The sequence below is a fragment of the Macrotis lagotis genome, chromosome 2 (genome assembly GCF_037893015.1).
Source record: "Macrotis lagotis isolate mMagLag1 chromosome 2, bilby.v1.9.chrom.fasta, whole genome shotgun sequence".
NCBI lineage: Eukaryota > Metazoa > Chordata > Mammalia > Peramelemorphia > Peramelidae > Macrotis > Macrotis lagotis.
This window is the reverse complement of record NC_133659.1, coordinates 183,145,815-183,217,903: the sequence shown is the minus strand read 5'-3', so window position 1 is coordinate 183,217,903 and position 72,089 is coordinate 183,145,815. Positions and strand designations below refer to the sequence as shown.

Sequence of the window (72,089 nt, the reverse complement as noted above, 5' to 3'; positions counted from 1 at the left end):
CTCTTGGTTCTACTCCCTTGGCTCAGCATCAGATCCCGTAAGGCATTCTGACCCTTTATGGTTTCTTATAGAACAATAGTATTTTGTAATATTCATGTACCATAACTTGTTTAGCCATTCCCCAATTGATGGACATCCCTTCAATTTCCAGTTCTTTGCCTCTAAAAAGAGCTGCTATGAATATTTTGGTACATGTAAGACTTTCCCCATTTTTCATAATTTCTTCTGGATATAGACCTAGAATTGGAATTGCTAGGTCAAAGGGTATGAACAGTTTTATAGCTCTTTGGACGTAGTTCCTTATTGCTTTCCAGAAAATTGGATTACTTTGAACTTGAATTCAGCACTGTACGAAAATCTTCTCTGAGCCATTTCTGGGCAGAGTGTGATGAAAAGTAATCCAATATACTGGTAACAATTGTGAAACGATGAGCACAAAGATAACATGAAAAAAAATGGGAAATGTAAGTAAAAGAAAATCTATAGCAATCAATGCAAAAACAAACTAAAAAAAGTGGGGAATGCAAATAAAAAAACTACAACCATTGTATAAGATGCTCACAGTTTTTAGACCCCACATTTTTCTAAAAAGAGTGCATCTTATACATGGGGAAATATGGTAATTGGTTTCATTTTGGAATTATTTGTGACTGATCCTTTAGTTAGGTACCACTGAAGGACTCACACATTTTTCAAGTATCTAGGAGATTTTTTTTTGAATTTCTAAGTTTCCCCATCAACTTCTTCTTTATTTGGAAGATCATTCATATTTATTTATTCATTTTGCTTGAAATTAGTAGTAGGTTTTTATTATTGAGCTAAAGAAATTTGTGTGCATGTGGGTGGTCCATAGCAAATGGAGCTCTGAAAGCAATGATTTAGAGTATAAAATCATTTCAAAATCTTACAGAAGATGATGGTGAAAAATTCTTTGTAGTATTAATTGATAAAATTAATTAATTAATTAATAAAAACAGTAAGAAGAATGAAGCCAAGAGCATTTAAAAATAAAAACAGGACCACAAATAGACAAAAAATAGAACAGCTTTGTCAGTTTTTCTATAACAAGGTATTTTCTTCATTGATAAGATTGTAACCACCACATCTGGAAATTATCATCTCTTTCCTGGATAGTCTTTATTATATTTTCAATTTCAAGTTTAAGAAGTGAAAATGGTACTAAAAGCTGAAGATGGGAAGTTAAACTAGGCTAGGCCAAGAAAGTATATGCAGAAAAAAATCTAAACTGGAGGCAAACCAATTTCAAAGTATTAAGGGGTTGATTTTCAATATTTCTGAAAGATAGAAAGTTATTGAATGATTGAAAAAAAGTTATGAACAAGATTATTACATAAAAGCTAATCTAGAAGTCATCAATCACAACTGACTCACATATTTACTTTCTTATCTTTATAAAAATCTTTATGAGGATTATCTACATAACTGATGATTGTCTCTATGAGGATTATTATTATAAAAATATGAAAACAGGCAGGTTTATACAAATGTATACTATAGAATCTAGAAGACCACATTTTGACAGTCATACAATTGAATAGAAGAGAATACTAAATTATTGGTTTTTGTATTGATTATTTAAAAACTATTTGATTAGCTAAAGCAAAAATGCAGCTTTAAAAATCTTTTGTCCAATAAGTCATCTTTTATGTTTTATGTTAGAATTCTTTGTTAGATTCAGTCAACTTTGTTAATTGATCCTCTGTTGATCCAAAACAACGAAGATATGATATAGGAAAATATATGCTCCCCAAAAAGGTTTTCCATTGTTATGAAGGTCCAAATAGAAGTGGGATTACTCATTAAGTATGAATTGATCCAGATATTCCTGTTTGTGAATGACATTTTGCTGATTATAACAAACCTGGCATACCACAAGGTCTTTTTGAATGAGATCTATTACTACTCAAAAAGGCCTAACAGTCCACTCAGGAAAACAATCTGAGTGCTCACTTTACTCTCAGTTCAACTCGTTCTCCACAACAGGACCTCACCAATAGCCTTGCCCCCATATGACTAACCTCTTCTCGCTCTCTCTCTATTTTCCAGCTCCTCTTCATGTTTTGTCTTCCTTTATTAAACTGCAGGCTTTTTTGATATTAATAACTGTCTTGTTTTCTTGTATTTTCTTCTAGCATCAGTAATTAGCACAGTGTGTGAAACATGCATAGTAAGTGCTAAGAATGCCAATTGTCCAAACTATGATATACAATCGAATGACTAGCTCATTGAGTTAATTCTCATATGTATCTTTGTCAGATGCTGGAACCAGAGGACAGAAGCAGGAGAATATATTGCATTTGAAAAATTCCATAATATTTTTACTGATCCCAAGATTCTCCCTGAAACAAAGGACTTTTATTTAACACCAATATTCTTTTTGTGGTAGTACACTACAGTGTAGGAATGGAGAGATAAATGGTGGGAATAAACTAAGGCACATATGTGTGTGTGTGTGTGTGTGTATGTGTGTGTCTATGTGTATACATATATATATATATATATATTTATGAAAAAGTCCCCTAATCATGTGTTTTGGTTTTGGTTTTTACAAGGCAATGGGGTTAAGTGACTTGCCCAAGGTCACACAACTAGGTGAGTAAGTGTCTGAGGAGGAATTTGAACTCAGGTCTTCCTAACTCCAGAGCCAGTGCTCTATCCTCCAACACCACCTAGCTGCCCCCAATTATGTGTTAAAACAATTTAGTGTAACATTGGTGGGTATAGAGTTTAAGTTAAAAGTAATTAATTGGTTAGAATTTAAGGTAGTTAATACATGGGGAGCTCAGAATTCTCACCTCCACCAGAATGGAGACCAGGGATACTTCTTATGTTTACTCTACTAATACAAGTCTTCAAGGAAGTAGAGAATGGTAGGAAATGATTCTGTTGACTAATTTTCTCAATTGTCTAGTTAATGTGGGAAGATGGGTATCTAATTCTTTAGATACTAGTTTCTTTGGTGGTTTTAAAAAATGACTTCCTCGGCATAGCAAAGAGCAGAACCTGATAAGCACTTCATCTATTCTGACCTATTCCATCTCACAAAAATTAGACTAGGCAGGTAGGTTTTTACTGTACACACTCAGCATAGGGCTATGAATTTTCAATGTCCCTCTTACTGGATTTAGAATGCATATATTCATCTGTAGCCAGGGATAGAGGCATCCTCAATCACTAGGCATGACTCCCAATAGTCCTTTTGTTACTCAATCAGTTACTGAGGTTTGATTTCATTGTCCTTATTACAAATAGATAGGTAGCCCTGTTTTCTTGGTTTTTTTTTTCCTTTCTTAACTTCTTTCCTTTTAAAGTACTATACTGAGGTCTGGGAAAAGAGAAGCAGGAAACGGTAGAAGAGGTGAGATACTTCTGTCTCTTACAATGTATTATATTCCTATGAAGTTCGTTTCAGTGAATCAGCATTTATAAGATGACTCCACATGGGATTCAGATACTTCAATTCACCTTGCTGGAGATGTATATAGCCTACTTTTTCTATGGCAACTAATTAGGGTCCAAGGAATCTGCTGCTAAGAGTGTGTAGAGTATCAGCATCTCTGTTTTCTCTTACTGGCCTTCCAAATGCTTTTAACTAGCCCAGGTCCAGGAGGTATTATTAGTTGTCCATGAGTTGTTCTCTTTTTTATGGTGAATCTTACGTTCTCTTTGAAAGCAATGCTGAATTTGAGACCTGGAGAGAATTCCTTCCCACATCTTCATCATCTAAAGCAGAAGTATCAAACTCAGCCAGTTGACCACAAGTAGCACAAAACTAGAAGAAAATATAATTGGGAAATGACTGAAAGAATAAAGAAAATGCAATGCAACATACATAGATGATGTTAATTTGTTATTTTCTAAATCAATTTGCAATCTTCAGGGATCATTTATATTTGACATTATTGACTAAAGTCCTCTATAAAATAGTCCTCTACATGGAGCATTGTGTGGATTAAGCTAGAAGAGACTTAGACCTTGATTCTTCGTATAATCCTGTGTACATAAGAGGCACTCGATATATGCTGGATGAAATGAAATGAAAATAGCTGGTTGGTGCTTTTAGTTCCTTTCTTGATGTGACTTGCTGAATCAGCTTAAGGAGAATTTCATGTGAGCCACAAGAAAGAGAATATATGAATGCCTTGGGAACATAGATGCTTATGGATAAAGTCTCTGTGAACTGAGTTGTTATGTCCCCTGGATATTGAGAGGAAATGGGAAATAAGTATCTTCAACTCAATAATTCTGTTAGCTTGCAGGTTAATTACTTTATTTTCATTTTAATCAACTCAAATTGCTATTTTAAATTCAATCATGGTGCATTTATAATTTTCATATAATACATATTCAATCATTTAATGTGTCCCTTCTCCCTCCCTAATCTCCATTTTGTTCAGAGTACCCTATCCAGAAAAATTGACTCCATAAAAAAATTGAAAATGTTGTCCAGGCTGAGGCTATATTATAAATTTGCCCTGGAAAATTGATAAGAATGTGTTACTGTGGTTTGATAATAGTGCTAAAAATGAGAGTGAAAAATGATTTTAATGATCAGATAATTTGAAGGGAGACAGAGGATTGGACCAGTAGCTAGAAAGACCTGAATACAAATCCATCCTGAGTCATTTAAACAATTTTGTGAACCTGGACAAATCACTTAATCTCTGTCTGCCTCTGTTTTCTCAACAGTAAAATGGACATAGATAAAGTATCCTCTCGGAGATTTGAGGATATTAGATAATACTTGTAAAATGCTTTGCAAGCCTTAAAGTACTCTGGCAGTTATTATTATAACTATAATAATCTATATTGAGAGAAAGAGACATCTACAATATTCAGAAATACTAGAGTTCTTATCGAAACATGGTTGTCTATCATTTCTGTGGGGTGGCTAATTTTTACGTATGGAATCATACCAGTAGTTAGGATGACAAGTGACAGTCTAGGATACTGTGGATGACTTTGGCATCTCAGATGTTTGACCAAGCTCCAAGTACTCCACAGTACCTCCTTCATCCATCTTCATGGCCATTGGAACAAATTGTTCTCATGCTCTCTCATTCGACCATCCTAACTTTTTTTTTTTTTGGCAAGGCAATGGGATTAAGCGGCTTGCTCAAGGCCACGCGGCTAGGTAATTGTTAAGTGTCTGAGGTCGGATTTGAACTCAGGTACTCCTGACTCCAAGGCCAGTACTCTATCTACTACGCCACCTAGCTGCCCCCATCCTAACTTTTTTCTTGCCACTGAACTTTGAAGACTCTGGTAGAGAGAGTGAGGCTGACAACTTTGCATGGTTATTTTTTTACTTAAATTCAAGTAATGTGCAAGTCAATATATAATTGTGGGATGCCAATGGTCCTCTCTGAATATGAAGGACAAACAATAGTTTCTCAATCATATCATTTCCCAGACATATTGTCAGCTTATTGAGGAAGTAAACATGAATGTTTTCTAAAACTATATTATTATGAGTATCATGCAGATCCATTCATAATCATAGTTAGCAAATATCCCATTTTTCCCCATTTGCTTTGTAGACTTTTTCTCTGAATGCTTAAAATGTGTTTTCCTAAGCCTTGAACTAGCACTAACTGGAAGAAATATAACTAATTTCCAATATCAAAACTATTCATTGTTTTCAAAAATGTCTTATCATTTTTCACTTTAAGTCCATAACAGATCCTTTAATCTTAAATTATGCATTAAAAATCCTCATTATTCTTTATCAATTTGTACTGTTTAAGTCTCTGTTTTTAGATTACAGAGAACCATTAATCAGACTGTACTTGAACAAAGGGATAAGGGAAGGAATAAGATTTTTGAACTAGGCAAACAGTCTCATCTGATTGAATTGTGGCTCCAGGTTAGAGATCCCTGGTCCAAGGGATCTCTGACATGGGATAAAATGAGATAATATTTGTAAAATCTTAGCACAATATCTGGCCTATGGGAGACACTATATAAAGGCTTACACTTTTCTCCTTCCTTGTACCTCTATGGCAATACTCTAGAATAGGTATTCTTAACCTGGGGTCTGTTGATTTGTGGTTAGATTTCAGTGGTCCATAAACTTGGATATGAAAAAATGACATCTTTATTTTCACTGACCTCTAATTAAAATTTGACATTTCCTTAAATTAGTAATTAAAAAATATTCTGAGAAGGTCTCTATGGGAGACACCAGAGTACCAAAAGGGTCCATGGAAGAGAAAGGGTCAGGAACTCCTGCTCCAGAGTGGTCCTCTTCCTTCTATAATCTATACTAGAGTATTGTTAGCCTCCATTAGAATCATCTGGAATTTAGGTAAAATGAAAAATTATAATAATTGCCACCACAGCCATTATAAAAAATGAGTTTCTGGTAAAAAAAATTTTTACATGTCACATAAATATAGCTTCTAATTAAAAAACAAGTAAAATATGTTTTAATATAAAAGACTGTCTAACATTGCTTAAACAAACTAAATAACAGAGATTACCATTTCATCTATGATCATTTTTCATTCTTGTTTGTGTATTTAAATGTTTGACTTTGTTGTTACTAAGTTTAGAATAAGAATTTTTTTAAAAAAAATGAAAGATGCTGTTTAGCGATGGATGCTAAAAAAAATGGTTTCAATTAAATGTTAGTTTAAAAGTTCTTATGTTCCTTATCTCCCTTATTTGCATTCTCCTTATAGGGAAAAATTCTCCCATAATGTCCTTTTTATGTATCACATTTTTCTGGTTTATAATCCTGATGGTATACCAAATATTTCTTTTTTTGTGTGTGGAACTAAGATATTTGAGGCTATTGCCAAACTAAAAAATACCAATACTCTGATGCTAGTAATCAGGCATGGACTTAGGTTGGCCTTCATTGCTGACTGAGTCTCGTGGTCCTGAGGTCCCAAATCTAGTCCTTAGTAAGGGAACAATTCTGGGAGAAAAAAAGATATCATCAATAGTGTGGAGTAGATGATACCTCAAAGGTGTGATTTTAGTGAGACAAATTAAGCATAAATAAAAACCTAGTGCCTTCCTTCCTTCCTTCCTTCCTTCCTTCCTTCCTTCCTTCCTTCCTTCCTTCCTTCCTTCCTTCCTTCCTTCCTTCCTTCTTTCTCTTATATATTTAGTTAAAATTATATTTATTGATTTTTATTTATTGATATTTTTATCACTAAGATCCCTCATAACAAATTTAAAGGGGGGAAAAAAACCTGATCCATGCATTAAAAAAATAATGTTAAATACAGTATTCCATTCCTATAAACTTGAACCTTTGCAAAGGAGCTGGAGAAGGGGTCTTCTTCTATTTCTTCTTTGGGGACATTATTTCACAACATTCATTTTCAGTTATTTTTGTAGAATTTGTTCTTCCCATTCACACTGTAGTCATTGTAGATGTAATTTTCCTGATCGTACTCACTTTACTTCACATCAGTCATATAAAACTTTTTATGGTTTTCTGTATTCAACTTGCTCATGATTTTTATAACACAATAATATTCTTTTCTATTAATATATCATAATTTTTTTAGCCATTTCCAACTTGACAGGAATCCATTTTTGTTTCCAGTTATTTGCTAAAACAAAAAAAAAGATGCTATAAATATTTTGGTGAATATGGAATCTTTCTTTTTGTCTTTGACATTTTTTTGTGGTATATTCCTAAAAATGGAATAACTGGGTTAAAGATCTGGACATTTTGGTCACTTTATCTACAATGATTTCAAGTTACTATTTGTAATAGTTGTACCAATTCATGGCTCCCTCAACAATGCATTAGGGTGCCTGTTTTTCCACATTCTTTACAATATTGAATATTTCCATCTTTTTTGTCATCTTTGCCAATTTCACCAACGAGAAAAAAAACTCAGAGTTGTTTGGATATATATATATATATATATATATATATATATATATATATATATATTATTATTATTATCAGTGATTTTGATCATTCTTTCATTTGGCCATTAATTATTTGAAAAACATTTTGAGAATTTGATCTTTTTTGATCTTAGATATTTTTATTAGTTTCAGATTCATTTTTAGAGAGAGTCTTCCACTTTTGGTATTTTCTTTTGAATTGTTTTTATGTTCACAAATGTGTTTTTTAAAAAAGAAAAAGAAATTAAACTAATGGAGGGAATTCTAGAATTGTCCCCTTACAATGAAATATGTAGACTTTCTGGAATCTGAATAGTTCCACTTAGATTGGCCAGTTCCATTCTCTAGCAGAATTGTTCTTGTACAAAGTTTGACCTTCTATTGCTTAGAAAGGTGTCTCAAAAGTTAATGAGTACTTGTACCTGGAATGGAGAAGGACACATTTGAATATTTGGAAATGGGTAGCTGAAAGTGAATATTAGCTGGAAGCATAATAGTCATTCTTGACTGCACATGTCAGAACATTAGAAACTTCTGAATAGCTAAGCTAAAGACCATTTCTCAGGCATTATGATTTATAATAGAAATCACAGGCTACTTTAGTGACTTTAATGCCTTCTCACATACTTAAAAAATTAAATTTAAAAGACAAAAGAGATGTTAACCTATAGTTCAATATAAATATGGCCTCAGTGGTATTCTAGTTAGACCTGCATACTGCCTTGCAACTCCCTATAGTCCCGGGACTATTAATATCATGCCTTGTTTTTCTCCTTCATTCTTCTGTGGGCTTCCTTCCTGACTCTTTTTATACTATAATCCAAATCCAACAACCTTTTTATCCTGGAAGAGATTTCTTCTTTTGTAAACAATTCCTTCGTTTAAAGTCTTGATTTTTCTATTTTATTTTATTTTTAAATAATGCTTTATTTTTCCCAATTTTTAAAATTTTAAGTTACAAATTCTTTTCTTCTTTCCTTCTCCTCTCCCCTCCCTGAGAAATTTGATATAGGTTATACATATGCAATCATGCAAAACATATTCCCATACTAGTCTTGCTGTGAAAGAAAACAGACTAAAAAAAGAAACAAGTATGAAAAAAATGAAATTAAAAATGATCTGTATTCAGATCCTAGTGATTCTTTCTCAGGAGGTAGATAGGATTTTTCCTCATGAGTCCCTTAGAACTTTTTTAGATCAGTGTTTTAAGGTGAATAACTAAGTTATTCACAGTTGATAATCATAAAATATTGCTGTTACTGTGTATAATGTTTTGTTGGTTCTGCTCACTTTATGCCGCATCAGTTCATTTAAGCCTTTCCAGGTTTTTCTGAGAGAATCTTGTGCATCATTTTTTATAGCCCAGTAGTATCTCATTACAGTCTTTCCCCAACTGATAGATGTTTCTTCAATTATCAATTCTTTGCCATCACACTAAGAGCTACTATAAATATTTTTATACAAATAGGTTCTCCCCTCCTATTTTTTTTATTTCTTTGGGATACAGAACTAATAGTGGTATTGTTGGATCAAGGTATATGCACAGTTTTATAGCCTGTAGGCCATAGTTCCAAATTGTTTTACACAATGCTTGGATTGGCTTACTACTCAACCAACATTAGTGTTCCGATTTTCCCACAACAACTCTGACATTTGTTAAAGCAATCTGATAGATTTCAGGTTAGAGTTGTTTTAATTTGTATTTCTCTAATAGTTATTTAGAGCACTTTTCATATGATTATAAGTAGCTTTAATTTTTTCATATAAAACTATATTTTCATATACTTTGACCATTTATCAATTGGGGAATGACATATTTTCTTATAAATTTGACTCAGTAAAAAAATCTATTTTTTAGGAAAGTGCTCAGATCATCCATGATCACTTCTTTATTCTATTCTGGGCTCTGTTTTCAACTAGTCAAACTGCTTTCTCCATTGTTACCCAGCAGCCTCTCTCTGGAAGATTCAGAACCTCCACTTTAAATCAATTGTCCAAGTTTGTCAGGTTCACTCCATTTCTCTCTGGGCTCTACTCCATTTCTTTCTGCATTATTATCTAAGTCTTCTATTCCATCTTCCCTACCCCATCTTTCTTTTCAGCTTCCTTTTTTAATGTGTTGACTTGAATGTAATGTACTGTCTTGGCTATCTCCCTTTGGGAGGCGACTCCCCCTTGGGGAGTACAATTCCATAAATAAATGTCTTTTGTTTGAAATGGAGAAAGCCTGAGTATGAATTCTTTTGAGAGATGACCTGTGTCATGAACCTCAACAATTTTCCTGCATCTCAACAAAACCACTCCAGTATCTTTATGAAGAAAACCCCAAATGGGGTCACAAAGAGTTGGACATGACTGAACTGAATCTAAATTGACTAAAATAATTTTATGTAACTTAAAATAAATATTGTGTAAATAAGAAACAAGAATTTAATGTCTTTGAGGGCAGGAACTGTTTTTCTTTCAGCTTTTTCTTTTTGGTATCCTCAGAACTTAGCATAGATCATGGCAAATACTAGTTTATTTGTTGACTTGACTTTGTATTGATTGACCTTTCTTTGGGAATCATATACACTCTACTTTCTGCTCTGTTTCTGAGGTTTCCCTGTAGATTTTTTTTTCTTTTGGTTTTTGGTTTTTGTAACTCAATGGGATTAAGTGTCACACAGTTAGGTAATTAGTAAATGTCTGAGTCTGGGTTTGAATTCAGGTCCTCCTGACTCCAGTGCCAGTGCTCTATTCACTTCGTCACCTAGCTTCCCCTCCCTGTAGATTTTTAAGGAACCTCTAAAATACTTTGTTATTTTGATCAAGTTGAATGTCCGGAAAACCAGGAAAATTTTTATGTTTTTTTTTATTAAAGATATTATTTGAGTTTTATATTTTCCCCCCAATCTTGCTTCCCTCCCCCCTCCCCCCCCACAGAGAGCACTCTTTCAGTCTTTACTTTGTTTCCATGTTGTACCTTGATCCAAATTGGGTGTGATGAGAGAGAAATCATATCATTCAAGAGAAGAGAAGTCTAAGAGGTAACAAGATTAGACAATAAGCTATCTGGTTTTTTTTCTAAATTAAAGGGAATAGTCCTTGCACTTTGTTCAAACTCCACAGCTCCTTATCTGGATACAGATGGTACTCTCCTTTGCGGACAGCCCAAAATTGTTCCCGATTGTTGCCCTGATGGAATGAGCAAATCCTTCAAGGTTGAATCACTCCCATGGTGCTGTTATGGTGTACGGTGTTATTCTGGTTCTGCTCATCTCACTCAGCATCAGTTCATGCAAATCCCTCCAGGTTTCCCTGAAATCTTGTCCCTCCTGGTTTCTAATAGAACAATAGTGTTCCATGACATACATATACCATGGTTTGCTAAGCCATTCCCCAATTGAAGGACATTTACTGGATTTCCAATTCTTTGCCACCACAAACAGGGCTGCTATAAATATTTTTGTACAAGTAATGTTTTTACCCTTTTTCCTCATCTCTTCAGGGTATAGACCCAGTAGTGGTATTGGCTGGGTCAAAGGGTATGCACATTTTTGTTGCTCTTTGAGCATAGTTCCAAATAGCTCTCCAGAAGGGTTGGATGAGTTCACAGCTCCAACAACAATGTAATAGTGTCCCAGATTTCCCACATCCCTTCCAACAATGATCATTATCGTTCCTGGTCATACTGGCCAATCTGAGAGGTGTGAGGTGGTACCTCAGAGAAGCTTTAATTTGTATTTCTCTAATAATTAATGATTTAGAGCATTTTTTTCATATGGCTATAGATTACTTTGATCTCCTCATCTGTAAATTGCCTTTGCATATCCTTTGACCATTTGTCAATTGGGGAGTGGCTTTTTGTTTTAAAAATATGACTCAGTTCTCTGTATATTTTAGAAATGAGTCCTTTGTCAGAATCATTAGTTGTAAAGATTGTTTCCCAATTTACTACATTTCTTTTGATCTTGGTTACATTGGTTTTATCTGTGCAAAAACTTTTTAATTTAATGTAATCGAAATCATCTAATTGGATTTTGGTGATGTTCTCCAACTCTTCCTTAGTCATAAACTGTTTCCCTTTCCATAGATCTGACAGGTAGACTAGTCCTTGATCTTCTAATTTGCTTATAGTATTGTTTTTTATGTCTATGTCCTGTAACCATTTGGATCTTATCTTGGTAAAGGGTGTGAGGTGTTAGTCTAATCTAAGTTTCTTCCATACTAACTTCCAATTTTCCCAGCAATTTTTATCAAAGCGGGAGTTTTTATCCCAATGGCCAGACTCTTTGGGTTTATCAAACAGCAGCTTACTATAATCATCTCCTGCTTTTACACCTAGTCTATTCCACTGGTCCACCACTCTATTTCTTAGCCAATACCAAACAGTTTTGATGACTGATGCTTTATAATATAATTTTAGATCGGGTAGGGCTAAGCCACCTTCTTTTGCACTTTTTTTCATTAAGCTCCTGGCAATTCTTGACTTTTTATTTCTCCATATGAATTTACTTACAATTTTTTCTAACTCGTTAAAGTAATTTTTTGGAATTTTGATTGGTAGGGCACTAAACAGATAGTTTAGTTTTGGTAGAATTGTCATTTTTATTATATTAGCTCTACCTATCCATGAGCAGTTGATATTTGCCCAGTTATTTAAATCTAATTTAATTTGTGTGAATAGTGTTTTATAATTGTTTTCAAAAAGATTGTGAGTCTGTCTTGGCAAATACACTCCCAAATATTTTACACTGTCTGAGGTTACTTTGAATGGGATTTCTCTTTCTAGCTCTTCCTGCTGTTTCGTGCTAGACATATATAGAAAAGTTGAGGATTTATGAGGGTTTATTTTATAACCTGCAACTTTGCTAAAATTGCTAATTGTTTCCAGTAGTTTTTCAGATGATTTCTTGGGATTCTCTAGGTAGACCAACATGTCATCTGCAAAGAGTGAGAGTTTTGTCTCTTCCTTCCCAATTCTAATTCCTTTAATTTCTTTTTCTTCTCTAATTGCTGCTGCTAACATTTCTAATACAATATTAAATAGTAGTGGTGATAATGGGCATCCTTGTTTCACCCCTGATCTTATTGGGGATGGCTCTATCCTCCCCCGCATTGAATATAATGCTTGTTGATGGTTTCAGATAGATACTGCTAATTATTTTAAGGAACAGTCCATTTATTCCTACACTCTCTAGTGTTTTTAATAGGAATGGATGCTGTATTTTGTCAAAAGCTTTTTCAGCATCTATTGATATGATCATATGATTTCTGATAGGTTTATTGTTGATATAATTGAGTATACTAACAGTTTTCCTAATATTGAACCAACCCTGCATTCCTGGAATAAATCCTACTTGATCATAATGTATTATCCTAGTGATGACTTGTAATCATTTTGCTAAGATTTTATTTAGGATTTTTGCATCTATATTCATCAGGGAGATAGGTCTATAATTTTCTTTCTCTGTTTTAACTCTTCCTGGTTTAGGTAACAGTACCATATTGGTTTCGTAGAAAGAGTTAGGCAGAGTTCCATCTTTCCCAATTTTTCCAAAGAGTTTATATAGGATTGGAACCAATTGTTCCTTAAATGTTTGGTAGAATTCACTTGTGAATCCATCAGGCCCTGGAGATTTTTTTTAGGGAGTTCAGTAATGGCTTGCTGAATTTCTTTTTCTGAGATAGGGTTGTTTAGGTATTTAATCTCTTTTTCATTTAACCTGGGCAACTTATATTATCAAATTTATTGACATAGAGTTGGGAAAAATAATTTCGAATTATTACTTTAATTTTCTCCTCATTGGTGTTGAGTTCACCTTTTTCATTTATGATACTAGCAATTTGGTTTTCTTCTTTCTTTTTTTAATCAAATTGACCAGAGGTTTATCAATTTTATTGGTTTTTTTCATAATACCAACTTTTGGTTTTATTTATTAATTCAATAGTTTTTTTGCTTTCAATTTTATTAATTTCTCCTTTAATTTTTAGAATTTCTAATTTGGTACTTAATTGGGGATTTTTGATTTGTTCTTTCTCTAATTTTTTTAGTTGCATGTTTAGTTCATTGATTTCCTCTTTCTCCAATTTATTCATATAAGCATTTAGAGCTATAATATATCCCCTGAATGTTGTTTTGAATGAATCCCATAGGTTTTGGTATGTTGTTTCATTATTATCATTATCTAGGATAAAATGGTTAATTCTTTCTATAATTTGTTTTTTGGTCCATTCATTTTTTAAAATGAGGTTATTCAGGTTCCAATTTGTTCTGGGTCTATATCTCCTTGGCCCAGTATTGCATATGACTTTTATTGCATTGTGATCTGAGAAAGACGTATTCACTATTTCTGCCTTTCTGCAGTTGATCATTAGGTTTTTATATCCTAGTACATGGTCAATTTTTGTATAAGTCCCATGTACTGCAGAGAAAAAGGTATATTCCTTTCTATCCCCATTCAGTTTCCTCCATAAGTCTACCATATCTAATTTTTCTAACAATCTATTTACCTCCCTAATTTCTTTCTTGTTTGTTTTATGTTTTATGTTTGATTTATCTAGATCTGATAGCGGGAAGTTGAGGTCTCCCACTAGTAGAGTTTTGCTGTCTATGTCTTCCTGTAATTCTTTCAGCTTCTCCTCTAAGAATTTGGGTGCTGTCCCACTGGGTGCATATATATTCAATATTGAAATGACTTTATTGTCTATGGTACCTTTTAGGAGGATAAAGTTTCCTTCCTTATCTCTTTTAACGCTATCTATTTTTGCTGCTGCTTTGTCTGAGATAAGGATTGCTACTCCTGCTTTTTTTACTTCAGCTGAAGCAAAATATATTTTGCTCCAACCTTTTACCTTTACTCTATATGTATCTCTCTGCTTCAAATGAGTTTCTTGTAAGCAGCATATTGTAGGATTCTGGTTTTTAATCCACTCTGCTATTTGCTTACATTTTAAGGGAGAGTTCATCCCATTCACATTCAAGGTTATGATTACTAATTCTTTATTGCCCTCTGTGCTATCTTCCCTCTGTTTGTATTTTTCCCCCTTTCCCCCCCTTTTCTCCATATTCCCCAGTCTTTTGTTTCTGAAAACCACCCCCTTCAGTGTGTTTGCCCTCCTATATCACACCCTCCCCTTTCTTTCCCCTTTCCCTTTTCCCTTTTCCCTTCCCTTCCTTTTGTTATTTCACCTTATTTCCCCTACTCCCCTTCCCTTTCTCCATCCCCCCCCTCCCCTTTTCCCCTTTTAATACTTGAAAGGTTAGATGTTTTATAAGTTAACTGAGTATGTGTAGGTTGATTTTAAGCCAAGTCTGATGAGAAGAAGATTCAGGTGTTTCTCCTCTGCTCCCTTCTTCCCCACTATTACCATGTTTTTTGTACCTCTTAGTGTAATGAGATTTACCCCCATTCAATCCCCTCCCTCCTCCTGTCTCTTTCCTGTCCTCCTTTTTAGGGCGGTAGTGGTTTTTTTTTTTAGATTCCTCTATCTAAGTCATAGAAAATTCTGAGTGTCTGTCCCTTCTAGTTCTGTACATTCTGTCGAATAGAGTCAGAATTCCTGAGAGTTATTAGAGTCTTTCTCCCAAGTAGGGTTAAAGCCCGTTACATCCCATTGGATAGTAGTCTCATGGATAGGTCATGAATGTCCATCATTTCTGGCTAGGTGCATTCTCTCTGTTAGAATTACATTTCTCAAGGTTTATGAGAATTTTTTTTTTATTTTTTACCCCCATGCTGGGGTTTAGCCAATTTCAACTTACTGGATTGCATTTTTTTTCTTTTACCGCCATCCCTTTTTTAAATTTTTTTTACCTTTTCATGTGTCTCTTGAACCTCCTGTTTGATGTCCAAATTTTCTGTTTAGCTCTGGTCTTTTCATCAGAAATTTTTGGAATTCTTCCATTTCGTTAAATGTCCATCTTTTTCCCTGGAAGAGAAGGCTCAGCTTTGCAGGAAAGTAGATTCTTGACTGCATTCCAAGCTTCCATGCTCTTCGAAATATCTCGTTCCAGGCCCTTCGATCCCTTAAAGTTGATGCAGCCAGGTCCTGTGTGATCCTTACTGTGGCTCCTTGATATTTAAATTGTTTCTTTCTGGCTGCTTGCAGGATTTTCTCTTTTATCTGATAGTTCTGCAGTTTGGCCACAACATTCCTTGGTGTTTTCATTTTAGGATCTTTTTCTGGTGGGGATCAATGTACTCTTTCAATAACTACTTTGCCCTCTGATTCCATGATATCAGGGCAGTTTTCCATCACTAGATCCTGTAAGTCCAGGCTTTTTTTCTCTTCAATGTTTTCAGGAAGTCCTATAATTTTCAGGTTGCCCCTCCTTGATCTATTCTCGAGGTCAGTGGTTTTGTTTATGAGGTATTTTACATTTGCTTCTATTTTTTCTATTTTTTGATTTTGTTTAACTGACTCTTGCTGTCTCATGGAGTCATTAGTTTCTGTAGACTCCATTATTTTTTGGGGGGGAGGAGTTTTCTTCATTAACCTTTTGCAACTCCTTTTCCAATTGGTCAATTATACTTTGGAAAGAGCTTTCCATTTGACCAATTGAGGTTTTGAGAGAATTAATTTCTTTTTGCATTTGCTCGTTTGAGGATCTGAGAGAATTATTCTCATTTTGTAATTGTCCAATTGATGATCTGAGAGATTTATTCTCCTTTTGTGTTTGTCCAATTGTACTTTCTAAGGTATTAATTGTCTCCCCCAAATTTTTAAGCTTCTTCCTTATTTCTTCAAGGAAGTCTTTCTGTGCTGGAGACCAGATTGTATTCTCCTCAGAGGTTCCAAGTCTCTCTGAATTGGGGTCTTTCCCTTCCAGGAATTTTTCTATGGATCCACCTTTCCGCTGACCCTTCTTCTTTATGCTAAAACCTTGAGTTGGGGGGGAAGGGTTCACCTGGGCTTGGGATCTCTAAAGGCTTTACTGAGTGCAGTTTCTCTGGCTGGCCAGTAGGAGGTGCTGGTTGTTGCTCTCTCTGGAGTGTCTGTGACCTTGGTTGAGAGGCCTTCTCCCTTTGCCCGAAAGTAGGAGTTGGAACTATTGAATTCTTTTGCCTTCAATCAATGGTGGGCTTTACCCTGGCCTGAGGTCATTCCTCAGCTGGGCTGGTTCTTTTGCTCACACACCTGGGCCTGAGGCAGAAGTAATTTGCCTTTGTTTGAGGAGAAGCCTCTGTGCAATGGAGAGGTGCCCTCAGAGTTTCTCATACGAGAAGCCTAGGGATGGTGTCTGCCGTTCTCCTGCACCAGAATACTTCCCCTAGCCTGGTCCTGGAGCTCCAGGGGGACAGCACCAACACCAGCACCTCTGCTTCCCTGCGGACCCAAGCCCCTTTCGGCCAGCCCCACCGCTGATCCAGCAGGTCAGCTCTCAGGCCCTCAGACTCCCAGTTCCAATTCAGCTGTTAATATGGCTGATCCAAGGCAGATCCTCCCTTGGAGCCCAGACTCACCTGCCCAGATTCGTCCAAGGCTGCTGCGGGAGACAAATCCTGAGGTAGCTGTTCTTCTGGCTTGTCTTTCTGGGTTTTCTGGATCTGATTTCTTTTAAGAGGTTTGTTTCATGTGATAGATGGGAAAGAGATCAGGAGACTTTAGAACTGTGCCTGTCTTCTCTCCGCCATCTTGGCCGCTCCCCATCTTCATGTTGGAAAAGGGAACTAGCATTTGAGCACTTTGAAGGCAAAGTGCTTTATGAACCTAAGAAATAATTTGTGAATAAACTCATAACTGCATAAGAAAAGTGTGAGGTACATAACCCTTGATTAACAGAGATTTGATTTACACCAATTTGTACTGATAGTTTTATGCTCTGCTAAATGTGATGCCCAGATGATCATTTAAGGCTTCTTCCAAAAACCTACTTTGACTAAAATACTTCTCTGAGAACTCTTTATGTTGAGCAGGAGACCTTTGCTATCCATTTTCTCCCTAGGTGCTGAATGTCACAGTTTATTCTCTTTAAATTTTTTTTTTATTTCAGAAGTGTTTATTTTTATTTTCAGTTCTACATCCTCCACCTTCCCTTCCTTTCTACCTGAGGGGGGAATTGAGAAAGAAAGAAATATAATACCCATTATACATATGCAGTCATGCAGAATGTATTTCTGCAATAGCCATGTTCCAAAAAGCAAGAAAAATAAAGAAAAGAAATATATATGTTCAATCTTCACTGTGAATCTATTAGTTCTTTTTCTGGAGGGGATAGCATTTTATATCATAAGTTACCTGAATTGTGGTGGCTCATTTATTTATAGTTTATATTATAAGTCCTCTGGAGTTGTGGTGACTCATTGTATTGATTAGAGTTACTAAGTCTTTCACAGTTCATTATCTTACAATATCTCTGTCACTTTGTTGATTGTTCTCTTGGTTCTGCTCCTTTCACTTTGTATCAGGTCATATATTCAGGTTTTTGTGGAACCAGCTCTTTCCTTTTTAACAGCACAATAGTATTCCATTGTGATTCTTGATTTTCAGACTCTATCAATGTAATACTATCTTTGGGAGACTCCCCTGATTCTAGTCAAGTCAAGTCAAGAAACATTTATTAAGTCCTTAATGTGTTACACATCAAGAATAAACCAAGAAATATAGTCCCTTGTCTCAAGAAGCTTACATTCAAATGGGGGAAGACAATACAAAAGAAAGCTAAAAGGGGCTGGGAGTAACCAGTGTAGGGGCATGGTGGAGAAAGTCCGAAGAGTTGGGAGTATAACCTAGAGAAGAATGAAGACATGAATGACCTGGGTGTTTTCCTTAAAATGTGGTTTTGGGGAAGAATTGGCCAATCAAGAGGAAGGGGTTGCACTGGTGAAGAAATTTCTGTAATATAATAGAGAGTCAAAAGTATAGCATGGAAAGGAATTGGGAAGTCTTTGAATATTGACCATAGTAACATAGTAACCATAGATGGAAGGGAAATTAGGAGCTACCTATTTGAGCATTTATTTTAAATACTATTTGGGATCCATGAATACCGCAATGTATGCATCAAATGAATGTTAGTCTAGCTAATTAAGAAATCAGATGGGACTACTGTGAGATGGTTGGCCATCAGTTAAATTTTTGAGGGATGCATTTGCATTGGTGGTAGTGGGGATTATCTACATTGATTAAATTAAAAGCCAAGGAAAGTTCAAAAGTAATTATTACATATGGTACTTTAGAAAGGCCCCATAAATAGAACCCTTTATCACCCAGTCAGTGTTGAGGAACTGGATTCCCATACTCAAACACAAAACTTTCCTTAAACAAGAGGCTGGGGCAAGATAAAAGAATATATGAGGAAAATGCATCCACTTTGTAACCAAGCAACAAGTGGAGCTATCCAGGAGAAAGATGGGCTAGCTACACAAGCATAATACGTTTTCTCAGGCAGTACTACTTTAACTGCTGCTCCTTTTCTATGGAATGTTCCATTAGGTAGAATATAAAAGGTAGCAGACAAAATAAGCTCTCTGCTTGTTGTTGTTGTTGTTGAGTCATTTTTTTTTCAGTTGTGAATGACACTTCATGACCCCATTTGGGGTTTTCTTGGCAAAGATACTGGAGTAGTTTGCCATTTCCTTCCCCAACTCACTTTTTTTTAAGGTTTTTGCAAGGCAAACGGGGTTAAGTGGCTTGCCCAAGGCCACACAGCTAGGTAATTATTAAGTGTCTGAGACTGGATTTGAACCCAGGTACTCCTGACTCCAGGACCGGTGCTTTATCCACTGCGCCACCTAGCCGCTCCTCCCAACTCATTTTATAACTGAGAAAACTGAGGTAAACAGGATTACACAGTTAGTAATTGTCTGAAGCCAAATTTGAACTCATAAAGACGACTATTCCTGATGGTGGACTCAATGCTCCATTCATTGGACCACCTAGCTGCCATAAGCTCTCTCCTAGTGATCTATTGTTATTTTTTTTTTAGTTTTTTGTAAGGCAATGGGGTTAAGTGACTTGCCCAAGGTGACACAACTAGGCAATTATTAAGTGTCTGAGGCTGGATTTGAACTCAGGTCCTCCTGATTCCAGGGCAGGTGTGCCACCTAGCTGCCCCATTAGTAATCTGTTATTGATTTTGGTTTTTTCCCATGAGTCTGGCAGAATGAATATTGTAGTGATAGCTATGCATGTCAGCCAGTCAGAAAATAAACATTTATTAAGTACCTTCTATGTGTCTGATACTGAACTAAGTCCATGTAGCAAACATTACATGGACTCTGAGCCAGGGAACTGAGAAAGTTTCTCTCTCACATTTTATTCAGGAATTCCTTTAATTGTTTCCATTTGAGAGGCTTGTGTATCTGTTTTCAGGATAGATTCTCCAGATTGTGTGTAATCAAAATTGTGACACCTCTAGTAAAGACCATGCTCATTTATGTTGATCTGGAGGATACGGGGAGGTAGTCAATGACCAGTTAGATATTGGTCCCATTGTTCCTTACCTTGGGATAATCACCCTCCTCTGATCTTTTCACCTTGGAACATCCTTCTGCTATGTTTGGTCCCTTTCTCCCATTGGTGAATTCCTCCTGAGGTCTCCATTTTGGGGAGGGACCCAAATTGTCCCACCTTCATTTTCTTCTCAAATCTTCTTTGGACTTTATGGACTTCAACACCAGGCTTCAGGAGTAATCTTACTCAGCAATTTCCCTCAGCATGTGGAGTTTCTTACTCTAGTACATGTTTCTACCATTCTAGCCCATTCTCCTATTGGTGAGTGCCTCCTAGCTCTTCTATTTCAAACAGGATTCCAGCACAGTCAAAATTCATTTTTTTTCTTATTTGTGACTTTGACCCTCTGTGTCTCTTCTCCCTCATCCTCCACACTGCTGCCCCAACTCCCCACCTCCAATATTCTGCTTTTTAGTTCTCTTTTGGGTGTTATTGTGCCCCCATTAGAATGTAAGCTCTTTGAGGTCAGAGTCTTTCTTTTTGCTTATATTTCTAGAGCACAGTGTTTTAAATATATAATATGCACTTAAACAATTGCTCTCTTGTTGCCTCCAGAAGTGTGAAATTTATCCAGAGACTGTGAGTAAAGCTTATGTTTGATAATATATCTCTTAAGTTTTGCCTGTTGGCAATATATAGTGACTTGAACAGCTTTGTCATGCCCAACTTGGAATACAGCAGAAAGATCAACATCTTGAACTCTAATAACCAGGCTTATTAAAGAGACATTTACAGGGGAAAAAAAGATAGTAGAGAAGACAAGCTTGGATCCGTTTCTCAAGAAACCATCAGACAGTTTTGTTCCCTTTGAAATAAGTTAGCTAAAGTGCAGAGAGATTTGGTCTCTGGATACTGATTTGTTGGGAAGGGTACTTCCTCTCTGCTACAACCACCACCTATGTTTCATCATTCTTCCCAGGATATGCTGCCATGGGGCACAATTTCTATTTCCTCTACCAAGACATCAATGATCATGAATCTAAAGTCTTATTTTAACACTAATTCTTTGGAAAAGTCAGATTCAACTTAACATTATTTTGATCACAGAAAAATAACCTGCCATAAAGATAAAAAATGATCTTTATACTTTTTTTTGTCCAGCACAAATGCTCATTTGGAGCATATTAAGTTTGTATTATATAAAGTAGGGAAGAGAATAATCATTTATGTAGTTTCTTCTATGTACTCTGCTAAGTGCTTTTAAAAATGATCTCATTTGATCCTCACAATAATCCTGCAAGGAAGAAGCTATTATTATTGCCCCCATTTTGGTTGAGGAAATGGAGCCAAATAGAGGGTAGGTGATATGTACAGGGTCACATAGCTAATAAGTGGCTGAGTTCATTTTTGAATTTATCAAGCTGAATATTCTTGACTTCAAGTCCAACACTCTAGCCACCATACCATCTAGCTACCTAACTGTCCTAACTCTCTGCTAGTGACCTATTATTGATTTTAGCCCTCTCCATTGAGTATGGCAGAATGAGTATTGCAGTGATGACTATGGCATCCACAGGAATTTGACTTATCTTCAAAAACTGAGGGGCCATTGTTTTGATGCTTTCCTTTGCCTCTGCCTCACATTCTAAGCTCAATAACCACCGAGACAATGCCTCATGGTCTGTTGCTTAGGTAAGCTTGGTTCTTTCCTTGAACTACAGCTTGTCCTCAATAGACTTCAGTTTTCAATGTATCATTCAATCCTGTGGACCATTTCGGATGCGAAGTTAGAGTGAAATGCAATCTTGCATTTCTATGGAGAGCAGGACTATCTATATCTTTCTAGTTTTAAACTGGAACAGGAAGGAGTAGCAACAACCATCTGAATCCCAACCATAACTGGTATCCCTAGAATTCTACAAGTTCCAGCCCTGTCAATAATTAATTTTGTGATCTTAGACAAGTTGTGGCATCATAGGATTTAAAGCCAGAAGGGACTTTAGGGAACATTTAGGCAAAGGGTCATAGATTTAGATATAGCATGGAGCTTAGAAGTCACAGAAACATGGGATCATAGTGCATCTCAGGAACATAGATTTCCTACAGGAAGGGACATTAGAAGATAACCACTTCAACCCTTTCATGAATTGAGGAGGAAATTTAAATCCAGGCAGACCATACAGTAAGTCAACAGACCCGGGAATTATACCCAGTTCTTCTGACTCAAAATTTACTGTCTCACTATGCTCTATTTCTATCTTTGTTGGTCTCTGATGTGCCTCCCAGCTCTGACATTCTGTGGTTATATAATGCTATGGAAGTCTTCTGAGTGGCTTGGAATCTTGGGAGATTTCCTGGATTGCTGTGTGGCATTCACCCAACCTTGATTGAAATGCATGCAGAGAATGCAGAATCAAATGTCCCTAGCTCTGGATCAAAAACCCAACATTCCCATTCTGGCTCAAAATGTGCACAGATCAGCCCATCCCACCCAGCACCCATTCTGCCTTCTATGCTAATTGCATTTAATTAATCCACATGTGAAAAGTCCACACAGAATTCTGTTTTAATTAGTGTACCACTCTCTCTGCAAATTTGTTCCTTTCCTGAATCCCACAACAGCTACATTGAGATGCTAATGATGGAACCCCTTGGTGTTTTCCCAATGGCTTCCAGCTGTAAAAGCAGTTAGGCAGAACTTCTGCAGAGAATCTAGCCCAAAGGATTATTTGGGGAGCACCTGATTGGTTAAAAGTTTGACCACCTGAAACTTTCACAAGTTCATATTATATCTAGATGAACCCTAAAATGAGTCCAGTTTTAGCAGATGGTTCTAACACCTTTATGTTGTTTAAATTGAAGAGGAGAAATTGGTCAATCTTTAAAAGGGGAACAATAGTTCTTAGGATTTAGAACTGGAGAGGACCAAACACTTATCTGGTCCAGTGACCTAATTTTAAAGAGCAAGAAAATCAGATCTGGGAAGATAAATTAACCTGACCAAAATTTCAAAGTTAGTAAATAGTGAGGCCAACATTTGCTGCTGGAAGCCACCAGGGAAACCATTATGTTTTCTTCTCTCCGGGCTCCAAAGCCTATGCTTCCTCTCTTCTCCTCATTAAATCACTTGATCTGCCACTATTCCCCTTTGCAAAAAATCTCTGAGTTTCAATTATGACTTCATGCTGAGGAAGACTCAAGACTTAAGGAAATACCTGGGAGCTGGGACACTCTGGATGGTCTTCAGCCCATTGCAGAAGGAGGAAAGAAGTTCAGTCACAGATTAACTTGTACAATTGCCCTAGATCTCAAATACTGCTGTGATGGACCAGAACAAAAATGTTTTCTGATGGGAGAAGAGAATGTTCTTTTCCATTTAAAAGTTGAATGGAAAGTTATCACTTTACAACTGAAAAAAAGTTTGTTTTTTTTTTGTATGTTCATTATAACATATAGTAGTTGGATTATACTATCTCTAATATCCCTTTCAGCTTTAAAGCCAGAGAAATTTCCAAGATTAAACATGCTCAAACACAGTAGTTGGGAAAAGTTTCAAGGCACAGGCTAAGGATCAGCTATTATGTAGGACTAACAAGCTAGTTGACCTAAAATCCTAGTTACAGGAAGGACTGAAGACCATTTAGAATTAGTGAGAAATAGACTGATTTGTCTCTGGCATTCATTTGGTTTAAACGCTGATTCTGTAGCTTACTGTTTTTTAGTTGTTTTCAGGTATACCCAACCTTCTATGATCCCATTTGAGATTTTCTTGACAGAGATACTAGAATTCCTTCTTTAGCTCATTTTTTACACAAGGAAACCAAGGCAAACAAGGTTAAGTGGTTTTCCTGTCAGCCACCTAATAAGAAGCTGAGATTCCAGGCACACTCTCTACTGTGCTACCTAGCTGCTTCTACATCTTATAAACTCCAGGATATAACAGCCTTCTTTTAGGCCTTCACCTAGTTCTTGTTTTGCACCTCTCTGATTAATTTCTTATTTAATATTGTATGCTATGGTTATTTATGTTGGATTTTCTTTCTTTTTTAAAACCCTCCTTTTAATCTATAAACTTTAGTAGCTTATTTAAACTTTGATTCTTCCCTAGCATCTAGCATATTTCTTTTTATGAAGTAAGCACTAAATAAAAGTTTGATGCTATTATTGTTAAATGTGATCAATTTGGCATTAGAGCCTTCTGGACTAATGATCTCCATTATTTTGTATCTCATTTCCACTCATTATGTACCCTGCTATCAACTTGTTGTGCTACTTTGGTAATTTTCTTTATCTATAATCATATGTGTGTGCTCTTTCTACCAAATTACAAGTTCCAGTGGAGACATCACATCCTTATTTATTTATTTATTTATTTATTTATTTATTTGATTATTTACTTATTGGGTCTGTCATACCACTACTCAGCCTCACTCTGATATGTGAATAAACAAACAAACAAACAAACAAATAAATAAATAAAAGAGTTGGTATCAAGAACCTAAACTGACAATTTTTGTGCCAAAGAGCCCCAAATCAGTCTGGGTCAAGTGAAACAAAATACACTTCCAACACCATCATTTTGGGTTTTGGGGGAATTGGCTGTCCAGGCTGAAGCTTCCTTTTTAAAATATTCTTACTCTTTTTGAGCTGTCAGCTGAGTTATTTCTATTCTGCTGAAGAATTGTATGTGTTATCAATACCTGCTACATTTCCATTCCCCTGGATCAAAGCCCTTATGTCTCATTCTAGTTAGAGCACCTATACTGTGATACAGTATTGGGTTAGAGTGCCACCTAACTCTTGTATAAGGACATCAACTTTTTCATATCAGATAGATAACAAAGTTCAGTATATTAAATGATATCCTTGTTGCTCAAAAGAAGTGATTATCATTATCAATGTGGTTCAGTCACTGAATGGAAGCTGTTCTAAGAATTAAATCAAGCAACCAAGATCTCATAGATGGGAGAGACCTTAAAAATTATCTAGCTCAATTTCTTTGTTTTTTTTTCAGAAAGACCTGAATCTAGGTATTTTTCAACCTAGGTATCATTGTTCACTATTCTGGGCTCTCTCTTCTTTTTCTTCTGCTCATCTTCCTCTGAGTCCACTATTACTTACCCATCACCACTATCATCATTTCTAACCTTTCCAGGCAGTGGTATGCTGGAGCCAGCTTGTATTGACTAAGGAGAGCTGATTGTTAACTATTTGATATGATCATTCAATAATAATGACCTAATGTTTATATGGTGCCTATTATATGTCAGGGTTCTGTTTGCCTTAGTTTTATCACCTGTAAAATGGGACAACAAAAGGATCTATTTCCTAAGGTTATTGTAAATTATCCCAAATATTATCTCACAAAATCCCTGTGAAGTAGATGCTTTTATTATACCCATTTTTATTGACAAACAGAAGACCCTGCTTTATGCAGGTCATACAATTAGTATCTGAGGTTGGATCTGAACCATGGTCTTCCTGACTGGATGCAGCACTCTACCTACTGTGCCAGCTACCTACCCTACCTTAGAAATTGGGAAGGAACAACGTTTTTTATTTGGTTTTGCTGTTGTTGATGTGATTTCCTAGACTTCAGAATGATGGAGAAAAATATCAGTAATGAATATTAGATTAAACTTAAAACTCTGATATGGGTACACTCTTGCTTCCTCCCAAAGAGCTGGTTGCTAAACATTTACTATCATATCCCTGCTTTAGGGTTTGTAAGATGCCTTTAAATTCACTGCTAACAACACAACAAACAAGTAATTAAATGAGGCATAAAAACTTGCAGTTTTCTGAGAACTGAGTCCATAGAACCTTGTTTGTTGATCGGCCATTCAGGAGGTAGCTCTCCTGTGGAGGGGTTTTTAATTATTAAAAAATGGTTCATATGGGATGAAGTATGAAAGCCAGAGAAATGCAATCCTGGCATGGGCTATTACGTCTCCACAGGGAGAGATCAATATTCATTCAAAAGACCCTGGTCCTGGAAGCTGCCATGGCTTTTTCCAGCAGTCATTTAAATGTGAAAGAAGGAGGTAGGGATATTTGAGAGACTAGAGCTGCTGGAGGCTGGCTCCCTGAAAAGCAGAGTTGAGTTGTTTCTTGTGTTCTTTATGCTTTGTCTTCTGGGAGTATATTTGGAAGAGTTGTTTTCATTCTTTTTAGTATTCACTGAGCAATGGCAATGTGATAGACAGGTTTAGTGGAGAAGGAAAAATGGGAAAGAAGCGGAAAAAGTGGACAGTGAGACTGCAATTTAAGGCAAATTGTGTCTATAGATTGGTGTTGGGGTTGTTTTAAGTCAGGTAAATCTGATATTCCTTGGGGACTCACAACTAGAAGGGGCGACATTGGAACATTTATTTATTGATCGTGACATTATATCCATATTTTTATCATTAGGAAATCATACACAACCTGAGCTGGGAGTGGTTTGAGTCCAACCCATTCTTTTTTTAAATTTAAAAAAAAAATTTTTTTTAGGTTTTTTGCAAGGCAAATAGGATTAAGTGGCTTGCCCAAGGCCACACAGCCACCAACCCATTCTTGTAAACCAACCCCCTCTGCAATATTCTCCATAAATGTCTTCACTCAAGTTAAGTGGGATTTACCACTTCCCAAAGCTGCGCATTCCACTTTGGGGAATAATCCATTCATTAGGAAGTTTTTCCTTATTTTACACTTAAATCTGTCCCCTAACAATCTTTACATATTACTTAGAGTTTTACCTGCAGAGATCAAACAGGACAAATTTAATGTTTCATGTGACAATTCTTCAAATTCTAGTATAAGAGGATTGATCAGGGAATTCCCCTTGGGTCAATTTGATAAACATATCTCTTCTCCTAGAAAGTATGAATGCGTCCTTTGGCATCTCATTAAAGTAAAAAAAAAATATAACTTCTGTTTGGTTTTCAGGGAACGGGATTGACCTCTACATGATCAATTTAGCTGGAACTACTGGGAATCATAGATGATTAAGCTGGTTATGACTAAGGGAAGATGGAGCCATATCAATTTCCCACTTACCAGTTGATTACAGATACCTTGAGAAAGTTAAAGTTAAAATGAAAAGAATAAAGTCTAGAGCCAATGCATCGCCCAGAAGAGCAGGTCTAGGTATGGAACCAAAATGGGGAATCCTGGACATCTGGGGATGGTATAAAGGCATTTAAAAAAAAAATCTTAATAGTATTTTATTTTTTCCAATTACATGTAAAGATAGTTTTCAACATTTATTTTTTGTGAAATTTTCTCCCTGCCTTTCTTTTTTCTCCCCCTTATTGAGATGGCAAGCAATATGATATAAGTTATACATGCACTATCATAGTAAACTTATTTCTATATTAGTCATGTTATGAAAGAAGAATCAGAATAAAAGGGAAAAGCCATGAGAAAGAAAAAACAAATAAGAAAAACTGAAAAGTCTGGATTGATTTGCATTCAGACTCCATAGTTCTCTTTCTGGATGCGAATGGCATTTTTCTTCTCAAATTTAAGGAATTTTGTGTTTAGAATGGTAAATAAGCAGCAAAAAGGTCCCTGAAATTGGAGAAAGGACCAGCTTTGTCAGCTTCCACATTTTGAATATGGTAGATCTTGTTAAGAAGACTACTACTTAAAATTCAAAGGGAAACTTTACTTAAAAACTATTTTTAAAATGTTACTAATAAAATGAAAGTGTATCAGAAATGACAAGAAGTTTTGGCCTGAAGGAGTAAAGCAGCACATTTGCAGATGTGTGAACACAGCAGTATAAAGACCCATCACAACACTCACTAGATTTGGGTCACTTTTACTATTTTAATAGGAAAAAAATGTCATTTCTCACTACCAGCCTTGTCTGTCCTCTTAGAATTTTCTGGGAAAGGGGTGAGAAAGGAAGGGGTGGGGAGGAAAGAAACAAATAGTATTGAAACAAAAAATTAACTTCCTATATATTAAAAAAATGGTAAGCTCAATTACCAGATTAAGCTGGTTTATACCAAGCCCTTGGAATATGGAAGTTAATTGAGTTCTCCCTCTAGCCCCCAGTGTTTCTTTATATTAAGGGTAGTTAACCTTTTTTGTGTGTGTGTGTATGCTGCGGACCCAGTCTGGTGAAACCTAAAGACCCCTTTCAGAATAATGTTCTTAAATACACAACATAAAATGCATAGTATTAAAAAAAGGAAGTCAGTTATTTTGAATCATAATTATCAAAATATTAAAAAAAACCCAGACTCATAATATATCTCAGACTCATGATACCTCCAATTAGACAAACACACTTAAAGGTTATTGGATAAAACATATTCCTAAATCATAGTAAGTCCCTCTTTTGCCCTCTGAGACAATCATGCAGATCTTTGGCCTTATGAGAGACCAGAGACCAGAGAATAGTAACATTTATGGACTGCTAGAAGACAAATCCCTTCCCAATAAACTTAAAGTATCTGAATAACTCAGTGTAATGGTGGGAGGGGGGGCTAAATAGAGAAATATAACCAAATTTCTTTTTATTGTAGCTAACCGCTTCTCTGGTTGTAGGCAATACAAAAATATCCTCTTCTTTCTCTAAAGAGAAAACTTCTTAGGATTACCACTCTCTCTCTTTATAAGTCTAACCCTTGAATTCTTCCACTTGAGGTGACTCTCCAAACAATATCTAAAACTGGTTTAGCTGAAGAAATTTACTTACTTTTTTAGAAGGCTAAATTTTCAGATCACATTTCCTAAGATATAAGCACAGGAAGTTTGGGTCAAAAATGATATGTTGCTGGCTTCTCTCGCTTCCTGGGTTAGCAAATTCCACTATGAACTCTCTGTTTTGTATCCAGAAAAAGAAACAGAAAGGAAGAAGACACTAAGGATTTTAGGTTCAGGAATTTCTTAAGACCACCTGGGCAAACACTTGCAGTTTGCTATGTGTTTCTACTGCAACTTATAATTAAGAGATCATTAATAACCTTGAAGCAAACTATTTCATTTGAGTGATGAGGTTGGAATCCAGAATGCAAGAGCAAAGTAGCTACTATTCATTGTAGAAAGCTCCAGGACATCAGAATCCTAAATTGCCTTGTTCCTACATTCTTTATTATGTCTAGTGGTGTGAACTAGCCAATGAAAAGAAGAGAGGAAGAGTCAATTGGAAACAAGACAGAAGTAAGAGACACAGTTATATAGAAAGAGAAGTTCCACTGAGTTGTTTAGTAGGTGTGAGCAGAGAACCAAAACTGAGCAATCAAAGGTTCTGCGGCAAGGCCTATCATGCAGAAAATGTTGACTCTACAGATGCATTTGGAATGTTGGAAATTCAGGAGATTGAATCCATAAGGAGGGAACTGGAAGAGCAGGTTGAATCTATATCCAAGAGGCTGAAGCAAATTCCAAGAGGCTGAAGCAAATCTATGTGCTCTGAGAACTGAAAAAGCATAGATGATAGGTGATCTTTTCACCCTGTCCTCAAACACCAGAGCAGGGTGGTTCTCCCGTTCCTTCTTAGTTTTCCCTCAGGTTCCTTCCTCATCTCACACCTTAGGAGGTTTAGGAGATTGTATCTATTTGTTCCAGGTGTATGACAAATCTAAAACTGGAAGGAAGTTTTTATTAATTCTCTGTTGTCATTTACATTGTCTAATATCTTAACAAAATGCTCTTGCTATTGTAATAGTGACTTTTGAATGATAAAATAGCAAAGTGAACCATATTGGTTGGGGCTTGACCTCAAAATGAATCCAAAATTGAATTGAAAAATTGAATCTGGGGAAAAGTAGCACAATGATCCTGAGACAGAGTCCTGAGAATTTTCAGGCAGTCATCTTATGAGGTTGAGTTGAAAAGAAAACACTTTGTGAATTGCAAAGTGTCATATAAATAGCATATATCATTATTAGTATTACCATCATCATCATTGTTAATAGCATTCTATGATTCTGTGAATGACATATGTAACTTGAAAACTCCACATTTTAATAAGCAATCAAGCTAACCAAGGGATGTGTTTTTCTTTGTGGATTAATTTTACCTGTGAAAGGTCTATCAAGCAAAATGAAACCATTGATTTACATGAATTCTCCTCAAGGAGAGGAAAATATCTGAGTCTCCTAAGGTAGAGTCATAAAAGCTATAAAGCAATGTTGGACCCATGATAGATTGACTTGCACCCAAATATATCTGTTCATGCAAGCAAATTACACAGAAAGTCCAGAATTTTCCATTTACAGGACGTAACCATACAGGGAATGGCATTCTATAAACACACACACACACACACACACACACACACACACACACACACACACACACACACAGATGGGGAAGCTGAGAATTATAGAGTTTAAGTAATTTGCTCAAACTTACATTAGTGGCAAAGCTGGGACTCAAAACCAGGTACATTTATAATATTTCTCAATTGTGACCCATTTGTTCCATTCCCACTGTCACCATTTTAGTTCATATCCTTATCAGCTCCCACCTGGACTATAAGAATAGCCTCTTAGCTGGTTTCCCTACCTCCAGTCTCTGTCCTCTCCAATCTATATAAATTGCTGTCAGATTAGTCTTTGTAAAGCATGTTTGGTCTTATCATTCCTCTACTCAAAAACTTTCAAAAACTGTCATCTCCTAGACAAAGTACAAATATGTCAATGTGACATTCAAGGCTCTCTATAATTTGGCACAATATACTTTGGTAATTTCATTTTTCATTATTCTTTTCTACACTTTTTTAAGTCAGTCAAACTAGACTATTCCCTGAGAAATTTTTCTCCTTATTGATGCCATTACTAATGTTACTCCTTTTACTTGGATTGTTTTTCATTTCACTTTTGCTAATTGAATTCTGCCCATGACACTAGGCCCAGCTTAAGTGCCAACTTCTTTATTAAGTTTGTTGGAGTAGATGAAGCATTCAAGTAAGAAGACCTGCATACAAACTCACATATATGTATGCATGTGTGTGGGTACGTATAACTCATACTGATATTCTATCAACTGTGATCTTCCTTCGTCTGAGCCTTAGTTTCCACATCTGTAAAATGAGGGAATAAAATCATTTCTAAAGTCTCTTCTAGATACACTGAATTTGATTAAGAAGGGATCTGAGATCAACTAGTTCAACTTATACCTAAACAGGAACTCTCTCATTAACTTGCAGAAGCAATCATTCAACCATTGCTTGAAGAACTCCATAGTTGGAGTCACTACCTATAGAGGCATGGTCTTCTACTTTTAGATTGCTCTAATTCTTAGTAAAAGTTCTCTTATGTGCAAAAATCTAATTCTCTATTCACCTTCCAAAAATGTACATTTGGTGGATGTTTGGGACACTGTACTATTGTATGGAGTTTGTATTAATTCATATGCTTAGGCCTAAAGGACAAGTATCACTTTATTAATTAGATAGAAAGCAGAAATTCTGAATTCCAGTGGGTTATCCTCTCTCTCTCTCTCTCTCTCTCTCTCTCTCTCTCTCTCTCTCTATATATATATATATATATATATATATATATATATATATATATATATATATACACACCATTATATCAGAATTCATTTGGAGTCTGCAAACAAACAAAACAAAACAAAAAACTGCTGTGTCCATTCTATTCTCCAAGGTGGAGCTCAGCCTAAAAATGCTCAGCTTCCCCTTTAACCACCAGCTTGTTTCTAACAACTGGGGAAAGTTAAGAAAACAAAACACCGTCTGGTCTCAGAATTTAGCTAGGGGATGATGTAAAATATATCTTCCTCTTGAAATATCAGAGAAATTTAAAAATTTAAAAAATTTTAAAATTAATTTAAAAAGCTGACTATCCACTCCCATCCCACACCTAGGTTTTCCCCTCTCAAACAACTTATGGACATTGATAAGATATTGGTAATCAGTACTCTTTGATCACTATTTTTAGACTTAGTGAAGATGAAAAGACACTAATTAAGTGTTCCTCTGTGGAGGAGTACTTTTCCCAACTACCTAACAAAACTCTTCCCAACTATTCTCCACTCAGGTACCTAGGGAAAGATCCCAAAGTCCTGTGGCTGATGTTCAAGGAATAAAGAAGTTTCCAGAGTTCCAGCTCTTGGCCTTGACCTTTACATATGGGAAATATAATGGTTTCTATTTTTAACATGGGTTGAGTTTGAGATGCCCTTAGGATATCTAGTTTGAAATACCTAAGAAACAGTTTATGATGCAGGAATGAAGTTCGGATTACTATAGGATAAATTGATGTGGGAAGCATTTGAATCTAAGTCATCAAATAAGAGAGAGCAGAGACAAAATAAAAGATGTACCAAGACAGAGACTTAGGGTATACTCAGAGCTAGGCTGTATAGGGAGTGAGGTTGGTTTCTTGTCCCTGGATCACCATTTTTGGGGATTTATGATATATGACCATTTTGGGTTCTTTGAATTCCTTGAACCAGTTCCTTGTTTTTATTTCAAATCTCATTGCTTCCCCAGCTTAGGTCCAGATTGTTGCAGGTAAAATCTTGAACCTTGGCTGACTCATAAACTCTGATCTCAGACTTGACTTGAATCAAATCCCTTTAATGTAGACCTAGGGAGCTCCCAGTCCCCTTTCTTCTTCATCTTAATGGTTAATAGGAAATCTCCCTAGTTTCTCTAGTATGAAAAGACAGGTAGTCAATTCCCAATTTTTGACTACATGACAGGCAAAGAACATTTGTCCACTTGCAGTTGTTCATTCAGTATTTCCCCTACTATATTGTCAACAGGAAGTAACTCATAAATTCAAAGGGAGAGGGAATAGGATGACTCTAGAAACTTGATCACTGATGTACCTCACTACCTTCCAGTGTCTCATCAATTTGTTTTCCCCACCTGGAACTTCTGTCCCTCCCTGCCTCCTTGGTTTCAGATAAATTGAGACACACTGTAGGCACACTACATCAAGGAAAGTCAATGCTTTGAGAACTATCTAAAATCAGAATGAACTGCCCTGGAAATTAGTGGTTGAATGTATTGCAGCGGCATTCCATATTCAAAGATGGAACACTGAAATTCTTTCTCATACTACAAAGTTATATTTCTGTACTTCTGATTCTGGAGCCAAGTAGAACTAATATAATTTCTCTTTTATGTGACAGCATTTCTCTTAGTTGAATACAGCTATCATGCCCCTTTCCTCCCTCATCCCCCTTAATATTCTGAGTTCCTATAGCTCATTATTAAATATGAAGTTATTTTGAGATCAATCATATTGCTGGTTGTCTTGCTCTGTATTCTCTTTGTATTACCAATATGGTTCCCAGAACTGAATGAAGAACACCACATGCAGAGTATATTGGGACAGTCACCTTCCTAACTGTAGAACATAGAGGTGAATTGGGTTGAGCAGCTGCTACCTTTTCTCCATCAGCTATTACTATCCAAGCAGAATAATGGTCATATCCCTTTTCTTTCCCTCAAAATTTCTTTAACAACTTCTCTAATCTTCTTTCCCCCAATATATCTTTTTAAAAATCTTTCTTTTGTTTATTTTTCTTATTGGCCTTAGCTTATTCTGAGCTTCAGCATTCCTGATGCTACATTTCTATTAATATAATTCTAAAACTCTATAGTACAATGAAATCTTTTCTTATCATAGGCACTGGAAATTCTCTTTTTTCTATTTTGAACCCTCAGTACTTTGATTATAACTTCTTCCTAGTATTTATCTGTCCAGAGCTATAGTCAATTCTAAACAATTTTTTCTCCTCTGTCTTAGAGGGTCATTTCCTTGAAGGCAAAGATTTTCCATCTCTACAGTATTTAGCAAGTAGTAAATGCTCAAACTATATTGGTTGAATAAATGAACTAATGAATCAATCACCTGATGCTTATTTTGATGTCTCTGTTTCTTCAAAATTTCCTCTCAAACAGTGCCATACTTTGAACAGAGTTGCTTAAGAATAATGTGATGCTTCCTTTACTGCCACAGAAAAACTCTATTGATTTTCAAGGGTAAGACCATAAGGAAGGAAGCGGGCTTTACAATGTACATTATATACAATGTACACAAAAATCAATATCTATTTTTAAAAGGATATAACTTAATAATGTAAATTCCCTTGATGTTTGAAAAGTAAAAAAATTATCTACAAATAGATCTCCCCATAGCAAGCAATCTTATTTGAAATTTTCCCCTCTCTGTCTCCCTCCTTCCCTTTTTCCTCCTCTCTACTTGCCTTCCTCTTTCTGCCTCTGTCCTCCCTCTACTCCCTTCTCTATCTATTTTGTGGTTGTTTGAACCTTCACTTCCATTCTACTTCTAATGTGGAAACTCTTCCCACCAAAGCAGATCAACAGTTCAGCTATAATTTAGTTTTTGAGAAATTCTTGGGGAATACTGGGGGATTAAGTGACTTGCCTATGATCACAAAGTGAGGATGGATCTGAAGTAGGACTTGTATATAGTCTTTGTTACACTATCCAAGCTGTTTGTCTTTGCTGTACTCAATATCCAAATATGAATGAAGCAGGGAGCAAGAAGAAAGAGAAAATAGATCATAAATCATAAATATTGAGTTGAGAAGCCATGCTTTATGGCCATTGTCAGTTATCACTCCATATACATCTAAAAACCTTCATCCTTTCCTGGAGTCTCTTCTTTTCTTTAATAATAGATTAAATACCAATATCTACCTTTATTTTGTCTTAGTTTTCCTTGAAGGCCTTAGCTCATTATGAGTCCAAATCTCTCCTGATATTCTTAACAGTGTTTTATATATATATATATATATATATATATATATATATATATATATATATGAATTCATTCTCCATTACCTGATCTAGTTTCCAAACATGTCTATGAAAAAAAAATCTAAGTTGACCAATGAGTTTACATAGGTTTTTTTTTTTTGACATATCACCTTCTTGTCAGAAGTATTTTTCTTTGTTTCTTCAGAATTTCAATTTTGAGAAGTTCCCATTTCTCTGGAATTGATCTTCATAATATTTTGGGTCATGGATTCCTACCTTTTTTTTAAACCCTCTAAATACTATGCTATTAAAAATCTAAGGTAAATGTCAGACTGTCTGATTTTCCTCTCCTTTATCAAAAATTCTAAAAGGAAGTGGTTATTTAATAAATTAAATAATAATAATAGTTAATAGCAATACATTTAATAAATGTTTGGATAGTCTTACCTATTTCATTCAATTAAGAACAATACTGGACTTATTATTCATTAGAAATCCTGAATGAGGAAACTCCATCCACTGATGCAGGTTGACACTTTTCCTGCTATTTATAATCTCAGAGACTCATTTGGGGACACTGAGAGGTTAATTAACTTGCCTAGAGATGCAGCATGTGTCTGAGGCAGGATCTGAATACAGAACTTCCTGACTCCAAGGCTAGCTCTTTTTTCCATTATTCTCACTCATAAAATGGCCACATTTTTTTTAACCACTAAAACAAAGTTATCCAGGCTTTCTCTTTAGACCACACATAATGGAATAATCTGCCTTGAGAGGTAGTGGATTTCTTTTCATTGGAGGTTTTTAAGTATAGATCTGAGTTTCCCTTGCCCTATTTGACATAAGGGGATTTTAGTTTAGGTAATAGATGATTTCTGCAGACTCTTTTAATTCTTAGATTCTGGGATTCCTCTTTAGTCAGGTGTTCTACTTTTTCCTTGTCTCATTATCAGTGGTCTAGGTTTATCCAACTCCATGATTAAGAAGGAAGGACATGATTTCCTTGTGAATATGTGTGTAGATTTTTAATGTAATATATATCTGATGACAAAGATGTCACCTATAAGCACCCATGAGATACCATTTCGTGAGACAGCAGCCTTGGCCTGAAATCCAGTGTCTCCTTGGAGGCTCTAATTAATGCCAGAGGAAGACCTGTTAATGTCATAATCAATCTGCCTATAACTGCTCCTCATGGTCATTTTTTTCTTCTTAAGGCTTTGCTTCATGCAGCCCCTTTACCATTTCCTGGGCACATCACTATGCAACACTAATTTGCACAGTGAATGTGATACCTTTTAACACTGTTACCGATAAGGTTATGCCAGAACCTTCATCATGGACTGTGCTTCTCAGGTTTATAATTATGCCATTTTGAGAAAAGGGGAAAAAGTTTGCCTAAGGCAGTTACTTATCATGTGCATATATTTTCATATTGGAAGAATTATGGTTATTACTGTTTTATTGCTTTTAAAAGCAGATTTCTCAAAAAATAAAAAGTAGAGAATTACTTCATAGGGCTTAATAGTATCACAGAATTTTGAAGTTGGAATGGGGCTTTAAAGATCCATCCCAGTGCCTGAATAGACAAATTCCCTATGAAAAATTTCTAACAAATATGCTACCAACTTTTACTTGAATATCTTTATTTTTATTTTGTTTACTAGGGAGTGGGGATGGGAATGAATGTGAGGATGGAAATGGGAGTGGGAATGAGTGTGGAGCTAGGGATGAAGACAAAAAGTCAAAAAGAGGATGTAGTGGATTTAGCACTGGATTTTGATTTAGAAGATCTGGGTTCAAAACCTACTTCTGCCTTTTTCTATCTATTTTTGGGAAAAATCACTTTACTTCTTGATTTCTCACCTTTCATATCTATGAAATAATGAGTTTAGACTATTTACTCTTTAAGAGTTCTTCCAGTTCTGAAAGATTCTATGATCCCATGAACTTCCTAAAAAGGAGAGAAATGCTTACAGTGATGGGGATATCACTAATGGATCATTCTTTGAAAGGATGTCATTTATAAAAAAAAATATCTTTTTGTGGGCCTAAATTTGCCTTCTTGAAATGGGGTTGGGAAGAGACTTCAAAGAATAATAGAAACAACAACTCAGAGTTGTCTAGCCTTTAAGTTTTATGCAATGTTTTCATCACAATAATCTTGTGAGACTTATGTCCACTCTAGTGGACTTAGGTCCTCTCTAGCTTCCATTTTACAATCCTCCTAATTTTTTAAGATATTTGTCATGTTCCACTTAAATTTCCCCTTTATACTAAGTATAATCAGTTCTGTCAATTACCCCTCATATATACAACTTGATTTTCAGAGCCTTTATTCTGGTTACTGTCCCATGAATGTGCTACAACTCATCAATGTACTTCCTAAAATGTCCTTAGCAGAACTTACTACTTTAGCTGACTTTTGTCCAGGTCAATGTGATTATTGACTTCTTTGTTCTGGAAACTATAATTTTAATAACAATCTTAAGATTGAAATGGGATATCTAGGAGATTCAGTGGATAAAGTGCTGGATCTGAAGTCAGATAGACTCATCTTGAATTTGAGTCCTGTCTCAGACACTTACAAGCTGTGTGACCCAGGGTGGGTCATTTAATCCTGTTTGCCTCAATTCCTCATCTGCAAAATGAACTGGAGCAGGAAATGGCAAACCACTATAGTATCTTTGCCAAGAAAATCCCAAATGGGGCCATGAAGAGTCAGACACAAATGAAACTACTGAACAATTGCAATGCTTTTTTGGTGGGGGGAGGATAGGAAAGGGGCAGCCAAGTCTTAAATTTGGCTAATACTAACATTTATAGTCTATTACATAAACACATGTGCAAATGGAATTTAGAATTATTAGGGACCTTGGAGATTTTCTAATTTTAAGGAATCTCACTTTGAGGAATTAAGAAACTCATTCTCAGGTATGAGAAATAACTTGTCCAAAGTTACATAGACAGAGATTTAGATTTAAGTTGTCTAGAATAAAATGCTGAGAATTCTGACTCTAAATCTCTTCCCACCACACCCTGCTGTTAAAACGCTAAATCTTTTTTTTTTTTTACTTGCAGCTTGAGAAAAACAAGAAATCAAACAACATCAATCTCTGAAGTTTACAGGTTTTACATTTTTGGGGATAATAGATCCATAAAGACTATGTGAATTTGGCAGGCAGTGAATTTATTATATAGTCTAATTAGATTTGTGAAAGAAGCTGGAAAGACTGGTAACTTTGTTTTCAAAAGTTATATTTGGGAGGCTGAATATCTTATTCATTTGCAAATTCAAATTTAATAAAAATATATTGATTATTTACTTTGCCCAACATAGCCCTAATCTATTGCCTCATTGTGATATGAACATAGATTCTTCAAAATAGTCTTGGAAGGTCCTATGGTCCAGAGGGAGCAAGGCAGATGACAAGGAGCTTGCTGAGTTGGAAAGTCAAAGGTGATGTGAGACATAGTGTTGGGTAAGTCCATTTGTGCTTGGTCATTTGTTTCTGTGCTGTTAATTCAACAATCAGGATAGCATGAGTCAGGGTTGTTCTTTCCAAAACTGAGATTAAGTCACAAAGGGTCTGGTCTCTACCTGAATGAATGAATGAATGAAAGAATGAATGAAAAGCTTTGAGGATAAAAATTATTATGTTCTTTTTGTTTAGAATAAGAAAGTAATTATGATTTATACAGTGGATTTGGTTTTGAAGAAATCAAATCTTTATTTCAATTGAATACATTGAATTCATTTATACAATGAATTTTGTTCCAAAGAAGTATAGTGGAGGCAAGACAAGTTAATCAAGATGCCCCTATTCAATTTACTTACTCCTGTCTAGTTGATTTAATTACTGAAAGGGACAGGTTATGGTGATAATGAATTCCAAAATAAAGTATCAAGAAAGACTTATACTTTGCTACTCTTTTATGACCTGTGAATTTCTCCATTCAGAATATATGGAATTGAAAGAAATAAATCAAAATATATAGGACTAGAAATCAGGTAGCCATCGTATAGCTTAGGACCAATCATACTGCAGGTAACTCTCCAAAAAGCAAGACATATTCTTAAGGAGACAGTTGAAGTGAGAGACAGCTCTGAGTAAGATGACTCCTAGAAGTCAAAAAGAGAGACAATTTTGGAAGAAGAAACTACCCATCTCTTTGTGGGAGTGGGGGAAAGAATTTTTCTCTTCCGCCCATTTGCTTTAGCATCTTGGCATAGATCTACTCACCCATTAGGATACTCTTAATCCAGTAGGGAATAGGTCCACTAGTAAAAGCAGGAGACAGATCTGAGGAATATGATTTTTGTGAATCAAGAAGAGAACCAGCCGTGGGTGTTGGGAGTTGAACTGAGGAGAGCAGTAAGCCCAAAGAGCCTAACTGAGTGACTAGCTCAGAAAAGATGTTTTGCTACAGCAATCTCCTGTTTGACAAACCCAAAGACATTAGCTTCTAGGATAAGAACTCACTATTTGACAAAAATTGTCGGGAAAACTGAAAAATAGTACGGCAAAAACTAGGCACAGATTCACATCTCATACTCTATACCAAAAATAAGGTCAAAATGGGTACAGGATTTAGACCTAAAGGGCAGCACCATAGACCAAGAAATACACTAACAGATCTATGGAAAGGGGATAAATTTATGACCAAACAAGACTTAGAGTACATTATAAACTGCAAAATGAATGATTTTTACTATATTAAATTAAAAAGTTTTGCACTAATAAAATCAATGCTGCCAAAATTAGAAGGAAAGCAGAAAGTTGAGAAACACTCTTCACAACTAGGAGTTCTGGTAAAGGTCTTATTTCTAAAATATAGAGAGAATTGCATCAAATTTATAAGGTTACAAGTCATTCCCCGATTGATAAATGGTCAAAGGATATGAATAGACAGTTTTCAAATGAAGAAATTAAAGCTATATATAATCATATTTAAAAATCATTATTGATTAGAGAAATGAAAACTAAAACAACTATGAGGTATTGCCTCACACCTGTCAGATTGGCCAAGGTGAGAAAAAGGGAAAATGATCAATGTTGAAGAAGTTGTGGGAGGATTGGGAATTAATTTCTGGTGGAATTGTGAATGGATGCAATCATTCTGGATAGCAATATGGAACTAGGCCCAAAGAGCAATAAAAACGTACATTCTCTTTGACCCAGCAATTCCAATTCTAGTCCTATCCAGAAGAAATCATAAAAAATTAGGAAAAGTCTCACATATATCAAAATATTCATAGCAGCTCTTTTTTGTAGTGACAAAGAATTGGAAATTGAGGGGATGCCCATCAATTGGAGAATGGCTAAATAAGTTGTGGTACATGAATACGATGGAATATTATTGTTCTATAAGAAACCATAAATAGTTGGACTCTAGAGAAGCATGGAATGTGTTATAGGATCTGATGCTGAGTAAAGGGAACAGAACCAACAGAACAATGTACAACAACATTAGCAACAGCATTGTGAGATGATCAACCTTGATGTGAGCAGCTCCTCTAAGCAGTTCAGAGAGCTTGGACAACCCCATTAGACCAGTTATGGGCAATGTTATTCCCAACCAGAGGAAGAAAAATAAAGCAAAACAAAATAAAACAAAACAAAAAAGTCAATCTTTCAGAATCTGTTGAATACTTAAAAAAAATTATCTCTTATACATGCATCTCTTTCCCTTAATCCTAATTAAGAGGGGGTGGGAAGGGAGGGTAGAAGGAAATTTTTTTACTTAAAAATAGACATATACATATACACATACATATATGGATAAAAAATAAAAATAAATTTAAAGAAAAGATGCTTTGCCAGAAGAAAAGTGAACATCATGCAAAACAAGAGAAAGGATAACAAGGACCTTGAAGGATCCTGAAGTATAAATTGCTTGGGTACTTTGTTTTCTCCACATATGTAATTTTATTAGTGTGAGGTAACTCTGAGGATAAGTCACTTAAGCTCTGATTACCTGAAAAATAGATTCATTGAATCAATTGGAGAAGGAAATGGCAACCCTCTTCAATATCTTTATCAAGAAAACCTCAAATGAGGTCATGAAGAGTCCAATATCTTTGCCAAGAAAATCCCAAATGAGATCATGAAAAGTGAACAACAAACAACATGTGTGTGCCCACTGACATCATGTGTTTTGTTGGAAAGTGAATGCCAGATTATTTGGAGGGGGTGGGAAGGAAGATATTATAGTTAGTATTCTTACAATGCCATCTTAGTACATAGGTCTTCCTGTCCTCCAATTGCTAATTGCCGTTCCTTATCCAAGACCCTTCCCACTATTCAGTATATAGCTTTTATAAATCTAGTTATTGTTTATATGTCTTTCACTAGAATGTAAGCTCTTTGAGGGTAGGAGGTATTTCTCCCTCCTCCCCCTTTTTATATCCCCATTCTTAGTACTCTGCCTAGGTCATCATCAGCATTAACAAATATTGACCAACTAAATGCCTTTTTTTTTCTTTGAATTGATTTTGTTGATCTGCTGACTGTTAGAGGGGAGTGTAGCAATAAGGATTGTGAGCACTAGTTTTTGGGTTTTTTTTTTTTTTTGGTTTATACCCAAAGACTACTTTGAACCTGGGGATAGTTACTTCCCTGGGAATTCAATCTATATGTAAAAGTCCATGGAGAGGGAATAGCTCCAGAGAAGAAATGAGAATCTGTATTTTATTTTTTCATTCTCTTACTTTTTCATTCTAGGATGAATTATTCCTTTTATTAAGAGTTTTATTGCAGAGTAGATAATAGTTAAGAAGTAGCTTAGGTGGTAGAGTGGTTTTCATTTGAAGTCAGAAAATCTGAATTCACACCTGGTCTCTGTTAGATACTAAATTTGTAACCCTGGGCAAGTTATTTAAGGTATCTATCTCAGTTTCCTCATCTATAAAATGGGAACAATAAAAGCACCTACCTCCTGAAGTTGTTATGGGGATGAAATGAGATATTTGCAATGCATTTTTTCAAGCCTTAAGGTGCTATATAAATGATAACTGTTAATATTATTTTGTGTAAAATACTTCAGGCTCCTTTGTTTAAAGAAATCTTTCCTAAGAATCATTTTATTAATCAAAGCTACTTCTACAATTTTTGCTTTATAGGGAACTTAGTTTTGTAAAATTGGTCTTTCTTAACAATCCACATAGGGAGAAAAATGAATGGCTGAAGAATGCCTACTGTTATTAAAATCTGAGCAATTAAAACACCAATGAAAATCCTAGAGATTAGAAAATGAAATGTAACTGCCCCTCACAGCAGAAAACCGGGGGACTATCAGAAGTTATTGCTTATTATTTTTCTCTGTAACAAGAGAAAATTGAATTTGGGAGTAAGAGGAGGAGTTGAAAATTTGTTATAATAACAAAGACCATCAAAGAAACATTTTAAAAGAATACCTATTGCCAAGACTAATACATAACAGAATGAACATCCATTCACTAATACATATGTCTTGGATCCAACACTGCATATAGATGATTACTTGAGTCTACAATTGAATAAAAAGAAGAGGAAAAGCTAAACCAACTTTGGAAAATTGATGGGGCTTTTAACAATGCAAAGTTGCTCCATGATATGAAATTTCTGTCCTTTAAACTTCAATGTGAAATCATGATTCTATTAAAGTGGATCAGTGCACAAGTGTGTTATTATAGACAGTTGCCCAGTATTTATTAATAACTTGCTAGTGTTGGGTACAAGTTCTGTGCTAGGACCTGTAGATACAAAAGGTAAAAATATCTTACATACTATTGAATGGGATAATACTTATATCTAAATACATAGTTATTTACAAAATAGTTATAATGTGATTGGTGGAGGGGAGGTTTCATGAAGGAGATGGTGTTTGAACTGAGGTTTGAAAGAAACTAAGCATTTTTAAGAAATACTATTTTATTTTTCTCTAATTACATGTAAAAATAATTTTTAACATTTCTTTAAAAAAAAGTTTCGAGTTCCAAATTCTATTCCTTCCTTTCTTTCATCTCTCCTCCCTTAGCTAATAAGCAATCTGATAGAGGTTTTATGTGCAATTCTGTAAAACATTTCCATATTAGAAATTAAGTATTCTAAGAGGCTGAGATGAGAGATAGGATGGGGGGAGGTTATGTGTATTGGGAGAGGAAGAGTACATTTTAGGCAAAAAAGGATAACCAGTGCAAAGGCATGAAGATGAGAAACATGGTGCTATTTATGAGACAGAATAAGGAGGTTAGAGTAACTGGACTACAGCATATGTGAAGAGAGATAATATATAATAAGAATGAAAGGTAGCTTGAGATTAGGTTATGAAGAACTTTAAGTCAAAACAAAGGAGGTTATATTTATTCCCACAGGTAGCAGGAAGCCATTGGAGTTTACTGAGTAGGGAAATGATATGGTTTTCTTGTAAGAATAATGCCAATAGTGCCTGTAGACAGAAGAGCTCTGACTGGCAAGGAAAGTTAAGAATAATAAAGGGTTGTGTTTTGTTTTGAAGCTAAATTGAGGAAAAGAGGAAGAACAAAAAAGAGACAGGACTATTGTCTACGGTAGATAGAATGACAATAAGTGATAGCACAGAGATAGCAAAGCTGATCAATACTTACTTTGCTTTTGTTTTCTCTACAAAGTTTGTTAGGTTCATCCATGCTGGAAAGATTTCAAGTATAGTCCTGAATAACCTGATTTTCTGGGACTCGGCCCAGCTAAAAGAGAGAAGCTCATCACTAGGAGGCTTGCATTTAAATTATGATAAGCTCTTTGGTCATGGCAACTTGTGTTATAATGCATCTATCAGTCAACTAACAAGAATTTATTAATAACTTATGTGGGGGTTGGAATTTAAGAAAGGATAGTCAGAGGTAATTATCTGAGTGAGATAATCTTTATTAGCAGGGTATGCAACCTGATAACAAAGGCATCTTATTGACTTGCTTCTCTTTTGAACCAAAAAACCCAGAGCAACAGTTGATCAAGTCTTTTATACCTAAGTGTGTCTTCTTTCTTATTGATCTGACAGTGCATAATTGGTACCTCCCCCAACAATCCCAACTGGTGAATATTTTAATGAATAGGTTGGCAAAGACTCCTCAGCTCCTCCCCATTACTACATCTTTTTTCCCCCCATGATTCTCATTTTTCTTTTCTTTTCTTTTTTTTTAATTTTAGAAAGGTTTTATTTGAGTTTTGCAAATTTTCTCCCAAACTTGCTTTCCTCCCTCCATCCCCCACAGAAGGCAGTTTGTTAGTTTTTATGGAGGGAAAACTTGGGAGGGGGAATTAATCTAAAACTAGGGAAAATGGCTTTCAAAAGTGGCTAACCCATCCCTTTCTGGAACTCAAGGAAAGGACTGTTAGCTGCTTTATGAAACCCAACTTGCTGGCTAGAAAAACACAAGCTATCCCAATCAGATTTTCACTGGACTAGTTTTCCCTACTATAGACTGGGTCACCCCATATCTTGATGAAGGAAATAGCAAGACAAAAGGTCTTGTTCCAGCTGACATTTGTTATAGAATAAACAAAAGGAAGGTTTTGTTCTAGCTTTTGGTGATAAAAGAAATAAATTGAAAAGTCCTGTGAAACAAACAATCAATGAAAAACTCCCCTATGAGGTTGCTTTCTGATTTGGCAATTATAGTAGAAAAGAAGATGAAGCGTACTAGAAATCATACAATTTTTAGGTTGTCATCCTTATCCTAGCTATTGGTGTTCTAAGTGTGTGATCATTTTCTAATGATTGACTGACAAACTAATGGAGGAATTGAATTGTATTAATTTTAATGTTCTTGACATAAATGAAAACAGAAGAGAAAAGGAAGTTATAGCTAAATGAATGGGACAGCTCTCTTTGGAGAGACAGTTAAAAAAAACTGGGCAGAAATGATTGTAACCAAAAATAATAAGAAATATCATTTCATGATACTGATCATCTCATGCTTTGGTATTCAAGAGGAGAATTTGTAAAAAGATCTCCATGGGCCACACTGCTGCCGCACCCAGCCCGCTCTGCTCTCGATCCTCTCCTGGTCAAGATACTTGCATCACCATCTCAGAATGGCCAACAGGGGACCTGCTTATGGACTGAGCTGGGAGGTACAGCAGAAAATTGAGAAGCAGTATGATGCTGACCTAGAACAGATCCTCATTCAGTGGATCACCACACAGTGCTGCAGGATGTTGGGCGGCCTCAGCCTGGGTGAGAGAATTTCCAAAACTGGCTCAAGGATGGCACGGTGCTGTGTGAGCTCATCAATGGGCTATACCCTGAAGGTCAGGGTCCAGTAAAGAAGATCCAGGCTTCAGGGATGGCCTTCAAGCAGATGGAGCAGATTTCTCAGTTCCTGCAAGCAGCAGAGCGCTATGGCATCAATGTCACTGATATCTTCCAAACTGTGGACCTCTGGGAAGGAAAGAATATGGCCTGTGTGCAGCGAACACTGATGAACCTTGGTGGATTGGCAGTAGCTCGTGGTGATGGGCTCATCTCTGGAGATCCTAATTGGTTCCCTAAGAAGTCCAAGGAGAATCCCTGAAACTTCACAGATAACCAACTGCAGGAGGGCAAGAATGTCATCGGGCTGCAAATGGGCACCAACTGTGGGGCATCTCAGGCAGGCATGACTGGTTATGGGATGCCACGCCAGATCCTCCGATCACCACTCTTCCACATCCTTCCTTGAATGGTTAATATATTTCTAGCAGTGACATTCCTAAAAAGTCTGTGGAACTCTCAAATCCCTTCTTTTCCCTCTTTTTCCCTATTCCCCAGCCATTGGTGGCACTGCTTTTCTTGTGCCTACAGGTGATGAGCAAGTGCCTTTTCATCTAGATGTATACATTTGATGAACTTGATGTATACATTCCTTGTCCCCAATCAGCAAAACTGGACCAACCACCCCATCTTCCTCTCTCCTGGACCAAAACTCAGGGGTACCTGACTCCTTCAACATTCCTATTCATTCTCCTACCCTGGCTTATCCTCTCATTTTGGAATTGCACCCTTATAGCCATTCTTAGGCCAGGGTTCAGGGCACTGCCTTGAAAGGAGTTGAACATGGGACCAATTTCTTTTCCACAAGGTTGTTCTTCCTGATCTCTCACTCCAACCTTGCTACTGTGGGCACTTAATTTATAGGGATGGGCCTGTGGTGGCTGCTGTCTTGGCCACATCTGGTCTTTGAAGCCACACATCTGTGTAGGCCTCCCCTTGGCAGGGGCCTCTTTTTCCCCTTGGTCCCTCCCTTCTTGGCATTCCCCTCATAACCCAGTAGCCTGAGACAAGTTTGTGAGGTAGAGGGGGTGTCTGGGGAGGTGGGTTGGCCTTGCCTTCTCTACTCTTCTCTCCTCCCTCCTTCTCTTCCTCAAAAGGCCCATCCAACATCTGAGGCTTAAGGAATGTGAGTTTGCTGATCTGAATAAAGATTTCCAGTCTTTGTAAAAAAAAAAAAAAGATCTCCATGAAAATAATTACAGCTCATGCACCAACAAATGTCACCAAGAATGAAGAGGTGATAAATTCTATGAAGTAAGAGCCTCTCAATCAAATAAAAGCCAGTTTTAATGATTTGTCTTCAATGCAAAGGGAGGAATAGACAGAAAAGACAAAATAGCTGGAAAGTATGGATGAAGAATAAAAGCTCAATTAAAAGACTTTTAATAGTCCAAATAAGAGATGATTAGGGTCTAAACTAGGGTATTGATCATGTGAATGAAAAGAAGGGAACACACACAAGAGATGTTGAAATATAAATGACAAAATAAATTTGACAGATGATTGAATATTTGGAACAGTTATTGAAGAATAGAGCATTTCAACAAAGTTATAGCCTGGTTGAATAGGTTGATGTTAGTGCCCTTGACAATAGTGATATATTCAGAAGGTGGGAGGGGAATAATTAGTTTTGTTTTTAATGTATTGAGTATGAGAATGCTTAAGGAAATCTATTTCAAAATTTCTAATAGGCAGTTTGTTATATAAGGCTTGAGATTAGGAGAGATATATGGATTAAGGGATCATCTGCATATGGAAGATTTTTGAATCAAGTGAGAGAGCACAGAGAGAATGGAAGAGAGAGCCTTGTGGGATTCACCCATAATTAGTAGACATGAAACATCAGAAGATCCAGAAATGGAGACTGAAGAGAAAGAGAAGTGTTGTGAAAAGAGGAGAGAGTATATGGAAGGAGAAGGTAGGTGATAATATGAAATGCTGCAGAAAGATAAGAAGAATGGGGATTGAAAAAATTTGATTTGGCAATTACGAGATCATTGGTAACTTTGAAGAGAGTAGTTTTAGTTGAATGAAAATGTTAGAAATCTAATTCAAGGGGATGGCTAGGTGGTGTAGTGGATAAAGCACCGGCCCTGTAGTCAGGAGTACCTGGGTTCAAATCCAGTCTCAGACACTTAATAATTACCTAGCTGTGTGGCCTTGGGCAAACCACTTAACCCCGTTTGCCTTGCAAAAAGCCTAAAAAAAGAAATCTAACTCAAAAGGACAGAGAAAGCAATGAAGGTGTGGATATCCAAAGTAAATAGGATGGAAACATATATTTATTAGTGCCTACTATGTGTATTCTTTGTTAAATTCTCATCTCCAAAACTTCTCCAATTAATTTTTGTTTGTTGTTTTTGCTTGTGTAAATGGGTTTATATACTATTCATTATTTGTGATGATTTTCTGTGTAACCCTTGAGTGAGAAGGGGCTAAGCTGGTGAGTACCCTAAAGGCTACCCTTCTCCTGAAGAGTGATCAAAGAAATGGCTTTCCTTCTGAACCCAGACCCACTCCTAGGCTAGAAATATTTAAGGAATGGCAAACAGATATAATTCTAGCCCCATCCTTTCTCAGTGTCTTGAGGAGAGATTGTTAAGTTTTTCTTTTTTTTTTCCCCAGGATTTTTCAAGGCAATGGGGTTAAGTGGCTTGTCCAAGGCCACACAGCTCTTTGTAATTATTAAGTGTCTGAGGCCAGATTTGAAAACTCAGGTACTCCTGACTCCAGGGTTGGTGCTCTATCCACAGCACCACCTAGCCACCCCATGAGATTGTCAAGCTTTAGCAGATCTAAACCCTACTTGCCTCTCTCCTCAATCCTCCCCTCCTCCCCAGGCAGACTGCTAGTAGTGCCAGGGTAGTTCTACTGTTAAGTACCCTTGGAGACATGGTAAGTCAGTTCAGATGCTGAATCATGTCTATCTATCTCATTTTTTTAATTAGTGTAGTTAGACAAATTGCATTTATATCTATCTAGCTCTTTCACTCTCTCTCACTATATATATATATATATATATATATATATATATATATATATATATATATATGGAAATAAGAGTGTTCAATTGTCCTTAATGAATTCAAATCACTTGGCCAAGACGAACTGCATTTTTTAAAAATTTCTTTTTATTAAAGATATTATTTGAGTTTTACATTTTCCCCCAATCTTGCTTCCCTCCCCCCCCCCCCACAGAGAGCACTCTGTCAGTCTTTACTTTGTTTCCATGTTGTACCTTGATCCAAATTGGGTATGATGAGAGAGAAATCATATCCTTCAAGAGAAGAGAAGTCTAAGAGGTAACAAGATCAGACAATAAGCTATCTGGTTTTTTTTTCTAAATTAAAGGGAATAGTCCTTGCACTTTGTTCAAACTCCACAGCTCCTTATCTGGATACAGATGGTACTCTCCTTTGCAGACAGCCCAAAATTGTTCCTGATTGTTGCCCTGATGGAATGAGCAAGTCCTTCAAGGTTGAGCATCACTCCCATGTTGCTGTTAGGGTGTACGGTGTTTTTCTGGTTCTGCTCATCTCACTCAGCATCAGATGAACTGCATTTTTGATGATAAAAGTGGTGGAATTGATTGCTACAATGGCTATCAGTGATATTTGGGAGACTGTAGACAGTAAGAGTCATATTATGGGACTGGAAAAGGACAAACATCTCAATTTTAAAAAAAAGGGAAGCATATGGAATCTGCAAACCATAGATCAGTGATTTGACTTAATTCCCAGGAAAATTCTAGAATGGATCATTGAATAGATAGTAATATGAGTAGCTAGGGAATATACACAATAGAGCACTGGGCTTGGAATCAGAAAGAGTCATCTTTATGAGTTCAAATCTAATCTCAGATACTTATTAGTTGTCTATCTGGACTAGTCACATAATCCCATTGCCTTGGTTCCTCAAAATGAGCTGGAGAATGAAATGGAAAACACTCTAGTATCTTTGACCCCCCAAAATCACAAGATGGGGTTACGAAGAATCATTTAGGACTGAGATGACTCCACAACAACAATGGTAAACTATCTAGGATAGAGTATCATGGCTTCATCAAGAACACATTATGTCAGACTAAACCAATTTCCTTTTTTTTTGACAAGGTAACTAAACTGATAGAACAGACACTGTATAATTTAGCTTGACATTTTTAAATTAAAAAAATTTTAATTAATAAAAATTATCTTTTCTGCATTCTGTTTCTCCCACCACCACCACTTGAGAAAATATAAAAACCAAACTCGTTATACAAACATGCATATTTAATCAAAACAAATTTTGGTCATATTAAAAAAATATCTCCATCACCCTGTCTTTTACACCTCTATCTGTAAATATGGTTTCATTATCAGTCTACTGGAATTGTGATTGATTATTACATGCTGATCAGGGATCCTAATTCTTTAAAGGCTGTTTTTCTTTTTAATATTATCATTATATCAATTATTCTCTTGGTTCTGTCTACTTCATTTTACTGGTTTTCCCTGAGGTAAATCACATTTTTGCATAGTGTTTTGAAAGTCTTGAAGCAAAGGCTTGTTGACTACTTTTTGGATGTATAGTGGTGGGACTTCTTGTCCTTTTGTTGCTGTTACTTCTGCTTTTTTTTTTAATCTGTGAGGACTAGATGCTCACTGAGATTTTTTTCAAATTTGGAAGTTCTATCATTCTAATTTATTTTTCTTTGCCAATTTGTTTTACTTACTTTACTTTATCAACCTATTTTTCCTTCATCTTGAGTCCTTCTCAAGTCCTTCCATTTTACAGGAGAGGAAGCTGAAGCTCAGATAGGTGAAACAATTTGTGCAAGTTCACATGATGATTATCTGAGCCTGGACTTGAAGTTATATTTTTGACCCTAAATCTAGTATTCTTTTCATTACTCCATGTAATCATTTATTCAACACTATTAGGGATCATAAGAGATGATCTGGTTCAACCCAGTGATTTTATAGATGAGTAAAGGAAGTTCTTGATCAGATGAATAAAGAGCCAAAACAAGGATTCCAAGTCAGCTCCTCTCATTCCAAATCCATTATTCTACCCGGTATGCTGTCATAGTGCCTCTCTACATCTTCCTGCTATTGAACATGCTATATCCAATCCAGACTGGAGATTCTGAAGGTTGGGATGGTCTTGCTTTTGTCTTTACATCTTAAGCACCCAGTCAGTGATGGTCATATAAACAGCTTAAATAGTTGCTTATGTATTGATTCTCAAGAATGGCTGCCAATGAAGGACGATGGCTCATAATATTGATTTGGGTTGCAGAGAGTGTTCCCCTTTAAAAATCCCTATTCTTTCTAAAGAAAGATGAATCAGTTGTTGTTGTTGTTGTTGTTCAGTTGAGGAAAGGGGTATATACTCTTAGGAATAGGAGGAGAGGTTGAGACATCCTAACCTGAAAAATTCTGATTTTTGATCCTTAATTTCCCAAGTTGCTTCCATTTGGGGGAAATTATGTCTTTTTTTTTAGCCCATTACCCCCTACCCTGGACCCGTGAGTGAAATGGTGTAGAGTTTTCTCTATGATCTTTGGTCAAGAGGATACTGGATTCTCAACCCTTATGGGTATTCTGATTGTAAAGCATTTATTTTAATACCCATGGTGTAATAGAGATAACTAATGACACAGTAGATACATCTCTGGATCTGTAATCAGGAAGACTTGAATTCATATTCATTCTCAGACACTTAAGTTATGTGATTTTGGACAAGTCATTTCAGTTTTATCTGCTTCACTTTCCTCAATTGTAAAATGGGAATAAAAATCACACCTACCTAGAAGGGTTGTTATAATAAATGGTATTTGTTTAATAATAAAAAATGCTCTGACAATGCCTGGTACTATATAAGCACTATGCAAATTATTAAACTCTACCCGCTTCATGTACATGTGTGTGTATGTATGTCAGGGAGAGAGGGAGAGGGAGAGGGAGAGGGAGAGAAACTTCTATTTTAATGAAACACACTCTCCTGCTGTCAGTCTTAATAAAGAAGGGTCAGAGCTACAGCTGAAGGTGTCTTCCCCAGGCTATTTCTGAGCTACTGAAGGCTGAGGAGGCATTGCCATTAGAAAAGCCTGTTGGATTTTTTCTTTCTTTTCTTATTGAATTGGGTACAGAGATTGACTAGAATAGTAGGAGTCAATTGTGGATTCTTTTCCCCAGATGTCTTTTAATATCCTCTGAGGAGCAGAGCACAATTTACCCAAGGCCTTGATCTGGTGTTGGAGTTGTATTTTAAAAATCTGAGTTCATCAGATTTGGGAAATGGAGACAGAGATGAAGACTTGCTTCTACTCTAGTACATTATATGGGAAATGGGAGAGAAAAAGACAAAGAGACAAAAGGATATAGAGTCAGAGAGGAGCAGAGATAGGATTGAAAGAAACAAGGAAAAGAAGATGCAGAAGAGATAGGGATCCAGAAAGGAAAGAGGTTGAGGGAGGGGAAGGACAGAACAAAGAGAGAGGAAAAAGGTAGAGAGAGAGAGAAAAAAGTAGAGACAGAGAAAGGAGTCTAGAGGGAAGAGTAGAAAAAGACAGAGGAGAGGGGGATAGGAAAGGGGCAAATAAGTTGAGAAAGATAGAGATGAAAAGAAATAGAAATAGAAACAAAAATAAGAGCATGGGGGAAGGAGAAAGAGGTAGAAAGAAAAAAGAATGGTTGAGATAGAAAAATGAGAGACTGAGGCAGAAAGAAAGAAAAGAAAAAGGAGCAAAAGAGAGCAGAAAGAGGCAGAAGAAGGATGGAGAGAGAGAAAAGTGGAAAGAGAAGCAGTGATAAAAAGAAACAAAAAGAAAAGAGTTGGGGAAGGGAAGGGAAAAGAAAGAGAAAGGTGAGAAAAAGGAGGAAAAGAAAGGGAGAAAAGAAAGACCAAGTAGAAAAAAGACATAAATACAAAGAGAACAAAAAGAGAGTGGGGAGGAAAGGAAAAGGAGAGAGAGAAAGAAAGGAGAGAAACAGAAATAAGGAGAAGAGAGGAAAAGAAAGTCAGAGAGAAAGAGAGATACAGAGGAAATAGATGTAGAGGAGGGAATGGGAGGAGAGAGGAAGATTGAAAGAGAGGAGAGAAAGGGCAAAAAAACTTCACAAACTTCTCATTGTCTTATTCTTTCCCAATCCCTTAATAATGGAAAATAGATGTTTATTATCTATCAAAAACATCAATGCAATTGTTTCCCCCAAATTTGATCCCAGTCATGGCTTTTGAAAAAAAAAAGGCAGAATGATTATGAGTATCTTTCTTTGCAATAACTTCACATCTGTCAATTGCTTTTACCTCTTCTTAGAGAAAGGCTCAGAGTTGTCATCCTTTCACATCTGCACCTTCCGTAACAGGACTCAGACACTTCACAACTATCTTTTTGTTTCATTCCCACAGCCATTAGAAGACCATAGTCAAACATGTGATTTTGTGAGGAGTTCAAATTACCTTGATAATAGAACTGTGGACACATTTTTGCTATATACACCTGTCCCCTTTCAGTCCTCCTGCTCCCTCCCTGCCTCAGCATGTGTGCAACAAAGTGCCCTAATGATAAATGATGACCTGACCAATGCCCTAAAAACATCAACAATACCACACATACATCATAACTACTTGTCTTGAAAAGAATTTGCTCATCATAAAATGCAATAACTACAGACATGCTTTTCTTAGCTTTTGGTAAATACAGTATTCAAAACTTGCATTTAATCAAGACTTGACTATCTTCTTGTAGTTAACTGAGGTTTTAAATCTGTCAGTGACAAGAGTTCTTTACTTGAAAGGAACAGTATAATTTAGAACTGGAATGCGTCAGTAAAGTCAGTAGATAGGGCAAATTTCTCTCTTGTTTTCTCCTCTCCTGCTCTCTTCTTTCCTCTCTTGCTGATTCTTTCCTCTCTTCTCCTGTTTTATTCTCTCCTTTTCTCCTCTCCTGTCCTCTCTCCTGCCCTCTTTTCTTTCCTTCTCTCTTCCAAATCTTTATTAATCATTCACTATGTGCGAAGTTTAGATAGTAGATGTTGAAGTTAGAAAGACCTGGGTTCTGTCTCATCTCCTACATGTAAAATTTATGTCTCTTTCTGTCTCTATGATGTTGATTCCTAGACTGTTGAAGAGCAATTCCATTCCCAAGACCCTGCTGCTAACTCTTTCTTATTCCCATTAATCTCAATATTAGTCTCCCCCATTATTGTTCTACTGTCTATCCCCTCTTATATAGCCCCTGAAGCTCCCACTCTATTACAAACTTCCCATGATTTTTTATCTTTTCCTCTACTGAGATATATTTCTTCTTCAAGACATTATTACCAAGCTTTCCTTTCTAGATATGGTTGATTTTCTCTCATATTACTAGCCAAACACCCCCCAGAAAAAGGAGTTAGGGAGAATGACACAGTCAGTTATGGTTTTAAACCAATGATAGTAAAGAAACCCCTCATCCTTCAGGATTATTTAGAACCCTGAAGGGCAATGTAGCAAGCCTCTTTGGGAAAGAAAGTCAGAGATACCATGTTACCATAGAAATTGCATGACTTGACAACCAATTGGATATGTAGGGTTCCATTTAACCACTTAAAGTTCAATAGTTTTTACAAAGAGATATTTATTTTGGAGGAAATAAGAAACAAAGTAAAAATACTATCCTTTTCCTAATGGGCCTTCAGGGGCTTTTTTTCTCTGAGTTTACCACCATTTTTACTATGTATTAGCATATTAGCTTTTTGGGGACAGTACACATATTTTTGACCCTCCTTTTTTAATACCCCCTTGTGCCTGGCTGATACTAAGTGATTAATTTTAACTGACTTGATTTTATATCTAGTATTAAGCTCTCGAAACCTCAACCCTGGACCTCACTAACCTTGATAAGATTCCTGGTTAATTTAAAAAGTAACCGTGGAACTTTCCCTTCTCCCTCTCTTATGGTTGATTTGTTACAACATAGGAGTTCTGGATCACACATTTAGGATCCTAGGGTTATAGATTTAGAGTTGAAATGGGTCTTTGTAATCTCCTTTATTTTTTAGAGGAGGAAATGGATTAAGAGAAGTTATGGGACTTGTTCTGGTTTGCATAATTAATAAGCATCTAAAGCTTAATTGAACTTAAATATTCCTGTCTTGAATCTCAGCATTCTATCCACTGTACCACCCATAGGAAGAGAACACTGAGGTCATTTAAACACCTCTATGCATATATTGCAAAGAAAACTGAGGCTCAAAGGGATTTAGATGACATAAAAACTCATAAAGGTAGTAGTGGTGGAAGTAGGATTGAAGCTTTGTTCCTCTCTCTTCTTACTATATCACTAAGGTCAATAGAAGATTTCTGTGTCCTTATGCGATAAAGTCTTATTCTACTCGCAATTGGGAAGAACAGGAGAAAGAGAACCTACTCTAGTTGAAAAACACTTATCCATAAGGAAAATTTACATAATTTTTTTCCCTAAAATTTCAAATCCAAAATAAAATTTGACCCCAAAAGAGCTTAAAGACAAAAAGATGTCAGGAGTGGGAATGGGAATTCTTGATGGAAAGATGTGATATTTTAGGGAAATGTGATAATTCAAAAGTAGTGATTGATAAGGGGGACAGGACTAGTACTAGTGACACCTATGCCAAGGAGACTTTGTAGGAGATTCAATTTAATTCAATTTAGTTCAACTCACTTAAAATCATTTCATCTCTAGTAAACTAAATTCAATTTAATTAAACTCAACTCAATTCAATTCAACATTTTAGAAGTGATTTTTGTATACACATCTGCCTCTAAATAATTGAAGACTTTTAATGTGGAATAACAATGATGATAATAAAGTTGACATTTATAGGGTACTTTAAAATGTGCATATGTGATCTCATATGATCTTCAAAATAACGCCGTGTAAGCAAGGTTAACCTTGCCTCTTTATTTCATTACATCTGGAAGGTAGGGACTGCTTATATAACACCTTTAACAGGTAAGGAGAAAGTTTCAGATTTTTTTCTCTTTGATATAAGAGAGCTAGATTCAATTGGGAGTAAATATAGAAAAGCAAATTTAGGGAAAGTGAAGTTGAATAGGCATTTATATAGTGCTGAATACAATGTCAGACACTAGACTAAACTCTTGCAAATATCATCTCATTTGATCCTTACAACAACTTTACATATAGTAGGTGCTATTATTATGCCTATTTTATAGTTGAGGAAACTAAGGCAAACAAGTTAAATGACTAGTGTGTCTGAGTACACATTTGAACTCAGATCTTCCTAATTCTACACTCAGCACCCTATCCATTGAGCCACCGGCCATCTCTACTTAGGCAATTAGAGTTATGCAAAATTGAGCTCTCTCCAAAGATAGTGAACAGACTTTCAATGAATGTCTTCAACAAAAGAATGAGAACATTTGAAAGATATTGACTTAGAAAATCACAAATTAACATTTTAAAAAATTTATTTTGTTAAACATTTGCCAGTTACATTTTCATCTGAAGGCACACTGTTTCTATTTTTGTTTGATACCACTGTATGTATCCTGTTCAGATATGATTTGGACTAGACAGCCTCAGAAGTCTCTCTAAATTCTAAGATTTTATGATTAATACTCATCCTCCTGAGCCTTAGTTTGTATCATATTTCCTCACATATAAGACACTCCCATGTATTAGTTTTGGGGCCCCAAATATGAAAGAAATGTATTACTTAAAGTTATTGAACTCAAGTTTTATTCATCATGAAATTCAAGGACCTTTTGCTCATAGCTTTCAGGCATCTTTTGGGCAAGTCTGGTGCGTGGATGCATGCTTAGTCCATTCTGTTTCATGAATCTGAAGCACCAATTCTGCCCTCCATTGAAATCAGTCACTTTTTTTCATCAACAGTTCTTCTGGCCTCCTGCTGAACCATCTTTGTGAATACAGAAATTCCAACTTCCCTTTGCTCTTCAATCCATCTCTTCAATCCCTCTGTAGATCAGGCCATTTGGCTGACTTGTCTCTCATGGCCTTCTTTTTCAGGAGGGTTTCCTCTTCCTGTAGCCAGTCTCAGATTGCTTTCTCAGCTGGAGGACCAAATTGACATTCAGCAGCATGGTGTCCATTCACTTTTGCAAACTGGATCATTTTGAACTTGACCAGCACTATATGAAAATCTTTTCTGAGCCATTTCTGGGCAGAATTTGGTAAAATGTAACCTAACATACGTAACCCAATATAACAAATATGAAACAATGAGGGTAAAAACAAACATGAAAAAGTGGGAAATGCAAGTAAAATTCTACAACCACTGTATAAGACACTTGCAGTTTTTAAAACTCCAAACTTTTCAAAAAAGAATGCATCTTATACATGGGGAAATATGGTAATAATGAATCATAGACTTTCAGACTTAAAGGTACTTCAGCAATCATCAAAGTCTGTCTCATCCAGTAGAGCAATCTCCATGATACCTGAGAAGAGATCATTCAGAGCTCCCAGAAAGAGAAGCCACTGCCTCTGGAGGCAGCTCTGGGAAGCTCACTCTTTTGAACAGCTCCAGGATATTTTCTTGAAGTCTAGTCTAATTTTACTTGAAATTCAAGAATGCTGGTCAAGCAAAAACCAGCTGATGTAATGGCCACATCTAACAATGAATGGAACATCCTGTCCTGTATAGCCTCTCCCAATATGATCTATCAAAAGGAGGAAAGTATCCTTATTTACTCATCCCTTACTTAGGATAAACACTATAGTTAAAATAATAAAATATTTGGATTCAATTTAATGTTCTTTCCATTTACAACATTGCAGCTGCTGTTGACTGAGCAAATCAGAAAAGTCACCCAATCCCATTCAAAGTATGTGATAAAATGCTCAGGTAATTCCAAAAAAAAGTGAGAACAAGTCTCAAGCAATTAAGTCTTTAAATGCAAAATGTTTTTGAAGAGAACTGGAATGATGCTGTCAGGTAGAGAATTTAGACTTGCTAATGAAACTTCCCCATGGCTTGTGGGTCATCTATCAAATAAAACCAGCTCAGCACCCATTACTCAGCATCTTGTGGTTTTAGTGATATGAGCAAATGGAAAATGAGGCAAGAGCATGCCAGTTAAATATCTAAAGAAGGAGTTGTACAGGTGGAAGGAGAGCTTGGATTAGACTTGGTTTTCTCTTCCAACTATTGACCAGAGGAGAACTTCATATACCTTGGAGTCCTGGAAGAATTTCCATATTGTCCTAGAAGCTTCTATGGAACAGCTTATGACCACATTATTATCAGCAGCCAAAGAAAGTTAGGATTTGGTCTTCCAGCAACTGGGAACTGTGAGTTAACCCTTTGTTACTGTACTCTCTAAATTGGAATCTACTTTCCCCTAGATTCTATATATACTTGAGGCAAAGTGTCATAGAATTTTGAGGGGATATTTTTTGTGCCAACTTTTTAATTGTTCCACCTTAGTAAATATTCCTTTTGAAAATCCATTGAAGCCTGGTTGAATAGATAGATTCTCAAATGATAATCTTGGGAGAAAGCACAACACTGAGGACTCATGAGTTATAGCATTAGAAAATAACCCACTCCATCAACCCTTCAGGCTTACCCTTAGAGGTATAAAGGGATAAAGTAGTTGAGCTCTTGGACCTAATTCATTAGGATAAGTTGGAAGGGGATGAACACCTTAGAAAAATACATAATGTATATACTGTTTTTTTCTGGATCTACTTACTTCACCCTTAATCCATTCATATTACTTATATATAATTCATTCATATTATTTATATATTTATTCTCATGTTTCTCTGAATTCTTCACATTCAGTATTTCTTATGGTGAAAAAGTTGCTCTGTTACATTTATGTCTCCTCCACAATTTTTAGCAAAAGACTTTGATGACAATGAAAATAATCATTTCAAAGACCATTTTATAGAAATTATTTTACAGACGTGGAGCAGAGGTTCTTATGGTGAAATATATGAACTTAAAACTATTTTGATAACTGTAGTCAGATATGATCTATTTCCTTTGTAATCCTATGTATTTTAAAAACATTGTTTAGAGAAGAGATCCATACACTTCACCAGACTGTCAAAGATGTCTATGAGAGAGTAAAAGTTAAGAAAATCTACACTCAAACAATTTTCTAAATAGCTAGGTATCGCAGTAATCTAAAGCATGGGATTTAGAATCAGGAAGACAGGAAGTTCAAATCCTGCCTTAGCCACTGATTATATGACCCTGGGCAAGTCATTTAACCTCTCCAGGTCTCATTTGCCTTGTCTGTAAAATGAGGATAATAATGGTCCCAAACTCATAGAATTGTTAAGAGGATCAAATAAAATTACATATGTGAAAAACTTTTCAAACCACAAATGCTAGATATTATTTTTAATATGTACACTTTCTGCTCTGTTGGATATTTCTAAGTAATGGAAAACCTTGCTTCTGTACCCAGTTCAGGGAAATGGACATAGAGTTGCCTATCTGAATTCCACTCAGATGCTGTGGTCCAGACCTCTGGCCACACTTCATTCACATCCACTGAGCTGGGAGCTGCTTGGAATGTTAAAAAGAACAGAATCTCTCACTGGGGAGAAGTGTCTATTCTAATTTCATTCAGGTTTCTGGATATTACATGTAATTAAAGATACATGGAATTGTTTGAAATGAAAACCTCATGCTTTAGTGTTTGGGGGAAATTAACTACAATCCATGGTGCTAGGAGGCTGTTTTGTTATAGGTTTTTTGTTTGTTTGTTTTTCATAGTCTCCTCTTTCAGAAATGAAGAATATCAAGGAATTAGATCTCCTTGTTTCTGGGATGGTAAGGAGTAAGCAGTCGAGTTCATTGGATGGAAGATGTGTATTTTCTATATTTTTTCTAAATATTGACCTGGATTATCTACTAGACACCTAGTCTGTGGCTACCAAGTCTAATTAACCTTTAGATTCCATCTTGGGTGGATTTAAAATGATGTGTTTCCTAGTTTACCTGTTTAAACTCTTCATTTCATTGTGTCATTCATCAATATTTAGACATATTAAGCTGCTAAAGGTATTTTATCTTTTTACAGATTAGCAGGTATATCAATGAACTGGGAAATAAATAGGATGCAGTTTCTAGGAATATCTAACAGGAAGTACCCTGAAGCATCTTACTGAGAAGAGCTTATATATCCAGATCTGGCATTGTTCTTTGATCATTAATGTCTGCTCGGACTATCTTAGAATGCTCAGAATTAGGTTAGAGAAGGACTTGGATCTGTTCAGAAAACATGAAAATGAATGCCCTCTGTCATTCAGAGTAGTCATAGTTCTAGAAAAAATGATGTATTTGCGTGTGTGTGTGTGTGTGTGTGTGTGTGTGTGTGTGGTGATGATGGTGGTGGTGGGACAAATTTAGAAGACACAGCATTTAAAAGATTACTGAAAAAAAAAGTCATCCTCTCTTCCCTTCCCTCACCCAGGATCTGGAATAGATAAGACTTCAAGTACTATGGAAGAGTACTAGTTCCCCTTTAACAGGATCTGGGAAAATGAGAGTCAAATCTCTACCTTTTCCTTGTCCCTCAGAGAAACTATTGTTTCTATTTAATATTAATAATAATTAAATTAGGATTAAGCCTTTTTCTTTCTATTTTCTTCTCATTCAGAAACCTGAAACCTGTAAGTCAGTTGGTCTCTGAAGGACATTGTTGATTGATGAGGTTGTTCAAATCCTCTGGGAACTGGCTCCTCAATCTTGGACTGGACCTCACCCAATTAGGAAACCTTATTTTTATTTAGAGTGTAAACAGAATCCAATCTAGGTGAGTTCCAGCTCTAAAGCATCAAGTCTATGTCCTTGAAACCTTCCATTGGAATTTATTAGGGTAATCCAGTTCATGAAGGAGAAAACCAATCAAAGTAATTCAAGTAGAGATGGATTCCTTTGATCAGATTGCTGGAGGCTAATCAAGTCACTATTTTCAGCAGGATAGGCTGAGGACTTTTAGCCTGGCTCTTCATTTGAAAATCCATTCCCTCATTAATTGTTCACCAATCAGGGTTGATTTTCACCTGTCAAGGATACCCCCTTTCCCAAAGATATTTAGATATTCAGTTATCTTCCTAGTTTTGTCTTTGGTTATTGAGAGAAACCACTGACCATCAATTTATTGATTATCAGCTAGTCTAGTTAATAAATTGATTAGTAATTACCCAGAAATTGGGTTTTTTTATTTGTCTCAGTTCCATGGCCCCAATATCCTGAGAACCACAACCAAACTAAGGCTAGAAGGAAACATGGGAATAGAAACAGTTAGTGGTCCCAAAAATCAGATAAGCAGATATTAGATATATTTAGATAAATATATTTAGATATATTCAGATATATTTAGAAAAATAAATATGTGCAAAAGAATAAAAGTCATAAATCCTAGGCTTTTCCTCCCCCTTTTCTGGAAGAACTAAGTCTCTGATCTCAGTCTTAGTGATGCCAACCATTGGCTGTCTACAATTGATCTTTTAATATAAGGGAGTAAGGATGAAAAAAGGCTTCTTTGGAGGACTCTTAAATGGGCAAAGATTTGATTTCTTCCTTCTGGTGTGGAGAGAGAAGTTTCAGTGGGTGATCCATGGAATAAAGAATAGGTAATGATGTTGGGTATATGCAAAGAGAATGAGGACCTCTTAGTCACTTTACTACAGATGACTCTGATTCATGATGTAGAATAGCTAACTATATACCTGAAGTGACATCATCTGTGGGGTGGCCATTATGTTTGTGCTGCTGCACCTCCTCCATCCTCACTGACTTGTATCAGAAGACACATTGTGAATGGCTAAGATCTGACATCACTTATTACATGGATTGAATCTTTGAGATCTATATCTTGGTCCTTCCAAGGATGGGAAGGAAAAACCTAGGATTTATGACTTTTGTTTTCCTCCATATATTTTTTTCTTTTCCCCCTTTTTTAAGAGAGAAAGATGTTAAAATTTTTTGTTATTGTTCTGTGTCTGTATTGTTTTTGCCTCCCCCCCCCCTTTAACACTTTCTTCACTATGCTAGGAAAATTATCTAGTGAAAACCTTGAAAGCATTTAAATAATGAATCTTTTCTCTACAAGATCCTTAGGGTCTTACTAGCATGGGGTGGTAGAAGAGAAAATCAGTTTTCCCATCCCTCCTTTTAACATGAGTTAGACTAGTTATCCTTGAAAGTCTTGATTGACTCAGGGGTCAAGGATTAAATTGTACCTCTCTTGATGAAGCTTCTTTTTAATCTCTGGTAATATTGATGTGATTTTTCTGGTCACCTAAGAGAATAAAAGGTCTTACTCATATAGATCCTTGTCCCTACAATGTGGTGAATATCTAAAGACCTCTAGAGTAACCCACTGCCCTGATGACAAAGACAAGTATGGAGCTGAGGAAGGCTGCATCTACTCAAACTAGATGCTGAAATATCCTTGTTGAGGATCAGTTGAAAGGTACAATGGATGGAGTACTGGGTCTGGAGTCATGGGGACCCCTCTTCCTGAATTCAAATCTGACCTCAGACTTGGTAGCTGGGTGACTGTAGGTGAGTCTCTTAACTGTTTATCTCAGTTCCTCATCTGAAAAATGAGCTGGAGAAGGAAATGGCAAACCACTTCAGTATCTTTGCCAAAAAAATCCCAAATGGGGTCACAGAGTCAGATATGATGGAACAACAATGATATTCTTTTTGCATATCCACTCTACATTATGACTAAGTAATCTTCTTTTTGTTATTGTTGAATAATTTAGGAATGCTGAATTAATTCTAACATCAAATCCAAATTACTGATATGAGTCAGATTTCCTCTTAGCAAAGGTCCTAGGGAAATGCTGATTGCCACTTCAATTCAGTTTAATTCAGTTCAACTCAACAACCATTCATTGCTTATCATATACCAGGTACTCTGCTAGGTTCTGGTGATATAAAACAGTTTTTGTCCTCTGGGAGGGGGGAACATCATATATATATGTGTGTGTGTATATATATATATATATATATATATATATATATATATATACATATATATATATATACACATATATATGCATATACATATACACATATACATATATATGTATGCATATATAAACGTAAATATAAGATCTATCTGCTTATCTATGGTTATCTGATTTGGTGCTGGTGCGCATAGAGCTAATATGCAAGGCAGTTTGTTAAGAACAGAAAAGAGGTTTTAGAAGACATAATGGAAGAGTAATGAAAGATAGGATTGGGATACTAGCAGGATGATAGTCATATGATTGGGGAAGAGGAGAAGACAGTTGGGGTTAGGAGAGGGAATTTGGCATTAGCAATCTTATTAGAATCATGGGCTTCTTGTCCCTTCCTTGCTAGTGATAAAGATAATCTTGATTTGATTATCAATCCCTGAGAAAGTGACAGAAGGAGATAGAGTGGGGATTATACCCATGGAAGTAGGGGAAAATGTCTGGTTCCTGGTCTTTGCTACAGCTTGAGGTATGGTTTGGGAAAGTCCTAGAGACAAGATTCTTAGAAAAGGGTGAGGCAAATAGACTGTTTGCTCTGATAGTTCATCTCATTCTTCCTCTATCTGGTGAGACTGATTGCAATTGACATTCAGACTCCTGTGTTCTTTCAGCTGGTGTCTCTTTTTACCTAAATTGGATATTTCACAAACTGGTCAATAGAGGGTGACTTTTATCAAGTCAGATCTCTGCCTAAGAATCATAAGTAAAACAGTTAAAATGAGAGGAAGAAACAAAACTTATTTCTAAATTCCCTCTGGAGTTCTGACTTGCTTTTTTTATTTTACCTTTAGGGATGATCTGATGATAATATTCTCCTTGTTCAATGTTGGGATTAAGCACTTGTAAGTTAAACAGTTAACAAAAAAAAGGTTTATATTGCCCTAACACTAAGATAATTTAACAAGGACACAGTGACACAGTTTCTATAGACACAACCTCCTCCTTGTCTCTATAACAGGACAGAATAGGGTGACTCATGAGTCTTCAGATATCCATCATATCAGAGGGATGCCAACCCCGTATGAAAGGGATCTTTTTCGACACAAAGTGACTAGAAAAGTAGCATCCATATAGTCAGAAGTCATCAAGGGGAAACTTATGATTTTAGTTTCCATCTCTATCAGATGCAGGTCTTTTTAACAGGCCTCCTCCTGCCTTCATGGTAAGGAGAGAAGAGTCATTCCACTTTAAGCTGGTCTCCTCCCCTGTCCTCTTCCTATCTTTAGGAGAATAGAAATACCATTCCATGAAACTTCCATCTCCCTATCTTTTGCCTTGTCCTGCCCTGACTTGTCTCTGGAGCAAGGAGAGAAATGCTATTCCATCAATTCTCCCTCCCCTGAGCTGTCCAACACCCTACACCTTCAAACCAAATCCCTAGAGATGATAACCTACTCATTCCTCAATAATAAACACACTTCTGTCTGGCTATATCTTCCTTATCCCACTGATTTTGAATCCCCAAGTGTTATTTTTCAAACCTTGCTTTCCATCCTCACTAACTACTCGCTTATCTCCTCTCTCTTCAACCTGAACCCTGCCCTTCCCATTGTTCCACTTTAAATCTACCTACCTTTCCAGGGTCCTTTGCTGGCTCTTCATACAGGTTGCACCTGATTGTGTTGGCTGACCCCAGAGCTCTATCCTGGGATCATTTTTCTTCTCCTAATAATATTTCTCTTCATGATATCATCAACTTCAATGGATTCATTGATCATATGTATGCTGATGATTCTCAGATCTACTTATCCAGTCCTAATATCTTTCCTGTTTCTTCAATGATTATTGGATATCCTGAACTGGCTGTTTCATAGACATATCAAACTCAACATGTACAAAACAGAATTCATTATCTTTCTTCCTATGTCTTCCTCTGTTCTGAACTACCCTATTACTGTCAAAGTTGTACTAAATGAACTCTTATGTTCCTTCCAGCTCAAAGTCTTTGATCCTATGAGCTCTGAGGAGGCCCCTTTTAACTCTAATAATGCAGGATTCTAAATTATCCTTTCCCAACTTGTTTCCTCACCTGTAAGAAGGGGATAATAGGGATAATATTAGCTCTACCTACCTCCCAGTGATTGTTGTAAGGATCAGGCAAGATAATATATGTGAAAGGCTTTGTAAATCTAAAAGCACTAAACCTATTATTTCAGCTACCAATAAAAAGTCAGGTATAAATAGAAGGAAATGAGTCTGGTCATGTAGATGTACATACATTTCACATCAATCTAATCTTAGGTTTGGTTCCATCTAATAATAGCTGTTCATATTTATGTAATAATTAAAAGTTTATAAAGTACTTTTTTCATTATTATTCTCTGCAGCCCATTATTCCTCCCATTTTTAAAAATGGGGAAACTGAGGTTCAGAGAAAGGAAGTGACTTCCCCCAGGATCTAGGCCAACACTGGTTAAAAATAATAATAATAATTGATGTTTTTAATAGCTCTTTAAAGTTTACAATTTGATTTTCACTGTCATTTCAGTCTCCCTAGAAGAGAGTGGATAAAGGACCAGGCTTGGAGTCAGGAAGACCTGAGTTCAAATTTGGACTCAGAAACTTATTAGATGTGTGACCCGGGGCAAGTCTCTTAAACACTGTATGCCTAAGTTTCTTCATCTATAAAATGTTCTTAACAATAAAAGCTACTCTTGTGTGAGGCTCAAATGAGATATTTGGGAGTACTTAGCAGAATACCTAGGATGAAATAGCATATAATAATAAAATATAATTATATAATGATAATAATTATATAGTGAATATAATAATGTACAAAAATATATTTCTATAACATAAATATAACAAATGTGTATTCCCTTCTCTCTCCTCTTTCCCCAATTGGTAAAACTGTATTATTATTTCCATTTTATAGATGGAGAAACAAAGGCCTGGTAGATATATGTCTAGTAAGCATCTGAGGTAGGATTTGAACTGAGGTCTTCTTGACCTTTGGCCTCTTTAAGACTCTCATTTGGCACCCAATACATACTGCCTTCGATATCTCTTATATTTATAGTCCTTTTCCAAGTGTAAATGCTCTATTTCCTCAACTGGAGGACACATGCCAAGTGTGAAAATCAAACCAGAGCATAGCCCAAAGAGTATAAGTAGGAATTGATGGGAGCTGGGTATGTTCTTGATGATGTATAGATGATGGTATAGATGATGTTCCATCAGTTCATTGGTCAGAGTCAACAACTGTGATTGCCAGATCTAATTCTTGGAATTCTAACAATTTTGCAGGTTTTTGTTTTTCCCTTGATTAATGCCTCTATCTCAATTGAAGGGTAGCCACTGGTTCTCAGACCAAATGGAAATTATTTTAAGTACTGGTCTTTGATATTTTAATTCCCAATAAGGCATCTTAGCGGCCTCTGTGGCTTCTGATAAGAGATGTAGCTATTTCCACCTGGTTCTAGGGCTTGGAGGACCTTCATTCCAAGACCTAATGACACTGCCTTCTACCTGGATGCTTCATAGCGAGGAAAAGGACATCATGCAGGCAGAGACTCCATCCTATTTGTCTTTGTATTCCCTAGAGAGACTTAACAGGCTCTCAGTGGATACTTTTTGAATAAATACTAGTGCAGAAGTGAGTGAGTGAATAAATGTAATTTTCTTTTCAGAGTGATTCATTATGTTAATGATTTTGGCTTGAGGGGTAATAACTGCAATCAAGTCTAGTGCTTAGAATCCTGAACAAAATATCAGGAAGTTTGGTGTTTAATCTTCTATATGGTGAAGGAACTGTAGCTTCTCAAAGAGGTACCAAGAACTTACTTAAAATGATGCAATTGGCAAGGACTCTTGACTCTATAGAATAGGAAAAGCCAAGGAAGCAGGTAGCTTTTGAGATTCAAGTAAATACTTCTCTATGAAAGGGTTTATGCAAAACTTTGGCACTTAGGTGACACAGTAGATGGAAAACTGGACCTAGAGTCAGAAAAACCTGAATTCGAATCTAGCCTCAGATTCCAGCTGTGTAATCCAGGGGAAATCATCTGTGAAATGGGGATAGTAATTGGACCTACCTCCCAGGGTTGTGGGGATAAAATGAGATCATGATTTGTAAAGCAATTTGCAAATTTTAAAGTGCTAGGTAATTGCCAGACATTATTATGCCAAGAGGAGAGGTTTCAAGAGGGTGCCTATTTGTTGATATATACTTTTGTAAATTTTTTGGATCACTTAAAGGACAGAGGTGTTTGGTCGGCTTGAGGAGGCTAAAACATAATAGAAATATGCAATTACAGGAGAAGTGCTGTAAAGCAGAAGTGTTAAACAGAGGGACCTTGGATGCATGTGGCACACATTTTAAAAATAAAAATTATCTTAGCAGCTGTGTGGAGAATGGATTGGAGCAGGGAACTGGTAGACTATTCAGAAGGCTATTGCCATAGTATATAGGTAATGAGAGCTTGAATCAGGGTTAGTGATATATAAGTGATAGAAGGGACATATATGAAAGGCTCTGTGAAGTTGGATAAATTCAGAGAAGTTCTTGACTTAGAATTAGTCTTAAGCTTAGGAACTTTCTGGTCATAAATTTTTCAAAGTTCACTCAAAATGAGATTGTAATTGTTGGAAGTGGAAAAAGTCTTCACACAGATAATCATGGATATTTGAGGTACTGACACATCACAACTATTCTTACCTTTGTCATAGGTAATAATACTATCAATTACCTTTACTATGACTGGCATTTACATTTGTTGTTCAGCAATTTTTGATTCTTCATGAGAAAAAAAAATTGAGATGGATATTCCCAGATTTGATAGACATAGTTTTTTTTTTAAAAATCTGTTTTCAATTCTAAATTTTGTTTGAGAGCTTTTACTCTCTTCACACTCATTCTTGGCAGAGATTTTGGAGTTTTCCACATCCTTCATTTTATGACTAAGAAAACTAAGGTAAATAGGTCACAGAGCAAGTAAGTATCTGAGGTCAGATTTGAACTCAGGAAGATGAGTTTTCTTGATTCCAGATGCCATACTCTATCCCCTGTGCCAGCTAACTACAATATTATCTCATTTGATCCTCTCAACAACATTGGGAGGTAGGTGCTCCTATTATTCCCATTTTACAGATAAGGAAATTGAAGTTCAGAGGGACTAGTAACAACTTTAAGATTATTTCATTGGATCTTATTTCCATTTTATAAATGAGAAAGCTGAGGCAGAGAATCTGTGATTTGCCCAGCTAAGAAGTATCAATGGGAAGATTCAAATTCAGGTTGTCTTAATTTCCAAATTCTTTCCATGGCACAATCTAGATACTGAAAGACCCTAAAGGAAATAATGCAATAATCCCCGAGTGATGGTTCTATTTCAAACCTTTAAGAGGATCTGTTAAAGATGCTATAGAGAATGCATCTGTCCTTCCTATCTGCTTCTGGAAAGAAAAAAGTTATACAGAAAATGACCATTGCTCTGAAAATAATATTCTTTAGATAAATCATATAATTTCCTTGTGCCTCAGTTTCCTTATCTGTAAAATAATGGTATTGGGTTAGATGACTTCTGAGAATCCTCCTAGTTCTTTGGGGTCTATGATCCAATCCAGCAGGCAGAGTATTTATCATTCTTTACCCTTGTCTAATGACTTATCTAGCTGATCATTGGTAACATACACTTTTTATTTCACAGTTTAGGGAACTCCTTGTCATTGTAAATTATCACCTTTTCTGAAACATATGGTCTTAGAGATTTACCTAGCATTCTGAAAGGTTACAGGTTAAATGATTCTAACCCTAATAACTTTTAGAGTCATAGGGTTGGTAGGTGTCAAAGGTGGGAATTTCATTCAAGATCTTCCTGGGTTCAAAGTCAACTCTCCATACACTACTACATCACTGTTTTGTTTGTTATTTTTGTTGTTGTTGTTGTTTCTTGTTTTCTTTTGCTTTTGCAAGGCAATGTTGTTAAGTGACTTGCCCAAGGTCACACAGCTAGGCAATTATTAAGTGTCTGAGGCTGGATTTGAACTCAAGTCCTCCTGACTCCAGGGCCAGTGCTCTATCCACTGTGCTACCTAGCTGCCCTTGTTTGGTTTGTTATTGACAAAATAAGAAAAATATTTGATTTTGCTATTATGTAAAGAAACAGGTCTCAAGGTTTTGAATCACCATGGCTTTCTGTACTTTTCCCTTGTAAGTTATGCTAACCTGAACCCCCACCTGAAAGGGAAACCTGAATGACCAATATATCATCATCATTATTACTATTTACTGAAGGTCCACTGTGTAGCACACAATGTTAGGGCCCAAAAATATATAAAGAAATCAAGTCAACAAAGTATTTATCAAGTGCCTGACATTATGCTAAGTCCTGGGGAATACAAAGAAGGTCCAAAGGAAAGAAATAAAAGAAAAAGAAAAGCTCATAGTCTAATGGGGAAACAACATGCAAACAAATATGTGCAAATAAAACATGTATATATAAGTATGAATATATAGACATAGCTATATAAGCATATATATTTTATATCTTATTTGCACATGCTTGTTACATTATATGTATGTTTTGAGAAAGTTGATTCAATGAGTGAGAACCCCTATTCAGATTCTAATCAGAATTAGTTCATTATGATTTTATAAGGGGTAATGAGCATTAGCAATTTAGTAATATTTATTTAGTCAGTCATCTAATAATATGTATAAGAATAAGCAATTTATTGATCTATATTTTGGATAGAAATCTACATAGAAATCTACCCATAAGAAGGTACTATAATAGGTCTCAAACTTTAATGTAATGGTCATTAACAGTATGGAGCTTACTTATGTGACCACAAAAACACTGACATGGATATCTCCAAATTCCACAACCAAATCAACATGGAAAATTTCCCCCCTCCCATCCTGATATATTCTTGGAGTAGATGTATAATCCGTACCATATCTTCTTGTCCAACCTAAAGAGGAGTCTATACATTTTTTGACAACCTAGTCAGTGGAAATATTTCTTGCTTCACTCAACCCATGAACCTGATGACATAATGTTTTTGCCTATTTTAGTGCATGTATGTCAACTGATGAAGTTATTCTGTTTTTTATGTATAGCCCCCTCTAGAATATCTAAGTATCAATCCCTATAAAAACAGGATCCTAGAAAGAAAGGCTTTGTAGATAGTGAGAAATTTCTGAGGTCTACTGCATTAGATGGACCTTTAATAAAGTGCTTTAGTGTAGAGCTTTGCCTCAGTTTCTCTTTTGGTCATTCAGGGTGATTTTTGTCCCTACATTTCACATATATATGCATGCATTTATGTATACATGTAAATATACATTTATGCATATATATTATGTATGCACATCTCTACATACTTAGATGTATATTTATGCACCTATCTATATATCTATATCTATATCTATATCTATATCTATATCTATATCTATATATATATATATTTGAAGATGATCTCAGAGAGAAGGCAAAAAAATTAAGGGAGATGATGGGCAGGCCTGTTTGCAGAAAGTAAGATTTTAGCCAGGACCTGAAGGAACCCCGGGGGGGGGGGGCAGAGATAAGGAGGGAGCACATGTGGGGATAGGCATTGAAATGCAGAATTGGGAGATGGAAAGTTTTTTATGAGCAACAGTCAGGAGACCAATATCACTGGATTGTAGAGGGTAAAGGGGAAGAGAGAGAGAGAGTATTTTGGGGCCTCAAAGTGGACCTTCAGTAAATGGTAATAATGATGATGATATATTGATCATTCAGGCTTCCCTTTCAGGTGGGGGCTCAGATTAGCATAAAGGAAGGGGCCAGGTTAAGAATGTCAAAGAGGAATTTCTATTTGATCTTGGAAATTATAGTCACTGGAGGTGTGTGTATGTGTGTGTGTGTGTGTGTGTGTGTGTGTGTGTGTGTGTGTGTGTGTGTGTGTGTGTGTGTGTGTGATATGATCAGACCTGAATTTTAGGAAGATCATTTTTTGTTTTTTGCAAGGCAATGGGAATAAGTGACTTGCCCAAGGTCACACAGCTAGGTTAGATAATTATCAAGCATCAGAGGCCAGTTTTAAACTCAGGTCCTCTTACCTCCAGGGCCAATGCTCTATCCACTGCTCCACCTAGCTGTGTCTGGGAAGATCATTTTGACACATGGGTGGAGGATGGAATGGAGTAGGGAGAAAGTTGAGGCAGACCCACCAATCAGCTGTTGCAATAATCTAGGAGTGAAGGGATAAGGACCCACACCATAGTGATGGCAGTGTGGAAAGAGAAGTGAGTGCAGATTCTTTTTTGCAAAGGTTAATTTGCAAAGGTATAAACAACTGGTATTGGCAATAGCTTGGTTAATAGGGAGTGGGAAATAGTGAAGAGTCCAGTATTGCTCCTGGGTTGTGAGCCTTGGTGATTTGGCGGAAAGAGAATGAGTTTAGTTTCAGACATGTTGAGTTTAAGATGTATATAGAGAGTTATCCAGTTTGGAATGTCTGAAAGGCAATTGGAGATATGAGACTGGAAGTCAAGAAAGAAATACAAAATGTAAATATACCCTTGAGGAAATGATACTTTAGCTTGAAACTAAAATCTAGTGGGAGAACCTGGACTTTAAATGTGAAGGAAGTCCTTATATCAGCAAAAATTATGAATATTTGAAGTACTGAATTATCATTACTTATCTTGCTGCAGGTACAGAAGATCACTGTAGATAAGGACATGAATATACCTCAAGTGAGAGTTGTTTCAGGGCTAGATTATTATTATTATTAATAATAATAATAATAATAATAAAATACATCAAAATAAGAATTTGCATCTCAAAAAACCCTCTGAGGAAGATACTAGAAGTATTGATATGCCCATTTTATAGGTGAAGAAGCTAAGACTTGGAATTTAAGGGACTTGTCAGATTTGGAATTTGAGTTGACAAATACTCTAGTCACCAAGTCATGTTGTCTTTCAAAAAAAATAATAATACAAATCATGAAAGAGTAAGGAGTAAATGATTCAGCACAAGAACAAAATGTTATTGCAGTTCATAAAAGAAGTCATCCTTCAAGGATTGAGGGTCAGACAGGCTTATAGTAATCTGAGGTCATTTGGGGAAATACCCAAACTTTTCAGAGAGAGTATAACTTAGGCCCCAGCTATGCATGTGGAACTTGACAAATTCTAGGTCTTACCAAGGTAGAAAACTATCATTTGAGGATCAACATAGTTAAATGTAGAGAGGCTCATAATTAGAAGGTTAACCACTGGAGTGGTTTTTAACAGCTCTCTTCTCTTTATCTTGGAAGACCTTCCTGGGATCTAGGAGTGTCTGGCCATTGTAAATGAATAGATAGTCTAAGTTCTCATGAGAGAATTTACTTTTTTAGAATTCTTGTCTTTTTTTTTTCTGACTTTTCAATCATGCCCTCATTATTTGCTGTCTCCCTTGATTCACTATCATATGGGAGACCGGAACTTGTGTGTGTATGTGTGTGTGTGTGTGTGTGTGTGTGTGTGTGTGTGACATGAATATACTCTTCTAATCCTTTTTATATGATAAAAGCCCCATTTCTAACATTAATCACTATGATTAATGTTATTCTCCTAATAACCTTTTTCTACTTGGGAAGGTTCCAGTTATGGCTTTATTGTGTGTCTTGGCTGTAAGCCATTTTCTCACCCAGTGGTCCCACTTTTCATGTGTTTTCATGATTTTACATCATATATATATATATATATTAACCTCTCTTTTTCCTTACACCGAGGTGAGAAATCTCCCAAAATACATCTTAATTCCATTATTCTTAGTTTTTGTCTTCTGGCGTCAGGCAGAATTAGCTCCATTCCTTTTCTGTGTAACTACCTGGGCTTCCCTTCTAGCTCATCATGGTATTGATTTGCCAATA

The 72,089-nt window shown here is 36.1% G+C and overlaps 1 pseudogene; it reads left to right on the top strand.

Moving 5' to 3' along the window:
* Positions 1-45,000: 45,000 nt before the first annotated feature.
* On the top strand, positions 45,001-46,429 carry LOC141511319 (transgelin-2 pseudogene; annotated as a pseudogene).
* The last annotated feature ends 25,660 nt before the right edge of the window (positions 46,430-72,089 follow it).